At 51.2% G+C, this 60,537-nt stretch overlaps 1 protein-coding gene across 1 annotated transcript; it reads left to right on the forward strand.

The window, feature by feature from the left end:
* Nucleotides 1-2,066: 2,066 nt before the first annotated feature.
* LOC139242693 (uncharacterized) lies at nt 2,067-59,023 on the forward strand (the record flags this gene model as incomplete). The annotated part of the gene is made up of 16 exons (XM_070870485.1): nt 2,067-2,126; nt 5,375-5,422; nt 10,923-10,964; nt 13,358-13,399; nt 17,566-17,628; nt 20,220-20,261; nt 21,956-22,003; nt 25,056-25,088; nt 26,254-26,310; nt 31,943-31,996; nt 38,087-38,227; nt 40,360-40,401; nt 43,683-43,724; nt 45,525-45,572; nt 53,542-53,583; nt 58,978-59,023. Coding segments are annotated over 16 exons (850 nt in total), but the record flags the coding sequence as incomplete, so codon positions are not given.
* Between the last annotated feature and the right edge of the window lie 1,514 nt (nt 59,024-60,537).

Here is a 60,537-nt window from a genome sequence, read left to right on the forward strand (position 1 = left end):
CTGGGGGTAGAGAGGGGGCACTGGGCAATGAGGGAGGGCAGTGGGGGTAGAGAGAGGGCACTTGGGGTAGAGAGAGGGCACTGGGCAATGAGGGAGGGCACTGGGGTAGAGAGAGGGCAGTGGACAGTGAGAGAGGGCACTGGGCAGTGAGACAGGGCACTGGACAGCTGGCAAGGGCACTGGACAGTGAGAGAGGGCACTGGGCAGTGAGAGAGGGCACTGGGCAGTGAGACAGGGCACTGGGCAGCTGGCAAGGGCACTGGACAGTGAGCGAGGGCACTGGGCCGTGAGACAGAGCACTGGGCCGTGAGACAGGGCACTGGGCAGTGAGAGAGGGCACTGGGCAGTGAGAGAGGGCACTGGGCAGTGAGACAGGGCACTGGGCAGTGAGACAGGGCACTGGGCAGTGAGACAGGGCACTGGGCAGTGAGAAAGGGCACTGGACAGTGAGAGAGGGCACTGGGCAGTGAGAGAGGGCACTGGACAGTGAGAGAGGGCACTGGGCAGTGAGAGAGGGCACTGGGCCGTGAGACAGGGCACTGGGCAGTGAGAAAGGGCACTGGGCAGTGAGAGAGGGCACTAGGCAGTGAGAGAGGGCACTGGGCAGTGAGAGAGGGCACTGGGCCGTGAGAGAGGGCACTGGGCAGTGAGAGAGGGCACTAGGCAGTGAGAGAGGGCACTGGGCAGTGAGACAGGGCACTGGGCAGTGAGACGAGGCACTGGGCAGTGAGACAGGGCACTGGGCAGTGAGAGAGGGCACTGGGCAGTGAGACAGGGCACTGGGCAGTGGGAGAGGGCACTGGGCAGTGAGACAGGGCACTGGGCAGTGAGACAAGGCACTGGGCAGTGGGAGAGGGCACTGGGCAGTGAGACAGGGCACTGGGCAGTGAGACAGGGCACTGGGCAGTGGGAGAGGGCACTGGGCAGTGAGACAAGGCACTGGGCAGTGAGACAGGGCACTGGGCAGTGAGAGAGGACACTGGGCAGTGGGAGAGGGCACTGGGCAGTGAGACAGGGCACTGGGCAGTGAGACAAGGCACTGGGCAGTGAGACAGGGCACTGGGCAGTGAGACAGGGCACTGGGCAGTGAGACAGGGCACTGGGCAGTGAGACAGGGCACTGGGCCGTGAGACAAGGCACTGGGCCGTGAGACAGGGCACTGGGCAGTGAGAGAGGGCACTGGGCAGTGGGAGCGGGCACTGGGCACTGAGGCGGGGCACTGGGCAGTGGGAGAGGGCACTGGGCACTGAGAGAGGGCACTGGCAGTGAGACAAGGCACTGGCAGTGAGAGAGGGCACTGGGCAGTGAGACAGGGCACTGGGCAGTGAGACAGGGCACTGGGCAGTGGGAGAGGGCACTGGGCAGTGAGACAGGGCACTGGGCAGTGAGAGAGGGCACTGGGCAGTGAGACAGGGCACTGGGCAGTGAGACAGGGCACTGGGCAGTGGGAGAGGGCACTGGGCAGTGAGACAGGGCACTGGGCAGTGAGAGAGGGCACTGGGCAGTGAGAGAGGGCACTGGGCAGTGAGACAGGGCACTGGGCAGTGAGACAGGGCACTGGGCAGTGAGACAGAGCACTGGGCAGTGAGACAGGGCACTGGGCACTGAGACAGGGCACTGGGCAGTGAGACAGGGCACTGGGCCGTGAGAGAGGGCACTGGGCCGTGAGACAGGGCACTGGGCAGTGAGAGAGGGCACTGGGCAGTGAGACGAGGCACTGGGCAGTGAGACAGGGCACTGGGCCGTGAGAGAGGGCACTGGGCCGTGAGACAGGGCACTGGGCAGTGAGAGAGGGCACTGGGCAGTGGGAGACGGCACTGGGCAGTGAGACAGGGCACTGGGCAGTGAGAGAGGGCACTGGGCAGTGGGAGAGGGCACTGGGCAGTGAGAGAGGGCACTGGGCAGTGGGAGAGGGCAGTGGGAGAGGGCAGTGGGCACTGAGACGGGGCACTGGGCAGTGGGAGAGGGCAGTGGTGGTACAGACAGTGACAAAGGATCTCGGCGAGATTGCATCGAGTCTGAACGTGAATCCCAATGAACTGACTTGTCTCGCCTTTCGCCCACAGGAGTGCCACCCCGCGCCAATGGAGCCCTGGGACGTATGTACCTCCCCTCGATGATGCGAGGTAAGCTGCAGAGATGCTTTAGGTGCCCGCGAACCCTTGGATAATGGCGCGCGGACCAACCACTGCCGTCCCAGTGTTGGCAAGGAACGGGACGGGTTTCAGTGTGGTTACCCTGGCAACGGGCGCGAGATGGCTGCTTGACCTCTTCACACCTCAGCATGTTTTGTGTTGTATTATTAATTCATGGGATGTGGGCATCGCTGGCAAGGCCGACATTTACTGCCCCCCCCGAGAAGGTGGTGGTGAGCCGCCTTCTTGAACCGCTGCAGTCCGTGTGGTGAAGGTGCTCCCACACAGTGCTAACTTTATATCGTAGCGCTTGGTACAACTTTCTACAAGGCACAAGTCAGGAGTGTGATGGAACACTCTCCGCTTGCCTGGATGAGCGCAGCTCCAACAAACACTCAAGAAGCTCGATACCATCCAGGACCAAGCAGGCCGTGCGATCGACACGCGACCCATCACCTTCAGCACTCACTCCCTCCACCACCGGCGCCCCCTGGCTGCAGTGTGCACCATCTACAAGATGCACTGCAGCAACTCGCCAAGGCTTCTTCGGCAGAACCTCCCAAACCCACGACCTCTACCGTCTAGAAGGACAAGGGCAGCAGGCTCATGGGAACACCACCACCTCCACGTTCCCCTCCCAGTCACACAGCGTCCCGACGTGGAAATATCTCGGCCGTTCCTCCATCGTCGCTGGGTCACAATCCTGGAACTCCCTCCCTGACAGCACTGTGGGAGCACCTTCACCACACGGACCGCAGCGGTTCAAGAAGGCAGCTCACCTCCACCTTCGCGAGGGGCAATTAGGGACGGGCAATAAATGCTGGGCCTTGCCAACAACGCAATGAATTAATTTTTTTAACAGCCCTCTGCCTTTGGAGATCTGAGTTTCGAAGGTTTCAATTGTACTGTGGTCTCACTTTCACATAAGAACATCAGAAACAGGAGCAGGAGTCGGCCATTCGGCCCCTCGAGCCTGCTCCGCCATTCAATAAGACCATGGCTGATCTGATCATGGACTCAGCTCCACTTCCCCGCCCGCTCCCCGTAACCCTTCACTCCCTTATCGCTCAAAAATCTGTCTATCTCCGCCTTAAATATATTCAATGACCCAGCCTCCACAGCTCTCTGGGGCAGAGAATTCCACAGATTTACAACCCTCTGAGAGAAGAAATTCCTCTTCATCTCAGGTTTAAATGGGCGGCCCCTTATTCTGAGACTATGTCCCCTAGTTTTAGTTTCCCCTACAAGTGGAAATATCCTCTCTGCATCCACCTTGTCGAGCCCCCTCACAATCTTATACGTTTCGATAAGATCACCTCTCATTCTTCTGAACTTCAATGTGTATAGGCCCAACCTACTCAACCTTTCCTCATAAGTCAACCCCCTCATCTCCGGAATCAACCGAGTGAACCTTCTCTGAACAGCCTCCAATGCAAGTATATCCTTCCTTAAATACGGAGACCAGAACTGTACGCAGTACTCCAGGTGTGGCCTCACCAATACCTTGTACAGTTGTAGCAGGACTTCTCTGCTTTTATACTCCATCCCCCTTGCAATATCCTGATCACTTGACTGGGTTTATATTCTGAGGAGTTTTAGGAGAATGAGAGGGGATCTCATTGAAACATACAAAATTCTTACAGGGTTTGATAGGGTAGATGCAGGGAGAATGTTTCCCCCCCGGGCTGGGGAGTCTAGAACCAGGGGTCACAGTCTCAGGATAAGGGGTCGGCCATTGAGGTTGTGAGTTCAGGTTCCTCTCCAGGAACTTGAGCATCAAAAAATCTAGGCTGACCTTCTAATCTCATTAATCTCATTCAATCTCGTCTCACGATGTCAGCTGTGGCTCAGTGGGTAGCTCTCTCGCACCTGAGTCAGAAGGTTGTGGGTTCAAGTCACACCTCATTTGAGCATGAAGACATCTAGGCTGACACTCCAGTGCAGTACTGAGGGAGTGCCGCACTGTCGGAGGGGCAGTACTGAGGGAGTGCCGCACTGTCGGAGGGGCAGTACTGAGGGAGTGCCGCACTGTCGGAGGGCCAGTACTGAGGGAGTGCCGCACTGTCGGAGGGCCAGTGCTGAGGGACTGCCGCACTGTCGGAGGGGCAGTACTGAGGGAGCGCCGCACTGTCGGAGGGTCAGTACTGAGGGAGTGCCGCACTGTCGGAGGGCCAGTACTGAGGGAGTGCCGCACTGTCGGAGGGGCAGTGCCGCACTGTCGGAGGGGCTGTACTGAGGGAGTGCCGCACTGTCGGGTGGGCAGTACTGAGGGAGTGCCGCACTGTCGGAGAGGCAGTACTGAGGGAGCGCCGCACTGTCAGAGGGCCAGTACTGAGGGTGTGCCGCACTGTCGGAGGGGCAGTACTGATGGAGCTCTGCACTGTCGGAGGGGGAGTACTGAGGGAGAGCCGCACTGTCGGAGGGGCAGTACTGAGGGAGTGCCGCACTGTCGGAGAGGCTGTACTGAGGGAGTGCCGCACTGTCGGAGGGACAGTACTGAGGGAGTGCCGCACTGTCGGAGAGGCAGTACTGAGGGAGCGCCGCACTGTCGGAGGGCCAGTACTGAGGGTGCGCCGCACTGTCGGAGGGGCAGTACTGATGGAGCTCTGCACTGTCGGAGGGGGAGTACTGAGGGAGAGCCGCACTGTCGGAGGGGCAGTACTGAGGGAGTGCCGCACTGTCGGAGAGGCAGTACTGAGGGAGTGCTGCACTGTCGGAGGGGGAGTACTGAGGGAGTGCTGCACTGTCGGAGTGGCAGTACTGAGGGAGTGCTGCATTGTCGGAGGGGCAGTACTGAGGGAGTGCTGCACTGTCGGAGGGGCAGTACTGAGGGAGCGCCGCACTGTCGGAGTTGCTGTCTTTCGGATGAGACATTAAACCGAGGTCCCGTCTGCCCTCTCAAGTGGACGTAGTTGACCCCACGCCACTACTTCGAAGAAGAGCAGGGAGTCATCCCCGGTGTTCTGGGACCAATATTTATCCCTCAAACTACATCGGGAAAAAAACAGATGATCTGGATCATTATCACAGTGCTGTGTGTGGGAGCTTGCTGTGCGCAAATTGGCCGCCGCGATTCCCACATTACAACAGTGACCACACTTCAAAAGTACTTCATTGGCTGTAAAGCGCATTGAGACGTCCGGTGGTCGTGAAAGGCGCTATATAAATGCAAGTCTGTCTTTCTCATCTGAGTCACTCAATAGTTCAAGGAGATGCTCACTGCATCCTTGTCTCCACAGGTGCAGGAATGCAACCTGGAGCAGGAGCAGCCCCATTGGGAGAGAAAGGTATGTGGACTGCCCTCACAATCTCACACCCTCAACATACCTCAGGGAGCAGCGCGACAGGGGAAAGCACAGTGCAAGCATGGGATGTGGGAGGGGATTCCATGGGTGGGGGGAGTCAGTGATAGGGGAGTGTGTACATGGGATGTGGGAGGGGATTCCATGGGTGGGGGGAGTCAGTGATAGGGGAGTGTGTACATGGGCTGTGGGAGGATTAAATGGGTGGGGAGAGTCAGTGATAGGGGAGTGTGTACATGGGCTGTGGGAGGGGATTCCATGGGTGGGGAGAGTCAGTGATAGGGGAGTGTGTACATGGGCTGTGGGAGGATTAAATGGGTGGGGAGAGTCAGTGATAGGGGAGTGTGTACATGGGCTGTGGGAGGGGATTCCATGGGTGGGGAGAGTCAGTGATAGGGGAGTGTGTACATGGGCTGTGGGAGGATTAAATGGGTGGGGAGAGTCAGTGATAGGGGAGTGTGTACATGGGCTGTGTGAGGATTAAATGGGTGGGGAGAGTCAGTGATAGGGGAGTGTGTCCATGGGCTGTGGGAGGATTAAATGGGTGGGGAGAGTCAGTGATAGGGGAGTGTGTACATGGGCTGTGGGAGGATTAAATGGGTGGGGAGAGTCAGTGATAGGGGAGTGTGTACATGGGTTGTGGGAGGATTAAATGGGTGGGGAGAGTCAGTGATAGGGGAGTGTGTACATGGGCTGTGTGAGGATTAAATGGGTGGGGAGAGTCAGTGATAGGGGAGTGTGTACATGGGCTGTGGGAGGATTAAATGGGTGGGGAGAGTCAGTGATAGGGGAGTGTGTACATGGGCTGTGGGAGGATTAAATGGGTGGGGAGAGTCAGTGATAGGGGAGTGTGTACATGGGCTGTGGGAGGATTAAATGGGTGGGGAGAGTCAGTGATAGGGGAGTGTGTACATGGGCTGTGGGAGGATTAAATGGGTGGGGAGAGTCAGTGATAGGGGAGTGTGTACATGGGCTGTGGGAGGATTAAATGGGTGGGGAGAGTCAGTGATAGGGGAGTGTGTACATGGGCTGTGGGAGGATTAAATGGGTGGGGAGAGTCAGTGATAGGGGAGTGTGTACATGGGCTGTGGGAGGATTAAATGGGTGGGGAGAGTCAGTGATAGGGGAGTGTGTACATGGGCTGTGGGAGGATTAAATGGGTGGGGAGTGTCAGTGATAGGGGAGTGTGTACATGGGCTGTGGGAGGATTAAATGGGTGGGGAGACTCAGTGATAGGGGAGTGTGTACATGGGCTGTGGTAGGATGGGTGGGGAGAGTCAGTGATAGGGGAGTGTGTACATGGGCTGTGGGAGGATTAAATGGGTGGGGAGAGTCAGTGATAGGGGAGTGTGTACATGGGCTGTGAGAAATGAAATGGGTGGGGAGAGACAGTGATAGGGGAGTGTGTACATGGGCTGTGGGAGGATTAAATGGGTGGGGAGAGTCAGTGATAGGGGAGTGTGTACATGGGCTGTGGGAGGATTAAATGGGTGGGGAGAGTCAGTAATAGGGGAGTGTGTACATGGGCTGGGGGAGGGGATTAAATGGGTGGGGAGAGTCAGTGATAGGGGAGTGTGCACATGGGCTGTGGGAGGATTAAATGGGTGGGGAGAGTCAGTGATAGGGGAGTGTGTACATGGGCTGTGGGAGGATTAAATGGGTGGGGAGAGTCAGTGATAGGGGAGTGTGTACATGGGCTGTGGGAGGATTAAATGGGTGGGGAGAGTCAGTGATAGGGGAGTGTGTACATGGGCTGTGGGAGGGGATTCCATGGGTGGGGAGAGTCAGTGATAGGGGAGTGTGTACATGGGCTGTGGGAGGGGATTCGATGGGTGGGGAGAGTCAGTGATAGGGGAGTGTGTACATGGGCTGTGTGAGGATTGAATGGGTGGGGAGAGTCAGTGATAGGGGAGTGTGTACATGGGCTGTGGGAGGATTAAATGGGTGGGGAGAGTCAGTGATAGGGGAGTGTGTACATGGGCTGTGGGAGGATTAAATGGGTGGGGAGAGTCAGTGATAGGGGAGTGTGTACATGGGCTGTGGGAGGATTAAGTGGGTGGGGAGAGACAGTGATAGGGGCGTGTGTACATGGGCTGTGGGAGGATTAAATGGGTGGGGAGAGTCAGTGATATGGGAGTGTGTACATGGGCTGTGTGAGGATTAAATGGGTGGGGAGAGTCAGTGATAGGGGAGTGTGTACATGGGCTGTGGGAGGATTAAATGGGTGGGGAGAGTCAGTGATAGGGGAGTGTGTACATGGGCTGTGGGAGGGGATTAAATGGGTGGGGAGAGTCAGTGATAGGGGAGTGTGTACATGGGCTGTGGGAGGATTAAATGGGTGGGGAGAGACAGTGATAGGGGAGTGTGTACATGGGCTGTGGGAGGATTAAATGGGTGGGGAGAGTCAGTGATAGGGGAGTGTGTACATGGGCTGTGTGAGGATTAAATGGGTGGGGAGAGTCAGTGATAGGGGAGTGTGTACATGGGCTGTGGGAGGATTAAATGGGTGGGGTGAGTCAGTGATAGGGGAGTGTGTACATGGGCTGTGGGAGGGGATTAAATGGGTGGGGAGAGTCAGTGATAGGGGAGTGTGTACATGGGCTGTGGGAGGGGATTAAATGGGTGGGGAGAGACAGTGATAGGGGAGTGTGTACATGGGCTGTGGGAGGATTAAATGGGTGGGGAGAGTCAGTGATAGGGGAGTGTGGACATGGGCTGTGGGAGGATTAAATGGGTGGGGTGAGTCAGTGATAGGGGAGTGTGTACATGGGCTGTGGGAGGGGATTAAATGGGTGGGGAGAGTCAGTGATAGGGGAGTGTGTACATGGGCTGTGGGAGGATTAAATGGGTGGGGAGAGACAGTGATAGGGGAGTGTGTACATGGGCTGTGTGAGGATTAAATGGGTGGGGAGAGTCAGTGATAGGGGAGTGTGTACATGGGCTGTGGGAGGATTAAATGGATGGGGAGAGACAGTGATAGGGGAGTGTGTACATGGGCTGTGGGGGGATTGAATGGGTGGGGAGAGTCAGTGATAGGGGAGTGTGTACATGGGCTGTGGGAGGATTAAATGGGTGGGGAGAGTCAGTGATAGGGGAGTGTGTACATGGGCTGTGGGAGGATTAAATGGGTGGGGAGAGTCAGTGATACGGGAGTGTGTACATGGGCTGTGGGAGGATTAATGGGTGGGGAGAGTCAGTGATAGGAGAGTGTGCACATGGGCTGTGGGGGGATTGAATGGGTGGGGAGAGTCAGTGATAGGGGAGTGTGTACATGGGCTGTGGGAGGATTAAATGGGTGGGGAGAGTCAGTGATAGGGGAGTGTGTACATGGGCTGTGGGAGGATTAAATGGGTGGGGAGAGTCAGTGATAGGGGAGTGTGTACATGGGCTGTGGGAGGATTAAATGGGTGGGGAGAGTCAGTGATAGGGGAGAGTGTACATGGGCTGTGGGAGGGGATTAAATGGGTGGGGAGAGTCAGTGATAGGGGAGTGTGCACATGGGCTGTGGGAGGGGATTAAATGGGTGGGGAGAGTCAGTGATAGGGGAGTGTGTACATGGGCTGTGGAAGGATTAAATGGGTGGGGAGAGTCAGTGATAGGGGAGAGTGTACATGGGCTGTGGGAGGGGATTAAATGGGTTGAGAGAGTCAGTGATAGGGGAGTGTGTACATGGGCTGTGGAAGGATTAAATGGGTGGGGAGAGTCAGTGACAGCGGAGAGTGTACATGGGCTGTGGGAGGATTAAATGGGTGGGGAGAGTCAGTGATAGGGGCGTGTGTACATGGGCTGTCTGAGGATTAAATGGGTGGGGAGAGTCAGTGATAGGGGAGTGTGTACATGGGCTGTGGGAGGATTAAATGGGTGGGGAGAGTCAGTGATAGGGGAGTGTGCACATGGGCTGTGGGAGGGGATTAAATGGGTGGGGAGAGTCAGTGATAGGGGAGAGTGTACATGGGCTGTGGGAGGGGATTAAATGGGTGGAGAGAGTCAGTGATAGGGGAGTGTGTACATGGGCTGTGGAAGGATTAAATGGGTGGGGAGAGTCAGTGACAGGGGAGAGTGTACATGGGCTGTGGGAGGATTATATGGGTGGGGAGGGTCAGTGATAGGGGCGTGTGTACATGGCCTGTCTGAGGATTAAATGGGTGGGGAGAGTCAGTGATAGGGGAGTGTGTACAAGGGCTGTGGGAGGATTAAATGCATGGGGAGAGTCAGTGATAGGGGAGTGTGTACATGGGCTGTGGGAGGATTAAATGGGTGGGGAGAGTCAGTGATGGGGAGTGTGTACATGGGCTGTGGGAGGATTAAATGGGTGGGGAGAGTCAGTGATAGGGGAGAGTGTACCTGGTCTGTGGGAGGGGATTAAATGGGTGGGGAGAGTCAGTGATAGTGGAGTGTGTACATGGGCTGTGGGAGGATTAAATGGGTGGGGAGTGTCAGTGATAGGGGAGTGTGTACATGGGCTGTGGGAGGATTAAATGGGTGGGGAGAGTCAGTGATAGGGGAGTGTGTACATGGGCTGTGGGAGGATTAAATGGGTGGGGAGAGTCAGTGATAGGGGAGTGTGTACATGGGCTGTGGGAGGATTAAATGGGTGGGGAGAGTCAGTGATAGGGGAGTGTGTACATGGGCTGTGGGATGATTAAATGGGTGGGGAGAGTCAGTGATAGGGGAGTGTGTACATGGGCTGTGGGAGGATTAAATGGGTGGGGAGAGTCAGTGATATGGGAGTGTGTACATGGGCTGTGGGTGGATTAAATGGGTGGGGAGAGTCAGTGATAGGGGAGTGTGTACATCGGCTGTGGGAGGATTAAATGGGTGGGGACAGTCAGTGATAGGGGAGTGTGTACATGGGCTGTGGGAGGATTAAATGGGTGGGGAGAGTCAGTGATAGGGGAGTGTGCACGTGGGCTGTGGGAGGGGATTAAATGGGTGGAGAGAGTCAGTGATAGGGGAGTGTGTACATGGGCTGTGGAAGGATTAAATGGGTGGGGAGAGTCAGTGATAGGGGAGTGTGTACATGGGCTGTGGGAGGATTAAATGGGTGGGGAGAGTCAGTGATAGGGGAGTGTGTACATGGGCTGTGGGGGGATTAAATGGGTGGGGAGAGTCAGTGATAGGGGAGTGTGTACATGGGCTGTGGGAGGATTAAATGCATGGGGAGAGTCAGTGATAGGGGAGTGTGTACATGGGCTGTGGGCGGAGATTAAATGGGTGGGGAGAGTCAGTGATAGGGGAGTGAGTACATGGGCTGTGGGAGGATTAAATGGGTGGGGATAGTCAGTGATAGGGGAGTGTGTACATGGGCTGTGGGAGGATTAAATGGGTGGGGAGAGTCAGTGATAGGGGAGTGTGTACATGGGCTGTGGGATGATTAAATGGGTGGGGAGAGTCAGTGATAGGGGAGTGTGTACATGGGCTGTGGGTGGATTAAATGGGTGGGGAGATTCCTTGATTTGCTGACGTGTTGTGTTGTGAATTCCAGGTTATGGTGGTGCTGCCGGTTTTCAGCCTGTTTATGGGAATGGTAAGTGAGTCACTTGTCCCTGAACTCAAGACCCTTACTTTATGGCCTCTGTGTTAGGATTGAATGGGCTGTGTGGGAGGACATTAAGGAGGTATGAAGGCAGAGTTGGCTAAAGTGGACTGGGAAAATAGATTAAAGTGTCGGACTAATGAGGAGCAGTGGCAGACATTTAAGGAGATATTTCATAACTCTCAAGAAAAATATATTCAAGTGAGGAGGAAAGGGTGTAAAAGAAAGGATTGTCATCGTAGCTAACTAAAGAAATAAAGGACGGTATCTGATTAAAAACAAGGGCGTACAAAGTGGCCAAAACTAGTGGGAGGACAGAAGATTGGGAAGCTTTTAAAAGCCATCAAAGAACGACTAAAAAATTATTAAGAAAGGGAAGATAGACTATGAAAGTAAACTAGCACAAAATATAAAAACAGATAGCAAGAGTTCCTACAGGTATATAAAAAGGAAAAGAGTGGCTCAAGTAAATGTTGGTCCCTTAGAGACCGGGGAATTAGTAATGGGGAACATGGAGGTTGCAGAAACTCTAAACAAATATTTTGTATCAGGCTTTACGGGAGAGGACACTAACAGTATCCCAACAGTGGATAGTCAAGGGGCTATAGCGGGGGAGGAACTTAACACAATCACAACCATTAAGGAGGTGGTACTCAGTAAGATAATGGGACTAAAGGCAGATAAATCCCCTGGACCTGATGGCTTGCATCCTAGGGTTTTAAGAGAAGTAGCGGCAGGGATAGTGGATGCATTGGTTGTAATTTACCAAAATTCCCTGGATTCTGGGGAGGTCCCAGCAGATTGGAAAACTGAAAATGTAATGCCCCCGTTTAAAAAAGGAGGCAGACAAAAAGCAGGAAACTATAGACCAGTTAGTCTAACATCTGTGGTTGGGAAAATGTTGGAGTCCATTATTAAAGAAGCAGTAGCAGGACATTTGGAAAAGCATAATTCAGTCAGGCAGAGTCAGCATGGATTTATGAAGGGGAAGTCATGTGTGACAAATTTGCTGGAATTCTTTGAGAAAGTAACTAACAGGGTGGATAAAGGGGGAACCAGTGGATGTGGTGTATTTGGATTTCCAGAAGGCATTTGATAAGGTGCCACATAAAAGGTTACTGCACAAAATAAAAGTTAACTGGATTGGAGGTAATATATTAGCATGGATAGAGGATTGGCTAACGAACAGAGAACAGTGAGTCGGGATAAATGGTTCATTCTCGGGTTGGCAATCAGTAACTAGTGGGGTGCCACAGGGATCAGTGCTGGGACCCCAACTATTTACAATTATATTAACGACCTGGATGAAGGGACCGAGTGTAATGTAGCCAAGTTTGCTGACGATACAAAGATGGGAGGAAAAGCAATGTGTGAGGAGGACACAAAAAATCTGTAAAAGGACATAGACAGGCTAAGTGTGTGGGAAAGAATTTGGCAGATGGAGTATAATGTTGGAAAGTGTGAGGTCATGCACTTTGGCAGAAAAAATCAAAGAGCAAGTTAATATTTAAATGGAGAAAGATTGCAAAGTGCTGCAGTACAGTGGGACCTGGGGGTACTTGTACATGAAACACAAAAGGATAGTATGTAGGTACAGCAAGTGATCAGGAAGGCCAATGGTATCTTGGCCTTTATTGCAAAGGGGATAGAGTATAAAAGCAGAGAAGTCCTGCTACAACTGTACAGGGTATTGGTGAGGCCACACCTGGAATACTGCGTGCAGTTTTGGTTTCCATATTTACGAAAGGATATACTTGCTTTGGAGGCAGTTCAGAGAAGGTTCACTCGGTTGATTCCGGGGATGAGGGGGTTGACTTATGAGGAAAGGTTGAGCAGGTTGGGCCTCTACTCATTGAAATTCAGAAGAATGAGAGGTGATCTTATCGAAACATATAAGATTATGAGGAGGCTTGACAAGGTGGATGCAGAGAGGATGTTTCCACTGACGGGGAGACTAGAACTAGGGGGCATGATCTTAGAATAAGGGGCCGCCCATTTAAAACTGGGATGAGGAGGAATTTCTTCTCAGAGGGTTGTAAATCTGTGGAATTCGCTGCCCCAGAGAGCTGTGGAGGCTGGGTCATTGAATATATTTAAGGTGGAGATAGACAGTTTCTTAACTGATAAGGGAATAAGGGGTTATGGGGAGCGGGCGGGGAAGTGGAGCTGAGTCCATGATCAGATCAGCCATGGTCTTATTGAATGGCGGAGCAGGCTCGAGGGGCCGAATGGCCGACTCCTGCTTCTATTTCTTATGCTCTTATGTTCTTAGGAGATTGAATGGGTGGGGAGAGCCCAGGATAAGGGAGAGTGTACATGGGCTGTGGCAATAAATGGGTGGGGAGAGTCCCTGATTTGATGATGTGTTGTGTTGTGAATTCTAGGTTATGGTGGTGCTGCCGGTATTCCATCAGATTATGCGATTGGTAAGTGAGTCACTCAAGCTCCATACTTCATTGCCTCTGTGTTGGGATTGAAAGGGCTGTGTGGGAGGGGATTAAATGGGTGGGGAGAGTCAGTGATAGGGGAGTGTGTACATGGGCTGTGGGAGGATTAAATGGGTGGGGAGAGTCAGTGATAGGGGAGTGTGTACATGGGCTGTGGGAGGGGATTAAATGGGTGGGGAGAGACAGTGATAGGGGAGTGTGTACATGGGCTGTGGGAGGGGATTAAATGGGTGGGGAGAGTCAGAGATAGGGGAGTGTGTACATGGACTGTGGGAGGATTAAATGGGTGGGGAGAGTCAGTGATAGGGGAGTGTGTACATGGGCTGTGGGAGGATTAAATGGGTGGTGAGAGGCTGTGATAGGGGAGTGTGTACATGGGCTGTGGGAGGATTAAATGGGTGGGGAGAGTCAGTGATAGGGGAGTGTGTACATGGGCTGTGGGAGGATTAAATGGGTGGGGAGAGTCAGTGATAGGGGAGTGTGTACATGGGCTGTGGGTGGGTATTCTCTCTCTCTTCTCTATCTCTAGGGATTCTTAAGGGGCTTGACAGGTTAATGTTGACAAAATGTTTCCGCTGGCTGGAGAATGTAGAACCAGGGCTCACAGTCTCGGAATAAGGGGTCGGCCATTTAGGACTGTGATGAGGAGAAATTTCTTCACACTTTGGAACTCTTTACTCAAGAGGGCTGTGGATGCTCAGTCGTTGAGTATATTGAAGACAGAAGTCGACAAATGTTTGGGAACTAAGGGAATCAAGGTATATGGTGACATTGGGTAAGGTGGAGTTGAAGGAGATCAGCCATGATCTTATTGAATGGCGGAGCAGGCTCGAGGGGCCGAATGACCTACTCCTGTTCCGATTTCTTGTTTTCTTATGTTTAAGGAAAGAAACCTGCCATCTTTAGCCAGGTCTGGCCTATAGGTGACTCCAGTCTCACTCTCAAAGTAGCTGACTCTACACTGCTGCTCTGAAGTGGCCTAGCGAGCCGCCCAGTGGTGTTGTGGAATATTTCAAAATACTCCACACAAGTCTGACATCGAGAGTTCAAAGAGTCTTTGATCGCACACATGGAGTGACGACTTGCTTTCTGTCCTTAGCCAAGTCTCTCCAAATTGATACAGAAATTTAAAGATATTGATACTCATAAATGATACAGTGTACAATGTCCCCGCCTACTTTCTAGATTACACCATTAGTCTTAATTCCTGTTTCTTGCCAGATGTTCGCCATCGTTTCAATAACAGTTAGACAGTAAACGATTGCAGTCAGCATTCATCATCATAAGCAGTCCCTCGGAATCGAGGAAGATTTGCTTCCACTCCTGAAGTGAGTTCTCAGGTGACTGAACAGGTCAATGCGAGAGCCACAGTCCCTGTCACAGGTGGGACAGACAGTGGTTGAGGGAAGGGGAGGGTGGGACTGGTTTGCCGCACCCTCCTTCCGCTGCCTGCGCTTGGTCTCTGCACGCTCTCGGCGACGAGACTCGAGGTGCTCAGCGCCCTCCCGGATGCACTTCCTCCACTCAGGGCGGACTGGTCTTTGGGCCAGGGACTCCCAGGTGTCGGTGGGGGATGTTGCACTTTATATCAGGGAGACTTTGAGGGTGGTCCCTTGTAACGTTCCCTCTGCCCACCTGGGGCTCGCTTGCCGTGTACGAGTTCCGAGTAGAGCGCTCGCTTTGGGGAGTCTCGTGTCTGGGGGCCATGCGGACAATGTGGCCCTGCCCAGCGGAGCTGGTCGAGTGTGGTCAGTGCTTCGATGCTGGGGATGTTGGGCCTGGTCGAGGACGCTGACGTTGGTGCGTCTGTCCTCCCGGGGGATGCAATCAGCATTATATCATACAGTCAGCATTATATAGCACGTAACAGTCACTTTATAACCAACTGTGGTCAACAGTTAGTCTGACCTATGATACACATTGATGCAACTGATTTGCTACTGGCAGCTGGGGTTCAGCACATTTAGCTTAATCACATTTCGCTTTATCTTGTTTCGCCTTGTCTATTGTTTTACCACTCGAGCTGTTGTCCAAGCTATCCTTGGTTTTCCTGCCACACAAGCTATTCCCAGACTCCCCTTTCAGTGGCATCGAAACCACTTGCGTTTGGCGAAGAAGCCCTACCATCACATTTAGAGAGGGCAACTAGGGGGGGACAGTAAATGGCAGGATCATGTCTTTTATTCAGACATTCATACTATACAAACCAAGTATGAAAGTTACTGGGACACACACACACTTCACACTTTCTGCTTGCCCCGATTTCCAATGGCAAAAACAGTGAAAGGGAATATTATTTGAATGGGGAGAAATTACAACATGCTGCGGTGCAGAGGGACCTGGGGGGGTCCTTGTGCATGAAACTCTTTTAGACCTCCTTGTGCATGAATCCCCAAAAAAAGTTAGTTTGCAGGTGCAGCAGGTAACCAGGAAGGCGAATGGAATGTTGGCCTTCATTGCGAGAGGGATGGAGTACAAAAGCAGGGAGGTCCTGCTGCAACTGTACAGGGTATTGGTGAGGCCACACCTGGAGTACTGCGTGCAGTTTTGGTCACCTTACTTAACGAAGGAAATACTGGCTTTGGAGGGGGTACAGAGACGATTCACTCGGCTGATTCCGGAGATGAGGGGGTTACCTTATGATGATAGATTGAGTAGACTGGGTCTTTACTCGTTGGAGTTCAGAAGGATGAGGGGTGATCTTATAGAAACATTTAAAATAATGAAAGGGATAGACAAGATAGAGGCAGAGAGGTTGTTTCCACTGGTCGGGGAGACGAGAACTAGGGGGCACAGCCTCAAAATACGGGGGAGCCAATTTAAAACCGAGTTGAGAAGGAATTTCTTCTCCCAGAGGGTTGTGAATCTGTGGAATTCTCTGCCCAAGGAAGCAGTTGAGGCTAGCTCATTGAATGTATTCAAATCACAGATAGATAGATTTTTAACCAATAAGGGAATTAAGGGTTACGGGGAGCGGGCGGGTAAGTGGAGCTGAGTCCACGGCCAGATCAGCCATGATCTTGTTGAATGGCGGAGCAGGCTCGAGGGGCTAGATGGCCTGCTCCTGTTCCTAATTCTTATGTTCTGATGTTCTTACCTGTGAGGCACACACCTTCCCAAGTGGCTAGTGTTGAATATGTGTGTGCGTCAAATGCTAACCTTTACACCAAAAAAGCCTTTGAACTTTGTACAGTACATTTAGAGAATTAACACGCAGACGATGTAGAATCAAAATGGCATTGTCCTGAAATCACGGCTCATCATCACAGGCAGTTCCTCAAACGAGGATAACTTGCTTCCACATGAGTTCTCAGATGTTTCAGTGCAGGACCCGATGTTCCAGTGCTGAACTCCAGGGGAGGAAGATGGCTGCGGGTGGGTTTTTTTAACGTGGGGTGGCCGTTGTACACCAGCCACCACACGGGGCTTGACAGAGCTGGGTCTCGGTCCAGGGGCAAGGGTTAACCAGGACGACTGGAGACCAGCTCTGCTGCACGGGCCCAGTGCGCCCACATATCGCACAGTGTGTTGCTGGGCCCCGTGCTGCCCCTAGGCCCCTCGGCTCTTCTGGGCCCCGAACTCTCACCTCTCCTGGGCCCCGATCACGTCCCTCGACGGTCTCTCGCCGCTCCGGCTGTACCTGCCCCACGCTCCAATCCGGACCTTGGTGACGTCACTCTTCACTGCCGTTTGCTCCAGCTCGTGCTGCCCCCCTAGGGAGTGGTACACCGCCACACTGCTCCTTCTGCTCCCCGGCCTGCTCCGACAGTGTTCGCTCAAACACTTAACAGACGGACAAATGTCCCGCGACACATCTCGATGGGGAAACGGCTCCATATCATCCAGCCGACTGTCTTGACCCAATCATCCGGTTTTAATCCAAACGTTAATCTTCCAACGTTTAACCCGAGCGATATCTCCAGGCTGCACCGCAGCAAAGTGTTTCAGAAATGTGGGCTAGCACGCCCACATCGCCCACATCCCAAGAATGAACAATAATATTAAGATGTAAATTAAACAGTCTATAGCGCTGAGCAAGGGTCAGTGTGCGAGGAGTGTCCGAGGATTGCGGATGGCCCAATTCCTGACAATTCTTCCGTTCCTGCAAATTCCCCACAACCTTTGCTTTTCCTTCCGTCTCCTAGTACCTGGCCGAGGATTACCGATGGCAGCGATTGGCAATGGAGGGAAGGGACCAAAACCTGCAGGTTAGTCCGAAAACCTCATTCTCAATGTCTCGTGATAGCGGAGTGTGTACATGGGCTGTGGGAGGATTAAATGGGTGGGGAGAGTCAGTGATAGGGGAGTGTGTACATGGGCTGTGGGAGGATTAAATGGGTGGAGAGAGTCAGTGATAGGGGAGTGTGTACAAGGGCAGTGGGAGGATTAAATGGGTGGGGAGAGTCAGTGATAGGGGAGTGTGTACAAGGGCTGTGTGAGGATTAAATGGGTGGGATTAACAGTGATAGGGGAGTGTGTAAATGGGCTGTGGGAGGATTAAATAGGTGGGGAGAGTCAGTGATAGGGGAGTGTGTACATGGGCTGTGGGAGGGGATTAAATGGGTGGAGAGAGTCAGTGATAGGGGAGTGTGTACATGGGCTGTGGGAGGATTAAATGGGTGGGGAGAGTCAGTGATAGGGGAGTGTGTACATGGGCTGTGTGAGGATTAAATGGGTGGGGAGAGTCAGTGATAGGGGAGTGTGTACATGGGCTGTGGGAGGATTAAATGGGTGGGGAGAGTCAGTGATAGGGGAGTGTGTACATGGGCTGTGGGAGGATTAAATGGGTGGGGAGAGTCAGTGATAGGGGAGTGTGTACATGGGCTGTGGGAGGATTAAATGGGTGGGGAGAGTCAGTGATAGGGGAGTGTGTAAACATAGAAACATAGAAAATAGGTGCAGGAGTAGGCCATTCGGCCCTTCTAGCCTGCACCGCCATTCAATGAGTTCATGGCTGAACATGTAACTTCAGTACCCCATTCCTGCTTTCTCACCATACCCCTTGATCCCCCTAGTAGTAAGGACTTCATCTAACTCACTTTTGAATATATTTAGTGAATTGGCCTCAACAACTTTCTGTGGCAGAGAATTCCACAGGTTCACCACTCTCTGGGTGAAGAAGTTTCTCCTCATCTCGGTCCTAAATGGCTTACCCCTTATCCTTAGACTGTGACCCCTGGTTCTGGACTTCCCCAACATTGGGAACATTCTTCCTGCATCCAACCTGTCCAAACCCGTCAGAATTTTAAACGTTTCTATGAGGTTCCCTCTCATTCTTCTGAACTCCAGTGAATACAAGCCCAGTTGATCCAGTCTTTCTTGATAGGTCAGTCCCACCATCCCGGGAATCAGTCTGGTGAATCTTCGCTGCACTCCCTCAATAGCAAGAATGTCCTTCCTCAAGTTAGGAGACCAAAACTGTACACAATACTCCAGGTGTGCCCTCACCAAGGCCCTGTACAACTGTAGCAACACCTCCCTGTCCCTGTACTCAAATCCCCTCGCTATGAAGGCCAACATGCCATTTGCTTTCTTAACCGCCTGCTGTACCTGCATGCCAACCTTCAATGACTGATGTACCATGACACCCAGGTCTCGTTGCACCTCCCCTTTTCCTAATCTGTCACCATTCAGATAATAGTCTGTCTCTCTGTTTTTACCACCAAAGTGGATAACCTCACATTTATCCACATTATACTTCATCTGCCACGCATTTGCCCACTCACCTAACCTATCCAAGTCACTCTGCAGCCTCATAGCATCCTCCTCGCAGCTCACACTGCCACCCAACTTTGTGTCATCCGCAAATTTGGAGATACTACATTTAATCCCCTCGTCTAAATCATTAATGTACAGTGTAAACAGCTGGGCCCCAGCACAGAACCTTGCGGTACCCCACTAGTCACTGCCTGCCATTCTGAAAAGTCCCCATTTACTCCTACTCTTTGCTTCCTGTCTGACAACCAGTTCTCAATCCATGTCAGCACACTACCCCCAATCCCATGTGCTACAACTTTGCACATTAATCTCTTGTGTGGGACCTTGTCGAATGCCTTCTGAAAGTCCAAATATACCACATCAACTGGTTTTCCCTTGTCCACTCTACTGGAAACATCCTCAAAAAATTCCAGAAGATTTGTCAAGCATGATTTCCCTTTCACAAATCCATGCTGACTTGGACCTATCATGTCACCATTTTCCAAATGCGCTGCTATGACATCCTTAATAATTGATTCCATCATTTTACCCACTACTGAGGTCAGGCTGACCGGTCTATAATTCCCTGCTTTCTCTCTCCCTCCTTTTTTAAAAAGTGGGGTTACATTGGCTACCCTCCGCTCCATAGGAACTGATCCAGAGTCAATGGAATGTTGGAAAATGACTGTCAATGCATCTGCTATTTCCAAGGCCACCTCCTTAAGTACTCTGGGATGCAGTCCATCAGGCCCTGGGGATTTATCGGCCTTCAATCCCATCAATTTCCCCAACACAATTTCCCGACTAATAAAGATTTCCCTCAGTTCCTCCTCCTTACTAGACCCTCTGACCCCCTTTATATCCGGAAGGTTGTTAGTGTCCTCCTTAGTGAATACCGAACCAAAGTACTTGTTCAATTGGTCTGCCATTTCTTTGTTCCCCGTTATGACTTCCCCTGATTCTGACTGCAGGGGACCTACGTTTGTCTTTACTAACCTTTTTCTCTTTACATACCTATAGAACCTTTTGCAATCCGCCTTAATGTTCCCTGCAAGCTTCTTCCCGTACTCCATTTACTGACGTGTTGTGTTGTGAATTCCAGGTTATGGTGGTGCTGCCGGTATTCAGCCTGTTTATGGGAATGGTAAGTGAGTCACTTGTCCCTGAACTCAAGTCCCATTCTTCATTGCCATTGTTTTAGCATCGAATGGGCTGTGTAATACACTCTCCCCTCTAACTGACTCCCCCCACCCATTTAATCCTCCCACAGCCCATGTACACACTCCCCTATCACTGACTCTCCCCACCCATTTAATCCTCCCACAACCCATGTACACTCTCCCCTATCACTGACTCTCCCCACCCATTTAATCCTCCAACAACCCATGTACACACTCCCCTATCACTGACTCTCCCCACCCATTTAATCCTCCCACAGCCCATATACACATTCCCTATCACTGACTCTCCACACCCATTTAATCCCCTCCCACAGCCCATGTACACACTCCCCTATCACTGACTCTCCCCACCCATTTAATCCTCCCACAGCCCATGTACACACTCCCCTATCACTGACTCTCCCCACCCATTTAATCCTCCCACAGCCCATGTACACACTCCCCTATCACTGACTCTCCCCACCCATTTAATCCTCCCACAGCCCATGGACACACTCCCCTATCACTGACTCTCCCCACCCATTTAATCCTCCCACAGCCCATGTACACACTCCCCTATCACTGACTCTCCCCACCCATTTAATCCTCCCACAGCCCATGTACACACTCCCCTATCACTGACTCTCCCCACCCATTTAATCCTCACACAGCCCATGTACGCACTCCCCTATAACTAACTCTCCCCACCCATTTAATCCTCCCACAGCCCATGTACACACTCCCCTATCACTGACTCTCCCCACCCATTTAATCTTCCCACAGCCCATGTACACACTCCCCTATCACTGACTCTCCCCACCCATTTAATCCTCACACAGCCCATGTACACTCTCCCCTATCACTGACTCTCCCCACCCATTTAATCCCCTCCCACAGCCCATGTACACACTCCCCTATCACTGACTCTCCCCACCCATTTAATCCTCCCACAACCCATGTACACACTCCCCTATCACTGACTCTCCCCACCCATTTAATCCTCCCACAGCCCATGTACACACTCCCCTATCACTGACTCTCCCCACCTATTTAATCCTCCCACAGCCCATATACACATTCCCTATCACTGACTCTCCACACCCATTTAATCCCCTCCCACAGCGCATGTACACACTCCCCTATCACTGACTCTCCCCACCCATTTAATCCTCCCACAGCCCATGTACACACTCCCCTATCACTGACTCTCCCCACCCATTTAATCCCCTCCCATAGCCCATGTACACACTCCCCTATCACTGACTCTCCCCACCCATTTAATCCTCCCACAGCCCATGTACACACTCCCCTATCACTGACTCTCCCCACCCATTTAATCCTCCCACAGCCCATGTACACACTCCCCTATCACTGACTCTCCCACCCATTTAATCCTCCCACAGCCCATGCACACACTCCCCTATCACTGACTCTCCCCACCCATTTAATCCTCCCACAGCCCATGTACACACTCCCCTATCACTGACTCTCCCCACCCATTTAATCCTCCCACAGCCCATGTACACACTCCCCTATCACTGACTCTCCCCACCCATTTAATCCTCACACAGCCCATGTACACACTCCACATCGTGGATTGGGTGACATTGGAACTGGTGGATTTTTTCTCTCTATGAGAATGCTAACTTGATGAACTCTGATACTCTTCCTGTTTCAGGGTATGGGGCTGGGGCTGGATACCCACGTGGGGCTCCTTCTGTGGTCGGTAAGTATTCAGGAGCAATAAACTGCTTTATCATTTTTGAACATCTCTTTTAATTCTCGGATTAGCCTTCTCTGCTCTAAGGAGAACAACCCCAGCTTCTCCAGTCTCCCCATGTAACTGAAGTTCCCCATCCCTGGAACCATTCTGGTCACTCTCCCCTTAACCTTCTCTGCTCTAAGGAGAACAATCCCAGCTTTTCCAGTCTCCCCATGTAACTGAAGTCCCCCATCCCTGGTACCATTCTGGTCAATCTCCCCTTAACCTTCTCTGCTCTAAGGAGAACAATCCCAGCTTCTCCAGTCTCCCCATGTAACTGAAGTTCCCCATCCCTGGTACCATTCTGGTCACTCTCCCCTTAACCTTCTCTGCTCTAAGGGGAACAATCCCAGCTTCTCCAGTCTCCCCATGTAACTGAAGTTCCCCATCCCTGGTACCATTCTGGTCACTCTCCCCTTAACCTTCTCTGCTCTAAGGAGAACAATCCCAGCTTCTCCAGTCTCCCCATGTCACTGAAGTTCCCCATCCCCGGTACCATTCTGGTCAATCCCCTCTGCACCCTCTCCAAGGCCTTCACATCCTTCCTAAAGTGCTGGGCCGAGAATTGGACACAATACTCCAGCTGGGGCCTAGCCAAGGGATTTAGAAGGGTTTAGCAATAACTACATGATTTCTCCGTTAATAAAACTTAGGATCGCATGTGCTTTTTTAACACGCTACTCGACTAAACCTGGCAGTTTCCAAGACTTGTGCACTCACGCCCTGTGACACAGGTTCACTGTCGCTCACAATTCTCTCTGCGCAGTCTGTGAGGCCAGGACTTGCTGGGTTAAACGTTAAAACAGCTTCCTGCTGAGCACAGGTTGTACATTGGCTCAGATGAGAATGTTCACTCAGTACTGCCCCTCCGACAGTGCGGCGCTCCCTCAGTACTGCCCCTCCGACAGTGCGGTACTCCCTCAGTACTGCCACTCCGACCGTGCGGTACTCCCTCAGTACTGCCCCTCCGACAGTGCGGCACTCCCTCAGTACTGCCCCTCCGACAGTGCGGCGCTCCCTCAGTACTGCTCCTCCGACAGTGCGGCACTCCCTCAGTACTGCCCCTCCGACAGTGCAGCACTCCCTCAGCACTGCCCCTCCGACAGTGCGGCATTCCCTCAGTACTACCCCTCCGACAGTGCGGCACTCCCTCAGTACTACCCCTCCGACAGTGCGGCGCTCCCTCAGTACTGACCCTCCGACAGTGCAGCACCCACTCAGTACTGTCCCTCCGACAGTGCAGCACTCCCTCAGTACTACCCCTCCGACAGTGCAGCACTCCCTCAGTACTGCCCCTCCGACAGTGCGGCACTCCCTCAGTACTGCCCCTCCGACAGTGCAGCACTCTCTCAGTACTGACCCTCCGACAGTGCAGCACTCCCTCAGTACTACCCCTCCGACAGTGCAGCACTCTCTCAGTACTGACCCTCCGACAGTGCAGCACTCCCTCAGTACTGCCCCTCCGACAGTGCAGCACTCCCTCAGTACTACCCCTCCGACAGTGCAGCACTCCCTCAGTACTGCCCCTCCGACAGTGCGGCACTCCCTCAGTACTGCCCCTCCGACAGTGCAGCACTCCCTCAGTACTACCCCTCCGACAGTGCAGCACTCTCTCAGTACTGCCCCTCCGACAGTGCGGCACTCTCTCAGTACTGCCCCTCCGACAGTGCAGCACTCCCTCAGTACTGCCCCTCCGACAGTGCGGCACTCCCTCAGTACTGACCCTCCGACAGTGCGGCACTCTCTCAGTACTGCCCCTCCGACAGTGCAGCACTCCCTCAGTACTGCCCCTCCGACAGTGCGGCACTCCCTCAGTACTGACCCTCCGACAGTGCAGCACTCCCTCAGTACTGCCCCTCCGACAGTGCAGCACTCCCTCGGTACTGCCCCTCTGACAGTGCAGCACTCCCTCAGTACTGCCCCTCCGACAGTGCGGCACTCCCTCAGTACTGCCCCTCTGACAGTGCAGCACTCCCTCAGTACTGCCCCTCCGACAGTGCGGCACTCCCTCAGTACTGCCCCTCCGACAGTGCGGCACTCCCTCAGTACTGCCCCTCCGACAGTGCGGCACTCCCTCAGTACTGCCCCTCCGACAGTGCGGAGCTCCCTCAGTACTGCCCCTCCAACAGTGCGGCACTCCCTCAGTACTGCCCCTCCGACAGTGCGGCACTCCCTCAGTACTGCCCCTCCGACAGTGCCGCACTCCCTCAGTACTGACCCTCCGACAGTGCGGCACTCCCTCAGTACTGCCCCTCCGACAGTGCAGCACTCCCTCAGTACTGCCCCTCCGACAGTGCAGCACTCCCTCAGTACTGCCCCTCCGACAGTGCGGCACTCCCTCAGTACTGCCCCTCCGACAGTGCGGCACTCCCTCAGTACTGCCCCTCCGACAGTGCGGCACTCCCTCAGTACTGCCCCTCCGACAGTGCGGCACTCCCTCAGTACTGCCCCTCCGACAGTGCAGCACTCCCTCAGTACTGTCCCTCCGACAGTGCAGCACTCCCTCAGTACTGCCCCTCCGACAGTGCGGCACTCCCTCAGTACTGCCCCTCCGACTGTGCGGCACTCCCTCAGTACTGCCCCTCCGACAGTGCGGCACTCCCTCAGTACTGCACTGGGCGTGTCGGCCGGCATTTTGTCCACTCCAGGGACTTGAAGCCACAATCTTCTGGCTCAGAGGCGAGAGTGCTCAGCACTGAGCCACGGCAAGAGTTTGTTTGCTTTCCGATTGGCCGAGGGAAGGCAGTGACCTGTGAGGATGAAGGGAGTGCGTGGTGGGACGGCCGGGGGTGGGGCATATGACAAACCCTCTCGGAAGGCATTCAAGCAGATCTTGCATCCCGACTCTCGGCAATCTTTCAAGAGCCAAGCTTGGCGTCAATGAGCCACTTGTGCTATTTTCACTCTGGGTGTCCTCGGTCACTCTGGGCTGCGGCCTTTCTCTCAGAACTCTCAGCAAAGGTCTCACTTGGCTCCTTCTCCTTGATCCCGTGACTGACTCCTCTCTGTCTTTCAGTTCCAGGGCGCATCATCGGCACAAGGAAAGCAGGTAATGCCAGCTCTTTGCAGTTACCATGCCGATCGGTGACCTTGATTGAGGTCACGGGGCAGTGGTTGTGTTGGGGCCAGCGATTGAGGTTGTGGGGAAGACCCTGACGGGTTGGCGGCGTGCAGAGCAGGAGTTGGGCTCTGCCGGGAATCGGAGGGGAGTCGAGAAGGGTTGTCCGTCTGTGGTGAAGGGGACCGAATATCGGGGGATTGGGACTGAGGATGGATAGGATGGGGGCAGGTATCGTCCAAAGGGGACATCGATGGGTGGACTCATTGACCAGGGAAGGGCGTTGAAGAGAGGGACAGAGTAAATGGGGATAAGAGGCAATTCGATGGGATTGTGGAGGGAGTGAAGGGGTTGGGGGATATGGGGAGAAGGTGGGTAGGTGGGGTTGGGGGATATGGGGAGAAGGTGGGTAGGTGGGGTTGGGGGATATGGGGAGAAGGTGGGTAGGTGGGGTTGGGGGATATGGGGAGAAGGTGGGTAGGTGGGGTTGGGGGATATGGGGAAGGTGGGTAGGTGGGTTGGGGGATATGGGGAGAAGGTGGGTAGGTGGGGTTGGGGGATATGGGGAGAGGGTGGGTTGGTGGGGTTGGGGGATATGGGGAGAAGGTGTGTAGGTGGGGTTGGGGGATATGGGGAGAAGGTGGGTTGGTGGGGTTGGGGGATATGGGGAGAAGGTGGGTAGGTGGGGTTGGGGGATATGGGGAGAAGGTGGGTTGGTGGGGTTGGGGGATATGGGGAGAAGGTGTGTAGGTGGGGTTGGGGGATATGGGGAGAAGGTGGGTAGGTGGGGTTGGGGGATATGGGGAGAAGGTGGGTAGGTGGGGTTGGGGGATATGGGGAAGGTGGGTAGGTGAGCTTGGGGATATGGGGAGAAGGTGGGTAGGTGGGTTTGGGGGATATGGGGAGAAGGTGGGTAGGTGGGGTTGGGGGATATGGGAGAAGGTGGGTAGGTGGGGTTGGAGATATGGGGAGAAGGTGGGTAGGTGGGGTTGGGGGATATGGGGAGAAGGTGGGTAGGTGGGGTTGATTGAGAATGTATTTTCTTTGAACCAGGTGTAAATCTTGGGAATTCGTACCCCACGATCTCTGACCCAGGGACTTTCAGTGACCATCACCCGAGACTGAATCCAACTGGGAATTTATTGTTTGTTCACAGGTTACCGAGATTCTGGCTATGGATATCCAACAGGCTACCAGAACGGATACATGAATGGTAAGGAACACCAGGAGATGGTACGTTGGAACCGTGTCTGGTATGAGGCGGCTTCAGATATGAGAAGAGCCTAGAGAAACGAAGTTAAGGGATATGGGGACAAGCTATGAACGTGGGTTGAGGTGTATGAGGGGAAGGCGGGGTCAGGAGATTTGGGGAGAAGGTGTGTCGGGGGATTTGGGGAGAAGGTGGGGTTGGGGGATTTGGGGAGAAGGTGGGTTGAGGGATTTGGGGAGAAGGTGGGGTTGGGGGATTTGGGGAGAAGGTGGGTTGGGGGATTTGGAGAGAAGGTGGGTTGGGGGATTTGGGGAGAAGGTGGGTTGGGGGATTTGGGGAGAAGGTGGGTTGGGGGATTTGGGGAGAAGGTGGGGTTGGGGGATTTGGGGAGAAGGTGGGGTTGGGGGATTTGGGGAGAAGGTGGGTTGGGGGATTTCGGGAGAAGGTGGGTTGGGGGATTTGGGGAGAAGGTGGGTTGGGGGATTTGGGGAGAAGGTGGGTTGGGGGATTTGGGGAGAAGGTGGGTTTTGGGATTTGGGGAGAATGTGGGTTGGGGGATTTGGGGTGAAGGTGGAGTTGGGGGATTTGGGGAGAAGGTGGGGTCGGGGGATTTGGGGAGAAGGTGGGGTTGGGGGATTTGGGGAGAAGGTGGGTTGAGGGATTTGGGGAGAAGGTGGGGTTGGGGGATTTGGGGAGAAGGTGGGTTGGGGGATTTGGAGAGAAGGTGGGTTGGGGGATTTGGGGAGAAGATGGGTTGGGAGATTTCGGGAGAAGGTGGGTTGGGGGATTTGGGGAGAAGGTGGGTTGGGGGATTTGGGGAGAAGGTGGGTTGGGGGATTTGGGGAGAAGGTGGGGTTGGGGGATTTGGGGAGAAGGTGGTTTGGGGGATTTGGGGAGAAGGTGGGTTTTGGGATTTGGGGAGAATGTGGGTTGGGGGATTTCGGGAGAAGGTGAGTTGGGGGATTTGGGGAGAAGGTGGGTTGGGGGATTTGGGGAGAAGGTGAGTTGGGGGATTTGGGGAGAAGGTGAGTTGGGGGATTTGGGGAGAAGGTGGGTTGGGAGATTTGGGGAGAAGGTGGGTGGGGGGATTTGTGGAGAAGGTGGGGTTGGGGGATTTGGGGAGAAGGTGGGGTTGAGGGATTTGGGGAGAAGGTGGGTTGGGGGATTTGGGGAGAATGTGGGTTGGGGGATTTGGGGAGAAGGTGGGTTGGGGGATTTGGGGAGAAGGTGGGTTGGGGGATTTGGGGAGAAGGTGGGGTTGGGGGATTTGGGGAGAAGGTGGGTTGGGGGATTTGGGGAGAAGGTGGGTTGGGGGATTTGGGGAGAAGGGTGGGTTGGGGGATAGTTGTTGGTGGGGAGAAGGTGGGTTTTGGGATTTGGGGAGAATGTGGGTGGGGGATTTGGGGTGAAGGTGGGGTTGGGGATTGGGGAGAAGGTGGGGTTGGGGATTTGGGGAGAAAGTGAGTTGGGGGATTTGGGAGAAGGTGGGTTGGGGGATTTGGGGAGAAGGTGGGTTGGGGGATTTGGAGAGAAGGTGGGTCGGGAATTGGGGAGAAGGAGAGGTTGAGGGATTTGGGGAGAAGGTGAGGATGGGGGATTTGGGGAGCCGGTGGGGTTGGGGGATTTGAGGAGAAGGTGGGTTGGGGGATTTGGAGAGAAGGTGGGTCGGGGGATTTGGGGAGAGGTGGGTTGGGGGCTTTGGGGAGCAGGTGGGTGTTGGGGGATTTGGGGAGAAGGTGGGGTCGGGGGATTTGAGGAGAAGGTGGGGTTGAGGGATTTGGTGAGAAGGTGGGGTTGAGGGATTTGGGGAGAAGGTGGGATGGGGGATTTGGGGAGAAGGTGGGGTTGGGGGATTTGGGGAGAAGGTGGGTTGGGGGATATGAGGAGAAGGTGGGGTTGAGGGATTTGGGGAGAAGGTGGGTTGGGGGATTTGAGGAGAAGGTGGGGTTGAGGGATTTGGTGAGAAGCTGGGGTTGAGGGATTTGGGGAGAAGGTGGGGTTGAGGGATTTGGTGAGAAGTTGGGGTTGAGGGATTTGGGGAGAAGGTGGGGTTGAGGGATTTGGTGAGAAGGTGGGTTGAGGGATTTGGGGAGAAGGTGGGGTTGAGGGATTTGGGGAGAAGGTGGGGTTGGGGGATTTGTGGTGAAGGTGGGGTTGAGGGATTTGGGGAGAAGGTGGGGTTGGGGGATTTGGGGAGAAGGTGGGGTTGAGGGATTTGGGGAGAAGGTGGGGTGAGGGATTTGGGAGAAGGTGGGGTTGGGGGATTTGTGGTGAAGGTGGGGTTGAGGGATTTGGGGAGAAGGTGGGGTTGGGGGATTTGGGGAGAAGGTGGGGTTGAGGGATTTGGGAGCAGGTGGGGTTGGGGGATTTGGGGAGAAGGTGGGGTTGAGGGTTTTGGGGAGAAGGTGGGGTTGAGGGTTTTGGGGAGAAGGTGGGGTTGAGGGATTTGGGGAGAAGGTGGGGTTGAGGGATTTGGGGAGAAGGTGGGGTTGGGGGATTTGGGGAGAAGGTGGGGTTGAGGGATTTGGGGAGAAGGTGGGGTTGAGGGATTTGAGGAGAAGGTGGGTCGGGGGATTTGGGGAGAAGGTGGGTCAGGGGATTTGGGGAGAAGGTGGGGTCGGGGGATTTGGGGAGAAGGTGGGGTCGGGGGATTTGAGGAGAAGGTGGGGTTGGGGGATTTGAGGAGAAGGTGGGGTTGGGGGATTTGGGGAGAAGGTGGGGTTGAGGGATTTGGGGAGAAGGTGGGGTTGGGGGATTTGGGGAGAAGGTGGGGTTGGGGGATTTGGGGAGAATTGGGAGGTGGGGTTGGGGGATTTGGGGAGAAGGTGGGGTTGAGGGATTTGGGGAGAAGGTGGGGTTGGGGGATTTGGGGAGAAGGTGGGGTTGAGGGATTTGGGGAGAAGGTGGGGTTGGGGGATTTGGGGAGAAGGTGGGGTTGGGGGATTTGGGAGAAGGTGGGTTGGGGGATTTGGGGAGAAGGTGGGGTTGGGGGATTTGGGGAGAAGGTGGGGTTGGGGGATTTGGGGAGAAGGTGGGTTGGGGGATTTGGGGAGAAGGTGGGGTTGAAGGATTTGGGGAGAAGGTGGGGTTGAGGGATTTGGGGAGATGGTGGGGTTGAGCGATTTGGGGAGAAGGTGGGGTTGGGGGATTTGGGGAGAAGGTGGGTTGAGGGATTTGTGGTGAAGGTGGGGTTGGGGGATTTGGGGAGAAGGTGGGGTTGAGGGATTTGTGGTGAAGGTGGGGTTGGGGGATTTGGGGAGAAGGTGGGGTTGGGGGATTTTGGGAGAAGGTGGGGTTGAGGGATTTGGGGAGAAGGTGGGGTTGGGTGATTTGGGGAGAAGGTGGGGTTGAGGGATTTGGGGAGAAGGTGGGGTTGGGGGATTTTGGGAGAAGGTGGGGTTGAGGGATTTGGGGAGAAGATGGGGTTGGGGGATTTGGGGAGAATGTGGGGTTGGGGGATTTGGGGAGAAGGTGGGGTTGGGGGATTTGGGGAGAAGGTGGGGTTGAGGGATTTGGGGAGAAGGTGGGGTTGGGGGATTTGGGAGAAGGTGGGGTTGGGGGATTTGGGGAGAAGGTGGGGTTGAGGGATTTGGGGAGAAGGTGGGGTTGGGGGATTTGGGGAGAAGGTGGGGTTGGGGGATTTGGGGAGAAGGTGGGGTTGAGGGATTTGGGGAGAAGGTGGGGTTGGGGGATTTGGGGAGAAGGTGGGTTGAGGGATTTGGGGAGAAGGTGGGTTGGGGGATTTGGGGAGAAGGTGGGGTTGAGGGATTTGGGGAGAAGGTGGGGTTGAGGGATTTGGGGAGATGGTGGGGTTGAGGGATTTGGGGAGAAGGTGGGGTTGGGGGATTTGTGGTGAAGGTGGGGTTGGGGGATTTGGGGAGAAGGTGGGGTTGGGGGATTTGTGGTGAAGGTGGGGTTGGGGGATTTGGGGTGAAGGTGGGTTGGGGGATTTGGGGAGAAGGTGGGTTGGGGGATTTGGGGTGAAGGTGAGTTGGGGGATTTGGGGAGAAGGTGGGGTTGGGGGATTTGGGGAAAGGTGGGGTTGAGGGATTTGGGGAGAAGGTGGGGTTGGGGGATTTGGGGAGAAGGTGGGGTTGGGGGATTTGGGGTGAAGGTGGGTTGGGGGATTTGGGGAGAAGGTGGGGTTGGGGGATTTGGGGAGAAGGTGGGGTTGGGGGATTTGGGGAGAAGGTGGGGTTGGGGGATTTGGGGAGAAGGTGGGGTTGGGGAATTTGGGGAGAAGGTGGGGTTGGGGGATTTGGGGAGAAGGTGCGGTTGAGGGATTTGGGTAAGGAACAACTAAAATGGAGAACGTTAAGAGGACACCTATTGGCAGGTGTGGGGCGGGTGTATTGGGGGGAGTTCAATCGGGAGAAAATATTTAATTCGTTAATGGGTCGGGAACAAGAGGTCATGGACATTCTGCGATAGCAATAGAACAAAACAAGATCTTTTTAACAGGATTTGGAATTCAAATATTCGAGCAGAAAGACTGGGAGCAAGCAGAAACAGAGTAGGTTTCAGACGGGAATGGGAGAAATATGCAATAAAACAACTTTCCAGGGTTACGGTGCTCAGGGAAGAGGTCTATCAGAGAGAGGGCCTTGCCTCTTGTCGCTCTCTCTCTCTCTCTCTCCCTGTCTCTGTCTCTCTGTCTCTCTCTCTGCTTCTCTCTCTCTCTCCCTTTCTCTGTCTGTCTGTCTCTCCCTGTCTCTCCCTTTCTCTGTCTTTCTGTCTCTCTCTCTTGCTCTCTCTTCCTCTCTCTGTCTCTGTCTCTCACTCTCCCCCTGTCTCTGTCTCTCTCTCTCTCTCTCTCTCTCTTCTCCCTCTCTCACTGTCTCTCCCTGTCTCTGTCTCTGTCTCTGTCTCTCTCTCTCCCTCTCTCTGTCTCTGTCTCTCACTGACTCTGACTCTCTCTCTCTCTCTCTCTCTCTCTCCCTCTCTCACTGTCTCTCCCTGTCTCTGTCTCTGTCTCTCTCTCTCTCTCTCCCTCTCTCTGTCTCTGTCTCTCCCTGTCTCTGACTCTCTCTCTCTCTCTCTCTCTCTCTCTCCCTGAGCGAGACAGTGAGAGAGAGGCAGAGAGACAGAGAGAGAGTGGAAGGGAGGGAGAGAGAGAGAGAGGCAGGGAGAGAGAAGCAGAGAGGCAGGGAGAGAGAGGCAGAGAGAGAGAGAGAGAGTGGCAGGGAGGGAGAGGCAGAGAGAGGCAGGGAGAGAGAGGCAGAGAGGCAGGGAGAGAGAGGCAGAGAGAGAGAGAGAGGCAGAGAGACAGAGAGAGAGAGAAGCAGTGAGAGAGAGAGAGAGAGGCAGAGAGACAGAGAGAGAGGCAGAGAAAGAAAGAGAGAGAGTGAGAAAGGCAGAGAGAGAGAGAGGGTGTGTGAGAGAGAGAGTGTGAGAGAGACAGAGATAGTCTTGGACAGAGACAGAGAGTAACAAACAGAGAGAGAGGGAAAGAGTCAGGGACAGGGAGAGAGAGAGACAGAGAGAGAGGGATAGGGACAGGATCATTCCTCTCCCAATCACAGGCCCAGAGAAACGTTAATCGAGAATTAACAAGTCCACGGGTTGAGTTGACTCAATCGATGGTGGACCCAACAATATGTCCGGCTAAAAGAACAATTGATTTTACTCCTATCAGGTCAACGAGGGGTCGATGTCGCGTTGGGCCGAGGAAAACAGGGCATAGCACCGGGTAAGATTTAAATATGCTCCTGACTTCAAGTCTTCTCACCCAATAAAGAGGCTTCTCTTCTCTCCAATATACACAGGGGGTGCTATTCTCGCCAATATACACGGGGGCGCTATTCTCTACATTATGCACAGGGGGGGGCTATTCTCTCCAATATACACAGGGGGTGCTATTCTCTATAATATACACGGGGGGGGCGCTATTCTCTACATTATGCACAGGGGGGGGCTATTCTCTCCAATATACACAGGGGGTGCTATTCTCACCAATATACACGGGGGGGCGCTATTCTCTACATTATACACAGGGGGTGCTATTCTCTCCAATATACACAGGGGGTGCTATTCTCGCCAATATACACAGGGGGGCGCTATTCTCTACATTATACACAGGGGGTGCTATTCTCTCCAATATACACAGGGGGTGCTATTCTCACCAATATACACGGGGGGGCGCTATTCTCTACATTATACACAGGGGGTGCTATTCTCTCCAATATACACAGGGGGTGCTATTTTCTCCAATATACACAGGGGGGGCTATTCTCTCCAATATACATAGGGGGGCGCTATTCTCTACATTATACACAGGGGGTGCTTTTCTCTACATTATACACAGGGGGTGCTATTCTCTCCAATATACACAGGGGGGCGCTATTCTCTACATTATACACAGGGGGTGCTATTCTCTCCAATATAAATAGGGGGCGCTATTCTCTACATTATACACAGGGGGTGCTATTCTCTCCAATATACACAGGGGGGCGCTATTCTCTACATTATACACAGGGGTGCTATTCTCTATAATATACACAGGGGGGTGCTATTCTCTATAATATATACAGTGGGCGCTATTCTCTCCAATATACACAGGGGTTGCTATTGTCTATAATATACACAGGGGGTGCTATTCTCTATAATATACACAAGGGGCGCTATTCTCTACATTATATCCAGGGGGTGCTATTCTCTATAATATACACAGGGGGTGCTATTCTCTATAATATACACAGGGGCTGCTATTCTCTATAATATACACAGGGGTGCTATTCTCTATAATATACACAGGGGTGCTATTCTCTATAATATACACAGGGGTGCTATTCTCTATAATATACACAGGGGCTGCTATTCTCAATAATATACACAGGGGAGCTATTCTCTATAATATACACAAGGGGTGCTATTCTCTCCAATATACACAGGGGGTGCTATTCTCTATAATATACACAGGGGGCGCTATTCTCTCCAATATACACAGGGGGCGCTATTCTCTCCAATATACACGGGAGGCGCTATTCTCTATAATATACACAGGAGGCGCTATTCTCTTCAATATACACAGGAGGTGCTATTCTCTATAATATACACAGGAAGCGCTATTCTCTATAATATACATAGGGGGCGCTATTCTCTATAATATACACAGGTGGTGCTATTCTCTATAATATATACAGGGGGGCGCTATTCTCTCCAATATACACAGGGGTTGCTATTCTCTATAATATACACAGGGGGTGCTATTCTCTATAATATACACAAGGGGCGCTATTCTCTACATTATATACAGGGGGTGCTATTCTCTATAATATACACAGGGGGTGCTATTCTCTATAATATACACAGGGGTGCTATTTCTATAATATACACAGGGGCTGCTATTCTCTATAATATACACAGGGGTGCTATTCTCTATAATATACACAAGGGGTGCTATTCTCTCCAATATACACAGGGGGTGCTATTCTCTACAATATTCACAGGGGGCGCTATTCTCTCCAATATACACAGGGGGCGCTATTCGCTCCAATATACACAGGGGGTGCTATTCTCTCCAATATACACAGGATGTGCTATTCTCTCCCATATACACAGGGGGCGATATTCTCTCCAAAATACACAGGGGGTGCTATTCTCTCCAATATACACAGGGGGCGCTATTCTCTTCAATATACACAGGGGTTGCTATTCTCTATAATATACACAGGGGGCGCTATTCTCTCCAATATACACAGGGGGCGCTATTCTCGCCAATATGCACGGGGGCGCTATTCCCTTCAATATACACGGGAGGCGCTATTCTCTATAATATACACAGGAGGCGCTATTCTCTTCAATATACACAGGGGGTGCTATTCTCTATAATATACACAGGAAGCGCTATTCTCTATAATATACATAGGGGGCGCTATTCTCTATAATATACACAGGGGTGCTATTCTCTATAATATACACAGGGGCTGCTATTCTCAATAATATACACAGGGGTGCTATTCTCTATAATATACACAAGGGGTGCTATTCTCTCCAATATACACAGGGTGTGCTATTCTCTATAATATACACAGGGGGCGCTATTCTCTCCAATATACACAGGTGGCGCTATTCGCTCCAATATACACAGGGGGTGCTATTCTCTCCAATATACACAGGGGGTGCTATTCTCTCCCATATACACAGGGGGCGATATTCTCTCCAAAATACACAGGGGGCGCTATTCTCTCCAATATACACGGGAGGCGCTATTCTCTATAATATACACAGGAGGCGCTATTCTCTTCAATATACACAGGGGGCGCTATTCTCTATAATATACACAGGAAGCGCTATTCTCTATAATATACATAGGGGGCGCTATTCTCTATAATATACACAGGGGGTGCTATTCTCTATAATATATACAGGGGGGTGCTATTCTCTCCAATATACACAGGGGTTGCTATTCTCTATAATATACACAGGGGGTGCTATTCTCTATAATATACACAAGGGGCGCTATTCTCTACATTATATACAGGGGGTGCTATTCTCTATAATATACACAGGGGGTGCTATTCTCTATAATATACACAGGGGCTGCTATTCTCTATAATATACACAGGGGTGCTATTCTCTATAATATACACAAGGGGTGCTATTCTCGCCAATATACACAGGGGGCGCTATTCTCTCCAATATACACAGGGGACGCTATTCTCTTCAATATACACAGGGGGCGTTATTCTTTCCAATATACACAGGGGGTGCTATTCTCTATAATATACACAGTGGGCGCTATTCTCTATAATACACACAGGGGACTGCTATTCTCTATAATATTCAAGGGGCGCTATTCTCTATAATATACACAGGGGATGCTATTCTCGATAATATCCACACGGGGTGCTATTCTCGATAATATCCACAGGGGGTGCTATTCTCTATAATATACACAGGGAGCGCTTTTCTCTATAATATGCACAGGGGTTGCTATTCTCTATAATATACACAGGGGGCGCTATTCTCTATAATATACACAGGGGGCGCTATTCTCTATAATATACACAGGGGCCTGCTATTCTCTATAATATACACAGGGGGCGCTATTCTCTATAATATACACGGAGGTGCTATTCTCTATAATATACACGGGATACTATTCTCTATAATATACACAGGAGGTGCTATTCTCTATAATATACACAGGAGGTGCTATTCTCTATAATATACACAGAGGGTGCTATTCTCTATAATATACACAGGAGGTGCTATTCTTTATAATATACACAGGAGGTGCTATTCTCTATAATATACACAGGGGGCGCTATTCTCTATAATATACACAGGGGGTGCTATTCTCTATAATATACACAGGGGCTGCTATTCTCTATAATATACACAGGGGTGCTATTCTCTATAATATACACAGGGGATGCTATTCTCGATAATATCCACAGGGGGTGCTATTCTCTATAATATACACAGGGAGTGCTTTTCTCTATAATATACACAGGGGGCGCTATTCTCTATAAAATACACAGGGGGTGCTATTCTGTATAATATGCACAGGGGTTGCTATTCTCTATAATATACACAGGGGGCGCTATTCTCTATAATATACACAGGGGGCGCTATTCTCTATAATATACACAGGGGCCTGCTATTCTCTATAATATACACAGGGGGCGCTATTCTCTATAATATACACGGAGGTGCTATTCTCTATAATATACACGGGATACTATTCTCTATAATATACACAGGAGGTGCTATTCTCTATAATATACACAGGGGGCGCTATTCTCTATAATATACACAGGGGCCTGCTATTCTCTATAATATACACAGGGGGCGCTATTCTCTATAATATACACAGAGGGTGCTATTCTCTATAATATACACAGGAGGTGCTATTCTTTATAATATACACAGGAGGTGCTATTCTCTATAATATACACAGGGGGCGCTATTCTCTATAATATACACAGGGGGCACTATTCTCTATAATATACAGTGGGCGCTATTCTTTATAATATACACAGGGTACGCATTTCACTATAATATACACAGAGGGCGCTATTCTCTATAATATACACAGGGGATGCTATTCTCTATAACATACACGGGATACTATTCTATTTACACTGTACATTAATGATTTAGATGAGGGGATTAAATGTAGTATCTCCAAATTTGCGGATGACACTAAGTTGGGTGGCAGTGTGAGCTGCGAGGAGGATGCTGTGAGGCTGCAGAGCGACTTGGATAGGTTAGGTGAGTGGGCAAATGCATGGCAGATGAAGTATAATGTGGATAAATGTGAGGTTATCCACTTTGGTGGTAAAAACAGAGAGACAGACTATTATCTGAATGGTGACAGATTAGGAAAAGGGGAGGTGCAAAGAGACCTGGGTGTCATGGTACATCAGTCATTGAAGGTTGGCATGCAGGTACAGCAGGCGGTTAAGAAAGCAAATGGCATGTTGGCCTTCATAGCGAGGGGATTTGAGTACAGGGGCAGGGAGGTGTTGCTACAGTTGTACAGGGCATTGGTGAGGCCACACCTGGAGTATTGTGTACAGTTTTGGTCTCCTAACCTGAGGAAGGACATTCTTGCTATTGAGGGAGTGCAGCGAAGGTTCACCAGACTGATTCCCGGGATGGCTGGACTGACCTATCAAGAAAGACTGGATCAACTGGGCTTGTATTCACTGGAGTTCAGAAGAATGAGAGGGGACCTCATAGAAACATATAAAATTCTGACGGGGTTAGACAGGTTAGATGCAGGAAGAATGTTCCCAATGTTGGGGAAGTCCAGAACCAGGGGTCACAGTCTAAGGATAAGGGGTAAGCCATTTAGGACCGAGATGCGGAGGAACTTCTTCACCCAGAGAGTGGTGAACCTGTGGAATTCTCTACCACAGAAAGTTGTTGAGACCAATTCACTAAATATATTCAAAAAGGAGTTAGATGAGGTCCTTACTGCTAGGGGGATCAAGGGGTATGGCGAGAAAGCAGGAATGGGGTACTGAAGTTGAATGTTCAGCCATGAACTCATTGAATGGCGGTGCAGGCTAGAAGGGCCGAATGGCCTACTCCTGCACCTATTTTCTATGTTTCTATGTTTCTACACAGGAGGTGCTATTCTCTGTAATATAGAGAGGGGGCACTATTCTCTATAATATACACAGGGGGTGCTATTCTCTATAATATACACAGGAGGTGCTATTCTCTATAATATACACAGGAGGTGCTATTCTCTATAATATACACAGGAGGTGCTATTCTCTATAATATACACAGGTGTTGCTACTCTCGATAATGTGCACAGAGGGTGCTATTCTCTATAATATACACAGGAGGTGCTATTCTCTATAATATACACGGGAGGTGCTATACTCTATAATGTACACAGAGGGTGCTATTCTCTATAATATACACGGGATACTGTTCTCTATAATATACACAGGGGGATGCTATTCTCTATAATATACACAGGGGGTGCTATTCTCTATAATATACACAGGAGGTGCTATTCTCTATAATATACACAGGTGTTGCTACTCTCTATAATATACACAGGGGGCGCTATTCTCTATAATATACACAGGAGGTGCTATTCTCTATAATATACACGGGAGGTGCTATACTCTATAATGTACACAAAGGGTACTATTCTCTATAATATACAGAAGGAGGTGCTGTTTTTGGTGTCACACTCAGTGGTGACCACTGAGTGTATGATGAAGATTGCAGTTCCTGTGTTGTACATGAATGGTCACGGTTGGATTGTGCAGTTGCTGTTGCTCTGACCCCCCACTTTGTGGTGTTACAGGTTATGCGAATGGAGGTGGCGTGTTCCCAGCAGCTGGGATGGCTCAGCCAGCGTATGGCAAAGGGTACCGCAATGGCAATGGATTCGCCAACGGCTATGGCATTGGCTATGGTCGACGCTTTGCCCCTGGCCCTGGGAACGGTAAGCCGTTTCTTCGACGTAGCTAATTCCATCATGGTGTCGGTGCCTGGTACATCTCTCACCTCTCACACACTCCTGTATCTGGGGAGGTCCCTATAACCCCTCTCTCACACTCCTGTATCTGGGGAGGTCCCTCTAACCCCTCTCTCACATTCCTGTATCTGGGGAGGTCCCTCTAACCCCTCTCTCACACTCCTGTACCTGGGGAGGTCCCTCTAACACTTCTCTCACACTCCTGTATCTGGGGAGGTCCCTCTAACCCCTCTCTCACACTCCTGTATCTGAGGAGGTCCCTCTAACCCCTCTCTCACACTCCTGTATCTGGGGAGGTCCCTCTAACCCTTCTCTCACACTCCTGTATCTGGGGAGGTCCCTCTAACCACTCTCTCACACTCCTGTATCTGGGGAGGTCCCTCTAACCCCTCTCTCACATTCCTGTACCTGGGGAGGTCCTTCTAACCCCTCTCTCACACTCCTGTATCTGGGGAGGTCCCTCTAACACCTCTCTCACACTCCTGTATCTGGGGAGGTCCCTCTAAACCCTCTCTCACACTCCTGTATCTGGGGAGGTCCCTCTAACCCCTCTCGCACACTCCTGTATCTGGGGAGGTCCCTCTAACCCCTCTCTCACACTCCTGTATCTGGGGAGGTCCCTATCACCCCTCTCTCACACTCCTGTATCTGGGGAGGTCCATCTAACCCCTCTCTCACACTCCTGTATCTGGGGAGGTCCCTCTCTCACACTCCTGTATCTGGGGAGGTCCCTTTAACCCCTCTCACACACTTCTGTATCTGGGGAGGTCCCTCTAACCCCTCTCTCACACTCCTGTATCTGGGGAGGTCCCTCTAACCCCTCTCTCACACTCCTGTATCTGGGGAGGTCCCTTTAACCCCTCTCTCACACTCCTGTATCTGGGGAGGTCCCTCTAACCCCTCTCACACACTCCTGTATCTGGGGAGGTCCCTCTCACCCCTCTCTCACACTCCTGTATCTGCGGAGGCCCCTCTAACACTCCTGTATCTGGGGAGGCCCCTCTAACCCCTCTCTCATTCCTGTATCTGTGGTGGTCCCTCTAACCCCTCAGAGTCAGTGATAGGGGAGTGTGTACATGGGCTGTGTGAGGATTAAATGGGTGGGGAGAGTCAGTGATAGGGGAGTGTGTACATGGGCTGTGGGAGGATTAAATGGGTGGGGAGAGTCAGTGATAGGGGAGTGTGTACATGGGCTGTGGGAGGATTAAATGGGTGGGGAGAGTCAGTGATAGGGGAGTGTGTACATGGGCTGTGGGAGGATTAAATGGGTGGGGAGAGTCAGTGATACGGGAGAGTGTACATGGGCTGTGGGAGGATTAAATGGGTGGGGAGAGTCAGTGATAGGGGAGTGTGTACATGGGCTGTGGGAGGATTAAATGGGTGGGGAGAGTCAGTGATAGGGGAGAGTGTACATGGGCTGTGGGAGGATTAAATGGGTGGGGAGAGTCAGTGATAGGGGAGTGTGTACATGGGCTGAGGGAGGATTAAATGGGTGGGGAGAGTCAGTGATAGGGGAGTGTGTACATGGGCTGTGGGAGGATTAAATGGGTGGGGAGAGTCAGTGATAGGGGAGTGTGTACATGGGCTGTGTAAGGATTAAATGGGTGGGGAGAGTCAGTGATAGGGGAGTGTGTACATGGGCTGAGGGAGGATTAAATGGGTGGGGAGAGTCAGTGATAGGGGAGTGTGTACATGGGCTGTGTGAGGATTAAATGGGTGTGGAGAGTCAGTGATAGGGGAGTGTGTACATGGGCTGTGGGAGGATTAAATGGGTGGGGAGAGTCAGTGATAGGGGAGTGTGTACATGGGCTGTGGGAGGATTAAATGGGTGGGGAGAGTCAGTGATAGGGGAGTGTGTACATGGGCTGTGGGAGGATTAAATGGGTGGGGAGAGTCAGTGATAGGGGAGAGTGTACATGGGCTGTGGGAGGATTAAATGGGTGGGGAGAGTCAGTGATAGGGCAGTGTGTACATGGGCTGTGTGAGGATTAAATGGGTGGGGAGAGTCAGTGATAGGGGAGTGTGTACATGGGCTGTGTGAGGATTAAATGGGTGGGGAGATTCCCTGATTTGATGACGTGTTGTGTTGTTAATTCCAGGTTATGGTGGTGCTGCCGGTATTCAGCCTGTTTATGGGAATGGTAAGTGAGTCACTTGTCCCTGAACTCAAGCTACACGAAATATAAAAACAGATAGGAAGAGTTTCTACAGGTATATAAAAAGGAAAAGAGTGGCTAAAGTAAATGTTGGTCCCTTAGAGACCTGGGTAATTAGTAATGGGAAACATGGAGATGGCAGAAACTCTGAACAAATATTTTGTATCAGTCTTTACGGGAGAGGATACTAACAATATCCCAACAGTGGATAGTCAAGGGGCTATAGGGGGGGAGGAACTTAACACAATCACAACCACTAAGGAGGTAGGACTCAGTAGGTTAATGGGACTAAAGGCAGATAAATCCTCTGGACCTGATGGCTTGCATCCTAGGGTCTTAAGAGAAGTAGTGGCAGGGATAGTGGATGCATTGGTTGTAATTTACCAAAATTCCCTGGAGTCTGGGGAGGTCCCAGCAGATTGGAAAACTGAAAATGTAACGCCCCTATTTAAAAAAGGAGGCAGACAAAAAGCAGGAAGCTATAGACCAGTTAGTCTAACATCTGTGGTTGGGAAAATGTTGGAGTCCATTATTAAAGAAGCAGTAGCAGGACATTTGGAAAAGCAAAATTCAGTCAGGCAGAGTCAGCATGGATTTATGAAGGGGAAATCATGTTTGACAAATTTGCTGGAATTCTTTGAGGATGTAACGAACAGGGTGGATAAAGGGGAACCAGTGGATGTGGTGTATTTGGACTTCCAGAAGGCATTTGATAAGGTGCCACATAAAAGGTTACTGCACAAGATAAAAGATCACGGGGTTGGGGGTAATATATTAGCATGGATAGAGGATTGGCTAACTAACAGAAAACAGAGAGTCGGGATAAATGGTTCATTCTCGGGTTGGCAATCAGTAACTAGTGGGGTGCCACAGGGATCAGTGCTGGGACCCCAACTATTTACAATTATATTAACGCCTTGGAAGAAGGGACTGAGTGTAATGTAGCCAAGTTTGCTGACGATACAAAGATAGGAGGAAAAGCAATGTGTGAGGAGACACAAAAAATCTGCAAAAGGACAGAGACAGGCTAAGTGAGTGGGTGAAAATTTGGTAGATGGAGTATAATGTTGGAAAGTGTGAGGTCAGGCACTTTGGCAGAAAAAAAATCAAAGAGCAAGTTATTATTTAAATGGAGAGAGATTGCAAAGTGCTGCAGTACAGCGGGACCTGGGGGTACTTGTGCATGAAACACAAAAGGTTAGTATGCAGGTACAGCAAGTGATCAGGAAGGCCAATGGAATCTTGACCTTTATTGCAAAGGGGATAGAGTATAAAAGCAGGGAAGTCTTGCTACAGTTATACAGGGTATTGGTGAGGCCACACCTGGAGTATTGCGTACAGTTTTGGTTTCCATATTTACAAAAGAATATACTTGTTTTGAAGGCATTTCAGAGAAGGTTCACTCGGTTGATTCCAGGGATGAGGGGGTTGACTTATGAGGAAAGATTGAGTAGGTTGGGCCTCTACTCATTGCAAATTAAGAATGAGAGGTGATCTTATCGAAACGTATCAGATTATGAGGCGGCTTGACAAGGTGGATGCAGAGAGGATGTTTCCACTGATAGGGGAGACTAGAACTAGGGGACATGATCTTAGAATAAGGGGCCGCCCATTTAAAACTGAGATGAGGAGAAATTTCTTCTCTCAGAGGGTTGTAAATCTGTGGAATTCGCTGCCCCAGAGAGCTGTGGAGGCTGGGTCATTGAATAAAGTTAAGACAGAGAAAGACAGTTTCTTAAATGATAAGGGGATAAGGGATTATGGGGAGTGGGCAGGGAAGTGGAGCTGAGTCCATGATCGTATTGAATGGTGGAGGAGGCTCAGGGGGCCGTATGGCCTACTCCTGCTCCCATTTCTTATGTTCTTGTCTCTTATACTTCATTGCCTCTGTGTTAGGATTGAATGGGGGGAGGGGGAGCGGATTAAATTGTTAGGTAGAATCAGTGATAGGGGAGTGTGTACATGGGCTGTGGGAGGATTAAATGGGTGGGGAGAGACAGTGATAGGGGAGTGTGTACATGGGCTGTGGGAGGATTAAATGGGTGGGGAGAGTCAGTGATAGGGGAGTGTGTACATGGGCTGTGGGAGGATTAAATGGGTGGGGAGAGTCAGTGATAGGGGAGTGTGTACATGGGCTGTGGGAGGATTAAATGGGTGGGGAGTGTCAGTGATAGGGGAGAGTGTACATGGGCTGTGGGAGGATTAAATGGGTGGGGAGAGACAGTGATAGGGGAGTGTGTACATGGGCTGTGGGAGGATTAAATGGGTGGGGAGAGTCAGTGATAGGGGAGTGTGTACATGGGCTGTGGGAGGATTAAATGGGTGGGGAGAGTCAGTGATAGGGGAGTGTGTACATGGGCTGTGGGGGGATTAAATGGGTGGGGAGAGTCAGTGATAGGGGAGTGTGTACATGGGCTGTGGGGGGATTTATATGGGTGGGGAGAGTCAGTGATAGGGGAGTGTGTACATGGGCTGTGGGAGGATTAAATGGGTGGGGAGAGACAGTGATAGGGGAGTGTGTACATGGGCTGTGGGAGGATTAAATGGGTGGGGAGAGTCAGTGATAGGGGAGTGTGTACATGGGCTGTGGGAGGATTAAATGGGTGGGGAGAGTCAGTGATAGGGGAGTGTGTACATGGGCTGTGTGAGGATTAAATGGGTGGGGAGAGTCAGTGATAGGGGAGTGTGTACATGGGCTGTGGGAAGATTAAATGGGTGGGGAGAGTCAGTGATAGGGGAGTGTGTACATGGGCTGTGGGAGGATTAAATGGGTGGGGAGAGTCAGTGATAGGGGAGTGTGTACATGGGCTGTGGGAGGATTAAATGGGTGGGGAGAGTCAGTGATAGGGGAGTGTGTACATGGGCTGTGGGAGGATTAAATGGGTGGGGAGAGTCAGTGATAGGGGAGTGTGTACATGGGCTGTGGGAAGATTAAATGGGTGGGGAGAGTCAGTGATAGGGGAGTGTGTACATGGGCTGTGGGAGGATTAAATGGGTGGGGAGAGTCAGTGATAGGGGAGTGTGTACATGGGCTGTGGGAGGATTAAATGGGTGGGGAGAGTCAGTGATAGGGGAGTGTGTACATGGGCTGTGGGAGGATTAAATGGGTGGGGAGAGTCAGTGATAGGGGAGTGTGTACATGGACTGTGGGAGGATTAAATGGGTGGGGAGAGTCAGTGATAGGGGAGTGTGTACATGGGCTGTGGGAGGATTAAATGGGTGGGGAGATTCCCTGATTTACTCACGTGTTGTGTTGTGAATTCCAGGTTATGGTGGTGCTGCCGGTATTCAGCCTGTTTATGGGAATGGTAAGTGAGTCACTTGTCCCTGAACTCAAGTCCCATACTTTATGGCCTCTGTGTTAGAACCGAATTAACTTTACTTGACATTGTTGCTTCTCACATTATCAGGATGTCCCAAAGCCATTAACAGCCGATGGATTACTGTGTGAAGGGCAGTCACTGTTGTTAATTCAGCAATCGTAGCCTGCACTCTGTGCACAGAAAGATCCCACCGTAGAATGAATCATCTGTGTACAAGGATGATGTTAGTTGAGGGAATAATATCGGCCCCAGCACCTGGGGGATTGTTCACACCCAGCTGGACAGGGAGACAGGGCCCACTGTGTAGCCGGGGAATGTCGGCCTGGGGTAATGGGGCTCGAGTCAGTGCAGTGCGTGGGCCTCAAACCCACAACCTTCTGACTGACCGGTGAGGCCCCTCCGACTGAGCCAAGCTGACACAGGAGATCCGGTGGTAATGGAGATCGAGACGGGAACGTTGGGTATAGGTTGGTGTTCCTAACCCACCTCACTGTCCCCGATACACGACACGTTAAAGACCGACTGTTAAACAATATTTATTGTACATCTAATCTCCACTCTCTCTCCATTGCGATATTGTCTCCATCACTCTCTCTGTCTTTTTCTCTCTGTGTCTCTCTCGCTCACTGTCCCTTTCTGTCTCTCCATCTGTCTCTGTATTTCTACCTCTCTCCGTCTCTCTCTGTTTGTCTCTGTATCTCTCGCTCTCTATATTTATCTCTGTTTCTGTGTCTGTCTTTCTCGCTATCGCTCAGCTCTCTTTCTCTCTGACTCTCTTATTTGATCTCTCCTTTTTTCTCTATCCTCTTTCTCTCTATATATATCTTTCTCTGTCACGCTCTCTCTCTCGTGTCTCTCTCTCTCTCTCTTTACCTCTCTATAGCTCTCTCTCTATAGCTCTCTCTCACACTCCATCTCTCTCTCACACACTGTCTCTATCTTTCTCTGACACATTCATACATACACTCTCTGTATCTCTCTGTTCCTCTCTCTCATTCTCTCTTTCTGTCTCCTCTCTCTCCATCTCTCTGTCTGTCTCTCTCTCTCTGACTCTCCCTGTCTCCCACTCTCTCTATCTCTCTCCCTCCCTCTCCCTCTCCGTCTCTCTCTCCGTCTCTCTCCGTCTCTCCGTCTCTCTCTCTCTCCCTCTGTCTCCCGCTCTCTCTCCGACTCTCTCTCCGTCTCTCTCTCTTTCTCTCTCTGTCTCCCTCTCTCTGCCTGTCTCTCTCTCTCTCCCTCTCTCCCCCTCTCTCTCACTCTCTGTCTCTCTCACTCTCTATCTCTCTCGCTCTCTCTCTCTCTCTCTCCCCCTCTCTCTCGCCATTTCTCCCTCTCTCTCTCTTTGTCTCTCTCCCTCTCTCGCCATCTCTCTCTGTCTCTCGCCATCTCTCTCTCACTCTCTCTCTCTCTCTGCCTCTCCCTCTCTCTCTCCCTCCCTCTTTCTCACTCTGTCTCTCTCTCTCTCTCTCCCTCTCTCTCTCTCCCTCTCTCTGCCTGTCTCTCTCTCTCTCCCTCTCTCGCTCTCTCTCCCTCCCTCTCTCTCACTCTGTCTCGCTCTCTCTCGCTCCCTCTCTCTCTCTCTCTGTCTCTCTCTAACTCTGTCTCCCTCTCTCCCTCTCCCTCTCTCTCTCTCTCTCTGCCCCTATCCCGTGTACCTGATGATATTTCACAGTCTCTGTGCTACCCTGGACATTCAATGCCCTGTAAAGAGGGGAATGGGTTACAGGCAGTCACTCAGACACACTCCCCTCAGCCCTCTCACTCTGCTCACTTTCTCTGCTGCAGGAGCCGGAGCACAAGCTGGAGCTGGTAGCAAAGGCCCGAAGCCTGCAGGTAGATTTTTGCTCTTTCGTCTCCGCCCTTTGGTTGTTTGTGGGCGGGCTGGGTCGCGAAGGGCTGATGTACTGTGCAGCCATAGTTACAGAGTGTTGTGTCTTCAGATGGTCTGATAATGACTCCACGAGGCAATGTGTTGTACTTGAACTGTAGTGACCTGAGTCCTTTATTAGTTAACTCCAGAGTGAGGATCACACCTGGTGGCCTGCATTTTATACTAGGCCAGGCACACCTGTACAGGTAACATACAAGTCTCTCACTGAGGTTCCCCCTGGTGGTACACCTTGTAATAGTACCAACAGTAACCATGTAGGATACATGACATCACTCCCCCCCAAACCTTTAGTGTAAATCGCCTTCATGCATCGACTGTGCTCTGGGCTTACCTCTGTCTGGTTGACCCTTGGCTGGTCGTTTCCATCGTGGGTGAGTGGTTGGTGCAGTAACGTGCTGGTGGTTGCTGTTTGTGTGTCCCTGACCACTCCATTCTCCCCCCCACCCCCCACATATACATTATGCCGGAGGCTCATCACATTCACATACATTCAAGGCCAGAAAAACAAGTTTGCATCACATTTGTGGTGCAGTTGTGAGCCAAGTACGTTGACCTGGTGAGATACATTATCGATACGTACTGGGGATCGGTAACCGGTGTGTGAGGACAAGCGAGTTCCAGAACTGCTGGCTGGTGTCCAGGCAGTCTGGGGGTGGCGCGGTGCCCAGTGCTGACAGTGGGAACCCGGTTGGCTCAAGCTGCCTGCTCTCGGGGCCGTTGCCATTGCTCCTAGTGTCGGGCAGGGTCACAGACCTCCCTGTCCTTTCCCTGCGCCCTGGGTCATTGCTGCTCCCTGGGGAGCTGTTGTCTGGCAGTGTACAGGGAACTGCCGACTCGCTAGCTTGGGCGTTGTTTGGTTTGGGATCCTGGCTGGTCCCGGTCCCCATTTGGGAGAACCGTTGTGGGTGAGACCTTCGTTCCCGGATGTAGCCTTGGTGGCGATGGGGTCTGGGGTCTGCGCCTTAGCACAGTTTGCTCTATCAGGCTCGTGACGGTTGGTGCCATTGGTTGGCGAGGCGTGAGTCCGGGGTCGGAGGCCTATAAAAGGCCGCGAGAGGCGTCGGGAGTTCGTTGGTGAGGCTTGAGTCCGGGGTCGGAGGCCTATAAAAGGCCGCGAGAGACGTCGGGAGTTCGTTGGTGAGGCGTGAGTCCGGGGATCAGCGAGAGGCCTATAAAGGTGTACTTGTGCAGCTACAGGGAGAAGGCAAAAAAGAAGTAGAATGAAACAGAAAGGTGACGTCACAGCCTAGGGGGTAAGTGATTGGCTGGTGATTGGTGAGTAGTTTTTCTTTTTCTTTTTATATTAGTCAGTAACTTTTAACATTGTTGTTGCCAATTTAAGTGTACCTAAGGGTTAAGACATGGCAGGAGAGCTCGGTCGGGTGTTATGCTCCTCCTGTACCATGTGGGAACTGAGGGACGACTCCAGTGTCCCTGACGACTACGTGTGCGGGAAGTGTATCCGCCTCCAGCTCCTGACGGTCCGTGTTGCGGAATTGGAGCTGAGGGTGGATTCACTCTGGAGCATCCACGATGCTGAGAATGACGTGAGTATCACGTGTAGTGAGTTAGTCTTACCACAGGTGAAGGGTCCACAGCCAGATAGGAAATGGAAGACCAACAGGAAGAGTAGTGCAAGGAAGGTAGTGCAGGGGTCCCCTGTGGTCATCCCCCTGCAAAACAGATACACTGCTTTGGGTACTGTTGAGGGGGATGGCTCATCAGGGGAGGGCAGCAGCAGCCAAGTTCATGGCACCGTGGCTGGCTCTGTTGCACAGGAGGGCAGGAAAAAGAGTGGGAGAGCAATAGTGATAGGGGATTCAATTGTAAGGGGAATAGATAGGCGTTTCTGCGGCCACAACCGAGACTCCAGGATGATATGTTGCCTCCCTGGTGGAAGGGTCAAGGATGTCTCGGAGCGGGTGCAGGACATTCTGAAATGGGAGGGAGAACAGCCAGTTGTCGTGGTGCACATTGGTACCAACAATATAGGTAAAAAAAGGGATGAGGTCCTACGAAACGAATTTAAGGAGCTAGGAGCTAAATTAAAAAGTAGGACCTCAAAAGTAGTAATCTCGGGATTGCTACCAGTGCCACGTGCTAGTCAGAGTAGGAATCACAGGATAGTGCAGATGAATACGTGGCTTGAGCAGTGGTGCAGCAGGGAGGGATTCAAATTCCTGGGGCATTGGAACCGGTTCTGGGGGAGGTGGGACCAGTACAAACCGGACGGTCTGCACCTGGACAGGACCGGAACCAATGTCCTAGGGGGAGTATTTGCTAGTGCTGTTGGGGAGGAGTTAAACTAATATGGTAGGGGGATGGGAACCAATGCAGGAAGACAGAGGGAGACAAAAAGGAGGCAAAAGCAAAAGACAGAAAGGAGATGAGGAAAAGTGGAGGGCAGAGAAACCCAAGGCAAAGAACAAAAAGGGCCACTGTACAGCAAAATTCTAAAAGGACAAAGGGTGTTAAAAAAACAAGCCTGAAGGCTTTGTGTCTTAATGCAAGGAGTATCCGCAATAAGGTGGATGAATTAACTGTGCAAATAGACGTTAACAAATATGATGTGATTGGGATTACGGAGACGTGGCTCCAGGATGATCAGGGCTGGGAACTCAACATCCAGGGGTATTCAACATTCAGGAAGGATAGAATAAAAGGAACAGGAGGTGGGGTAGCATTGCTGGTTAAAGAGGAGATTAATGCAATAGTTAGGAAAGACATTAGCTTGGATGATGTGGAATCTATATGGGTAGAGCTGCAGAACACCAAAGGGCAAAAAACGTTAGTGGGAGTTGTGTACAGACCTCCAAACAGTAGTAGTGATGTTGGGGAGGGCATCAAACAGGAAATTAGGGGTGCATGCAATAAAGGTGCAGCAGTTATAATGGGTGACTTTAATATGCACATAGATTGGGCTAACCAAACTGGAAGCAATACGGTGGAGGAGGATTTCCTGGAGTGCATAAGGGATGGTTTTCTAGACCAATATGTCGAGGAACCAACTAGGGGGCAGGCCATCTTAGACTGGGTGTTGTGTAATGAGAGAGGATTAATTAGCATTCTCATTGTGCGAGGCCCCTTGGGGAAGAGTGACCATAATATGGTGGAATTCTGCATTAGGATGGAGAATGAAACAGTTAATTCAGAGACCATGTTCCAGAACTTAAAGAAGGGTAACTTTGAAGGTATGAGGCGTGAATTGGCTAGGATAGATTGGCGAATGATACTTAAGGGGTTGACTGTGGATGGGCAATGGCAGACATTTAGAGACCGCATGGATGAACTACAACAATTGTACATTCCTGTCTGGCGTAAAAATAAAAAAGGGAAGGTGGCTCAACCGTGGCTATCAAGGGAAATCAGGGATAGTATTAAAGCCAAGGAAGTGGCATACAAATTGGCCAGAAATAGCAGCGAACCCGGGGACTGGGAGAAATTTAGAACTCAGAAGAGGAGGACAAAGGGTTTCATTAGGGCAGGGAAAATGGAGTACGAGAAGAAGCTTGCAGGGAACATTAAGGCTGATTGCAAAAGTTTCTATAGGTATGTAAAGAGAAAAAGGTTAGTAAAGACAAATGTAGGTCCCCTGCAGTCAGAATCAGGGGAAGTCATAACGGGGAACAAAGAAATGGCAGACCAATTGAACAAGTACTTTGGTTCAGTATTCACTAAGGAGGACACAAACAACCTTCCGGATATAAAAGGGGTCGGAGGGTCTAGTAAGGAGGAGGAACTGAGGGAAATCCTTATTAGTCGGGAAATTGTGTTGGGGAAATTGATGGGATTGAAGGCCGATAAATCCCCAGGGCCTGATGGACTGCATCCCAGAGTACTTAAGGAGGTGGCCTTGGAAATAGCGGATGCATTGACAGTCATTTTCCAACATTATATAGACTCTGGATCAGTTCCTATGGAGTGGAGGGTAGCCAATGTAACCCCACTTTTTAAAAAAGGAGGGAGAGAAAAAACAGGGAATTATAGACCGGTCAGCCTGACATCGGTAGTGGGTAAAATGATGGAATCAATTATTAAAGATGTCATAGCAGCGCATTTGGAAAATGGTGACATGATAGGTCCAAGTCAGCATGGATTTGTGAAAGGGAAATCATGCTTGACAAATCTTCTGGAATTTTTTGAGGATGTTTCCAGTAAAGTAGACAAAGGAGAACCAGTTGATGTTGTATATTTGGACTTTCAGAAGGCTTTCGACAAGGTCCCACACAAGAGATTAATGTGCAAAGTTAAAGCACATGGGATTGGGGGTAGTGTGCTGACATGGATTGAGAACTGGTTGTCAGACAGGAAGCAAAGAGTAGGGGTAAATGGGTACTTTTCAGAATGGCAGGCAGTGACTAGTGGGGTACTGCAAGGTTCTGTGCTGGGGCCCCAGCTGTTTACATTGTACATTAATGATTTAGACGAGGGGATTAAATGTAGTATCTCCAAATTTGCGGATGACACGAAGTTGGGTGGCAGTGTGAGCTGTGAGGAGGATGCTATGAGGCTGCAGAGTGACTTGGATAGGTTAGGTGAGTGGGAAAATGCATGGCAGATGAACTATAATGTGGATAAATGTGAGGTTATCCACTTTGGTGGTAAAAACAGAGAGACAGACTATTATCTGAATGGTGACAGATTAGGAAAAGGGGAGGTGCAACGAGACCTGGGTGTCATAGTACATCAGTCATTGAAGGTTGGCATGCAGGTACAGCAGGCGGTTAAGAAAGCAAATGGCATGTTGGCCTTCATAGCGAGGGGATTTGAATACAGGGGCAGGGAGGTGTTGCTACAGTTGTACAGGGCCTTGGTGAGGCCACACCTGGAGTATTGTATACAGTTTTGGTCTCCTAACTTGAGGAAGGACATTCTTGCTATTGAGGGAGTGCAGCGAAGATTCACCAGACTGATTCCCGGGATGGTGGGACTGACCTATTAAGAAAGACTGGATCAACTGGGCTTGTATTCACTGGAGTTCAGAAGAATGAGAGGGGATCTCATAGAAACGTTTAAAATTATGACGGGTTTAGACAAGTTAGATGCAGGAAGAATGTTCCCAATGTTGGGGAAGTCCAGAACCAGGGGTCACAGTCTAAGGATAAGGGGCAAGCCATTTAGGACCGAGATGAGGAGAAACTTCTTCACCCAGAGAGTGGTGAACCTGTGGAATTCTCTACCACAGAAAGTAGTTGAGGCCAATTCACTAAATATATTCAAAAAGGAGTTAGATGTAGTCCTTACTACTCGGGGGATCAAGGGGTATGGTGAGAAAGCAGGAAGGGGGTACTGAAGTTGCATGTTCAGCCATGAACTCATTGAATGGCGGTGCAGGCTAGAAGGGCTGAATGGCCTACTCCTGCACCTATTTTCTATGTTTCTATGTTTCTATGTGCCCGAGAGGTGGAGCCGATCAGGGGCAGGGTATCGATACCGGTGCCGTTGCCCTCCTGAGATCGCTTGCTCTGCGGCTTGTATGTATTGGCTGCTTGTGGCCACACTCCATGGTGCATAACTCTGGTCCCTGGGACGCAGGCTACTACATTGGGTAGCTCGCTGGACCTGTGTGCTCCCGGTAGATGTCTGCCCGCTGCATTGACTGTGTGCAGTGGGAATCCTACATCGTACAACGTTTCATTACTTATGGTGAATACCCTGTAGTTCCGATCGCGATCGCGTGACTTTTCTTTGCTTGTTGCATGTACACAACTCTGATCATCAGTTACACATTTTACATCTAACTCACAGTTGCTGTTACATTGATTGAGAGTGTGGAACTGTCCCTTTAAGTGTGGTGGGTTGCAAGCCTCCTTTAAGAGAGCCTTGCCATCTTTACCCCAATCCTCTTCTTCGCTGGGTACCACGTGTTGCTCCATCAGTGCCACACCTCGTGGTCTGGGCGCCATCTTTGTCTTCAGCGCATCACCTCGTGGTCTGGGCGCCATCTTTCCTCCATCCACGATGTCGACTGCGGTGATCCTCTTCTCCCCGGGTTCTGCCTCCGAAGCTGGGAACCCGCCTTTGGATCCGATTTTCTTCCTCCGGAGTCCTGCCACTGGAGCCTGGAAGGCGCGTTCCTGTTGTCTCAGCTGGATCATCTCCACGCAGTCGTGCTGAGTGGTCTGTGTCTCGGGAGCCGTGCTGGTCTGCTCTCTGGTGCTGGGTCCACCCTCAGGTGAGGGCTTGCTTTGCCTCTGAGCGCGGAGGATGTCGATTCCTGGAGGGATGAAATCTTCCCAACTCCAATGGATCTTCTCCATCCACCTTCTTCCGAGCAGCGTTGGTCCATCACCTGCAACAATCCACAGGGGTAACCTGTGCACCGGGCCATCATGGAGTACCTTTACATCCGCACTACCAACGATTGGGATAAGTTCATCGGTGTAGGTGCGCAGCTTTGCCTGAACCGGGACCAACTCGGGTCGTTCAGCCGGATTGTCCCATAGCCTCTCAAAGGCTCCTTGATTCATCACTGATTGGCTCTCCCCTGTGTCCACTTCCATGAAGACTGGAACGTCCTCTATCTCGACTTCCATCTTCAGCGGGGAGCGCTCGGTGGTGCAGATAAACATGCTGTGTACCTCCCCATGGGACTAGGCTGTCTCTCTGTCTAACAATTCATAATCCGCGCTGGATTCCTGGCCATCTGTGGGCTCCTCATCGACACAGTGAGTCATATTTCTCTTACACATTCGCTGGAGGTGGCCCTTTGTGCTTAAACGGCACTGGTGAGCCCTGTGATTCCCTCCGCAACGTCAGCATGGAGCTACTCGATTAGCCCCCGTCGGCGGACTCCGAGTTAAGGGACTTGGTGGCCTGTTCTCTCTTCCCTGAGAGGATTCACGCTCTACAATCCAGCTCCTGAATGGTGCCACTCTGTGCATAGTACCTGCCGGGTTTGAGTCCTGAGGGTGAGACATCTGCCTAGAGCCGCAGGTCGAGGTCATGAATGACTGGCTCACTGAGATGGCCTTCTGCAGTGTGACTGTGGTATCCGCTGACAGTAGCTTATGAAGAAGGCCCTCATGGCCGATTCCAGTGCCAAAAATGTCCCAGAGCGCTTCGGTGAGGTGGGTCCCGAATTCACACGGTGCCACCAGCCTCCTGAGATCTGCGGCGTATTTCACGATTTCCTGGCCTTCGGGCCGTCGGTGGGTATAGAACCGGTGTCTGGCTGTGAGGATGCTCTCCTTGGGCTTGAGTTGCTCCTGGATCAGGGTTACGAGCTCCTTGTACGACTTGTTCATTGTCCTCGCTGGTGCCAGCAAGTCCCTGACGAGGCCAGAGACGGTGGGCCCACAACTGGTTAGCAGGATAGCGCGGCGCTTATCAGCCAGTGTGGCCGGGTTGTTTGCTGTGAAGAAATGTTCGAGCCTCTCCACAAAGGGGTCTCAATCATCACCACCTGCGAACTGCTGCAACGTACCAAAGGTAGTCATTTTCACGTGAAAGTTCGTAATCTCGTCGCCAGTTGTTCTGTCCTTAGATGCTCTGATAATGACTCCACGAAGCAATGTGTTGTACTTGAACTGTAGTGACCTTAGTCCTTTATTAGTTAACTCCAGAGTGAAGATCACACCTGGTGGCCTGCCTTTTATACTAGGCCAGGCACACCTGTACAGGTAACATACAAGTCTCCCACTGCTGTGCCCTCTGGTGGCACACCTTGAGATAGTACCAACAGTCGCCGTGTAGGATACATGACACAGAGGAACATCGGAAAAGGAGGAGGCCATTCAGAAAATTAAATGGGCGGGGAGAGTCAGTGATAGGGGAGTGTGTACATGGGCTGTGGGAGGATTAAATGGGTGGGGAGAGTCAGTGATAGGGGAGTGTGTACATGGGCTGTGAGAGGATTAAATGGGTGGGGAGTGTCCCTGATTTACTGACGTGTTGTGTTGTGAATTCCAGGTTATGGTGGTGCTGCCGGTATTCAGCCTGTTTATGCGAATGGTAAGTGAGTCACTTGTCCCTGAACTCAAGCTCCATATTTCATTGCCATTGTTTTAGAATTGAATGGGCTGTGTAGGTGGGAGGGGATTAAATGGGTGGGGAGAGTCAGTGATAGGGGAGTGTGTACATGGGCTGTGTGAGGATTAAATGGGTGAAGGGAGACAGTGATAGGGGAGTGTGTACATGGGCTGTGGGAGGATTAAATGGGTGGGGAGAGTCAGTGATAGGGAAGTGTGTACATGGGCTGTGGGAGGATTAAATGGGTGGGGAGAGTCAGTGATGGGGAGTGTGTACATGGGCTGTGGGAGGATTAAATGGGTGGGGAGAGTCAGTGATAGGGGAGTGTGTACATGGGCTGTGGGAGGATTAAATGGGTGGGGAGAGTCAGTGATCGGGGAGTGTGTACATGGGCTGTGGGAGGATTAAATGGGTGGGGAGAGTCAGTGATAGGGGAGTGTGTACATGGGCTGTGGGAGGATTAAATGGGTGTGGAGAGTCAGTGATAGGGGAGTGTGTACATGGGCTGTGGGAGGATTAAATGGGTGGGGAGAGTCAGTGATAGGGGAGTGTGTCCATGGGCTGTGGGAGGATTAAATGGGTGGGGAGAGTCAGTGATAGGGGAGTGTGTACATGGGCTGTGGGAGGATTAAATGGGTGTGGAGAGTCAGTGATAGGGGAGTGTGTACATGGGCTGTGTGAGGGGATTAAATGGGTGGGGAGAGTCAGTGATAGGGGAGTGTGTACATGGGCTGTGGGAGGATTAAATGGGTGGGGAGAGTCAGTGATAGGGGAGTGTGTACATGGGCTGTGGGAGGATTAAATGGGTGGGGAGAGTCAGTGATAGGGGAGTGTGTACATGGGCTGTGGGAGGATTAAATGGGTGTGGAGAGTCAGTGATAGGGGAGTGTGTACATGGGCTGTGGGAGGATTAAATGGGTGGGGAGAGTCAGTGATAGGGGAGTGTGTCCATGGGCTGTGGGAGGATTAAATGGGTGGGGAGAGTCAGTGATAGGGGAGTGTGTACATGGGCTGTGGGAGGATTAAATGGGTGGGGAGAGTCAGTGATAGGGGAGTGTGTACATGGGCTGTGGGAGGATTAAATGGGTGGGGAGAGTCAGTGATAGGGGAGTGTGTACATGGGCTGTGGGAGGATTAAATGGGTGGGGAGAGTCAGTGATAGGGGAGTGTGTACATGGGCTGTGGGAGGATTAAATGGGTGTGGAGAGTCAGTGATAGGGGAGTGTGTACATGGGCTGTGTGAGGGGATTAAATGGGTGGGGAGAGTCAGTGATAGGGGAGTGTGTACATGGGCTGTGGGAGGATTAAATGGGTGGGGAGAGTCAGTGATAGGGGAGTGTGTACATGGGCTGTGGGAGGGGTTAATAAGGGGAAAAAGTCACTGGTGTGCATAGCCTATATGCCCCCTCACAGTAGTTACACATTTAGATGAAATATAAATCAAGAAATAATGGTAGCTTGTAATAAAGAAATGGCATAATCATGGATGACTTTAATCTTCATATTGATTGGACAAAGCAAATTGGCCAGGGTAACCGATTTGTATCCGGGATATTTTCCTTGAACAGTACGTTGCGGAACCAACCAGGGAGGAGGCTATCTTAGAGCTAGTACTGTGCAATGAGACAGGATTAATAGATTATCTCGTAGTAAAGGATCCTCTCGGAATGAGTGACCATAACGTGGTTGAATTTCAAATTCAGTTGGAGGGTGAGAAAATTGGATCTCAAACCAGGGTCCCCAGCTTAAATAAAGGAGACTACAAAGGTATGTGGGCAGAGTTGCCTAAAGTTGACTGGGAAAATAGATTAAAGTGTGGGACGGTTGATAAGCAGTGGCAGACATTTAAGGAACTATTTTGTAACTCGCAACAAAGATATATCCCAATGAGAAGGACAGACTGTAAGAGAAGGGATTACCATCCGTGGCTAACTAAGGAAATAAGGGAGGGTATCAAATTGAATAAAAAGGCATACAATGTGGCCAAGACTAGTGAGAGGCTAGAGGATTGGGAAACTTTTAAGCGCCGGCAGAGAACGACTAAAAAAATGATAAAGAGAGGGAAGATACTGTATGAAAGTAAACTAGCACGAAATATATAAAAATAGATAGTAAGCGTTTCTACAGGTATACAAAAAGGAAAAGAGTGGCTAAAGTAAATGTTGGTCCCTTAGAGGATGGGACTGGGGAATTAATAATGGCGAACAGGGAAATGGCAGAGACATTGAACAAATATTTTGTATTGGTCTTCACGGTAGAAGACACTAAAAACATCCCAACAGTGGATAATCAAGGAGCTATGGGTAGGGAGGAACTTAATACAATCACTATCACTAATGAAGTAGTACTCGGTAAAATAATGGGACTAAAGGTGGACAAGTCCCCTGGACCTGATGGCTTACATCCCAGGGTCTTAAAAGAAGAGGCTGCAGAGATAGTGGATGCATTGGTTGTAATCTACCAGAAATCCCTGGATTCTGGGGAGGTCCCAGTGGATTGGAAAACCGAAAATGTAACGCCCCTATTTAACAAAGGAGGCAGACAGAAAGCAGGAAACTATAGACCAGTTAAGCTAACATCTGTGGTTGGGAAAATGCTGGAGTCTTTTATTAAGGAAGCAGTAACGGGACATTTGGAAAAGCATAATTCAATCAAGCAGAGTCAGCATGGTTTTATGAAAGGGAAATCATGTTTGACAAATTTGCTGGAGTTCTTTGAGGATGTAACGAGCAGGGTGGATAAGGGGGAACCAGTGGATGTGGTGTATTTGGATTTCCAGAAGGCCTTCGATAAGGTGACACATAAAAGGTTACTGCACAAGATAAAAGTTCACGGGGTTGGGGGTAATATATTAACATGGATAGAGGATTGGCGAACTATCGGAAAACAGAGAGTCGGGATAAATGGGTCATTTTCCGGTTGGAAAACAATAACTAGTGGGGTGCCGCAGGGATCAGTGCTGGGTCCTCAACTATTTACAATCTATATGAATGACTTGGATGAAGGGACCGAGTGTAATGTAACCAAGTTCGCTGATGATACAAAGATGGGTGGAAAAGGAAATTGTGAGGAGGACACAAAAAATCTGCAAAGGGATATAGACAGGTAAACATTTGGCAGATGGAGTATAATGTGGGGAAATGTGAGGTTATCCACATGGCAGAAATAATAGAAAAGCAAATTATAGTTTAAATGGAGAAAAATTGCAAAGTGCTGCAGTACAGAGGGACCTGGAGATCCTTGTGTATAAAACACAAAAAGTTAGTATGCAGGTACAGCAAGTGATCAGGAAGGCCAATGGAATGTTGGCCTTTATTGCAAGGGGGATAGAGTATAAAAGCAGAGAAGTCCTGCTACAACTGTACAGGGTATTGGTGAGGCCACACCTGGAGTACTGCGTACAGTTTTGGTCTCCGTATTTAAGGAAGGATATACTTGCATTGGAGGCTGTTCAGAGAAGGTTCACTCGGTTGATTCTGGAGATGAAGGGGTTGACTTATGAGGAAAGGTTGAGTAGATTGGGCCTATAATCATTGGAGATCAGAAGAATGAGAGGTGATCTTATTGAAACGTATAAGATAATGAGGGGGCTCGACAAGGTGGATGCAGAGAGGATATTTCCACTCATAGGGGAAACTAAAACGAGGGGACATAATCTCAGAATAAGGGGCCGCCCATTTAAACCTGGGATGAGGAGGAATTTCTTCTCTCTGAGGTTTGTAAATCTGTGGAATTCTCTGCCCCAGAGAGCTGTGGAGGCTGGGTCATTGAATATATTTAAGGTGGAGATAGACAGTTTTTTGCGCGATAAGGGAGTGAAGGGTTATGGGGAGCGGGCGGGGAAGTGGAGCTGAGTCCATGATCAGATCAGCCAAATGGCCGACACCTGCTCCAATTTCTTGTGTTCTTATGTTATTAAATGGGTGAAGAGAGACAGTGATAGGGGAGTGTGTACATGGGCTGTGGGAGGATTAAATGGGTGGGGAGAGTCAGTGATAGGGGAGTGTGTACATGGGCTGTGGGAGGATTAAATGGGTGGGGAGAGTCAGTGATAGGGGAGTGTGTACATGGGCTGTGGGAGGATTAAATGGGTGGGGATAGTCAGTGATAGGGGAGTGTGTACATGGGCTGTGTGAGGATTAAATGGGTGGGGAGAGTCAGTGATAGGGGAGTGTGTACATGGGCTGTGGGAGGATTAAATGGGTGGGGAGAGTCAGTGATAGGGGAGTGTGTACATGGGCTGTGGGAGGATTAAATGGGTGGGGAGAGTCAGTGATAGGGGAGTGTGTACATGGGCTGTGTGAGGGGATTAAATGGGTGGGGATAGTCAGTGATAGGGGAGTGTGTACATGGGCTGTGGGAGGATTAAATGGGTGGGGAGAGTCAGTGATAGGGGAGTGTGTACATGGGCTGTGGGAGGATTAAATGGGTGGGGAGAGTCAGTGATAGGGGAGTGTGTACATTGGCTGTGGGAGGGGATTAAATGGGTGGGGAGAGTCAGTGATAGGGGAGTGTGTACATGGGCTGTGTGAGGATTAAATGGGTGGGGAGAGTCAGTGATAGGGGAGTGTGTACATTGGCTGTGGGAGGGGATTAAATGGGTGGGGAGAGTCAGTGATAGGGGAGTGTGTACATGGGCTGTGGGAGGATTAAATGGGTGGGGAGAGTCAGTGATAGGGGAGTGTGTACATGGGCTGTGGGAGGATTAAATGGGTGGGGAGAGTCAGTGATAGGGGAGTGTGTACATGGGCTGTGGGAGGATTAAATGGGTGGGGAGAGTCAGTGATAGGGGAGTGTGTACATGGGCTGTGTGAGGATTAAATGGGTGGGGAGAGTCAGTGATGGGGGAGTGTGTACATGGGCTGTGTGAGGATTAAATGGGTGGGGAGAGTCAGTGATAGGGGAGTGTGTACATGGGCTGTGGGAGGATTAAATGGGTGGGGAGAGTCAGTGATAGGGGAGTGTGTACATGGGCTGTGGGAGGATTAAATGGGTGGGGAGAGTCAGTGATAGGGGAGTATGTACATGGGCTGTGGGAGGATTAAATGGGTGGGGAGAGTCAGTGATAGGGGAGTGTGTACATGGGCTGTGGGAGGATTAAATGGGTGGGGAGAGTCAGTGATAGGGGAGTGTGTACGTGGGCTGTGGGAGGATTAAATGGGTGGGGAGAGTCAGTGATAGGGGAGTGTGTACATGGGCTGTGGGAGGATTAAATGGGTGGGGAGAGTCAGTGATAGGGGAGTGTGTACATGGACTGTGGGAGGATTAAATGGGTGGGGAGAGTCAGTGATAGGGGAGTGTGCACATGGGCTGTGGAAGGATTAAATGGGTGGGGAGATTCCCTGATTTGATGACGTGTTGTGTTGTGAATTCCAGGTTATGGTGGTGCTGCCGGTATTCAGCCTGTTTATGGGAATGGTAAGTGAGTCACTTGTCTCTGAACTCAAGTCCCATACTTTATGGCCTCTGTGTTAGAACCGAATTAACTTTTCTTGACATTGTTGCTTCTCACATTATCAGGACGTCCCAAAGCCATTAACAGCCGATGGATTACTGTGTGAAGGGCAGTCACTGTTGTTAATTCAGCAATCGTAGCCTGCACTCTGTGCACAGAAAGATCCCACCGTAGAATGAATCATCTGTGCACAAGGATGATGTTAGTTGAGGGAATAATATCGGCCCCAGCACCTGGGGGATTGTTCACACCCAGCTGGACAGGGAGACAGGGCCCACTGTGTAGCCGGGGAATGTCGGCCTGGGGTAATGGGGCTCGAGTCAGTGCAGTGTGTGGGCCTCAAACCCACAACCTTCTGACTGACCGGTGAGGCCCCTCCGACTGAGCCAAGCTGACACAGGAGATCCGGTGGTAATGGAGATCGAGACGGGAACGTTGGGTATAGGTTGGTGTTCCTAACCCACCTCACTGTCCCCGATACACGACACGTTAAAGACCGACTGTTAAACAATATTTATTGTACATCTAATCTCCACTCTCTCTCCATTGCGATATTGTCTCCATCACTCTCTCTGTCTTTTTCTCTCTGTGTCTCTCTCGCTCACTGTCTCTTTCAGTCTCTCCCTCACTCTCTCACCATCTCTCTCTATCTCTCCATCTCTAGCTCTGTCTGTGTGTGTGTGTCTCTCTCTCTCCCTCTGTCTCTCTCTCTCTCCCTCTGTCTCTCTCTCTCTCCCTCTGTCTCTCTCGCTCTCTCTCTGTCTCTCTCTCTCCTTATCTGTCTCTCTCGCTCTCTCCGTCTCTCTGTCTCTCTCTCTCTGTCTCACTCTCGCTCTCTCTCTGTCCCACTCGCTCTCTCCCTCTCTGTCTCGCTCTGTCTCTCTGTATCCCACTCTCTGCCTGTCTCTCTCTCTCTCTTTCCCGCCCTCTCGCTAGCTCTCTCTGTCTCCCTCTTTCTCTCTCTTATTCTGTCTCTCCCTCTCTGTCTCTCTCTCTCTCACTCTCTGTCTCTCTCTCTCTTCTCTCTCTCACTCTCTCTCTCCCTCTCTGTCTCTCTCTCCCACTCTCTGTCTCTCTCTCCCACTCTCTCTCTCTCTCTCTCTCTCTCTCTGTCTCCCACTCTCTCTCTCTCTTCTCTCTCTCACTCTCTCTCTCTCCCTCTCTGTCTCTCTCTCCCACTCTCTCTCTCTCTCACTCTCTCTCTCCCTCTCTGTCTCTCCCACTCTCTCTCTCTTCTCTCTCTCACTCTCTCTCTCTCCCTCTCTGTCTCTCTCTCCCACTCTCTGTCTCTCTCTCCCACTCTCTGTCTCTCTCTCTCTCTCACTCTCTCTCTCCCACTCTCTGTCTCTCTCTCCCACTCTCTCTCTCTCTCTCTGACTCTCTCTCCCTCTCTGTCTCTCTCTCTCACTCTCTATCTCCCACTCTCTCTCTCTCTTCTCTCTCTCACTCTCTCTCTCTCCCTCTCTGTCTCTCTCTCCCAC

This window comes from Pristiophorus japonicus, unplaced genomic scaffold (assembly GCF_044704955.1).
Source record: "Pristiophorus japonicus isolate sPriJap1 unplaced genomic scaffold, sPriJap1.hap1 HAP1_SCAFFOLD_1445, whole genome shotgun sequence".
NCBI classification, from domain to species: Eukaryota; Metazoa; Chordata; class Chondrichthyes; family Pristiophoridae; genus Pristiophorus; species Pristiophorus japonicus.